This window comes from Adelges cooleyi, unplaced genomic scaffold (genome assembly GCF_023614345.1).
Source record: "Adelges cooleyi isolate 19-005CV unplaced genomic scaffold, UGA_ACOO_1.1 ACOO_flye_CR_arks_rails_tigmint_CR_PRNA_376, whole genome shotgun sequence".
Classification (NCBI taxonomy): Eukaryota; Metazoa; Arthropoda; class Insecta; order Hemiptera; family Adelgidae; genus Adelges; species Adelges cooleyi.
The window spans coordinates 12,746,853-12,799,938 of NW_026096053.1; the positions used below are offsets into that span (position 1 = coordinate 12,746,853).

The 53,086-nt window shown below is 33.1% G+C and overlaps 3 protein-coding genes across 4 annotated transcripts; 2 read left to right on the forward strand and 1 right to left on the reverse strand.

Moving 5' to 3' along the window:
* The first annotated feature begins 687 nt into the window (after positions 1-687).
* Positions 688-5,416, forward strand: LOC126840593 (TBC1 domain family member 15). 2 transcript variants are annotated; one of them, XM_050576445.1, is made up of 11 exons: positions 688-899; positions 1,716-1,816; positions 2,044-2,160; positions 2,300-2,408; positions 2,864-3,044; positions 3,104-3,309; positions 3,373-3,602; positions 3,690-3,888; positions 3,950-4,170; positions 4,251-4,565; positions 4,650-5,413. In XM_050576445.1, the coding sequence occupies exons 2-11, from the start codon at positions 1,760-1,762 to the stop codon at positions 4,848-4,850; spliced, it is 1,836 nt and encodes a 611-aa protein (XP_050432402.1). In that variant the 5' UTR covers positions 688-899; positions 1,716-1,759; the 3' UTR covers positions 4,851-5,413. The 2 variants fall into 2 exon arrangements, with proteins under 2 accessions (XP_050432402.1, XP_050432401.1); XM_050576444.1 differs by lacking the exon at positions 688-899 and adding an exon at positions 983-1,588 and having other exon boundaries at positions 4,650-5,416.
* A 36-nt stretch (positions 5,417-5,452) lies between these two features.
* Positions 5,453-8,109, reverse strand: LOC126840594 (GPN-loop GTPase 2). Its single transcript, XM_050576446.1, has 7 exons — positions 7,881-8,109; positions 7,665-7,766; positions 7,287-7,584; positions 7,008-7,213; positions 6,833-6,950; positions 5,866-6,061; positions 5,453-5,778 (listed from the first exon to the last, which is right to left on the reverse strand). The coding sequence occupies exons 3-7, from the start codon at positions 7,402-7,404 to the stop codon at positions 5,520-5,522; spliced, it is 897 nt and encodes a 298-aa protein (XP_050432403.1). The 5' UTR covers positions 7,405-7,584; positions 7,665-7,766; positions 7,881-8,109; the 3' UTR covers positions 5,453-5,519.
* A 19,966-nt stretch (positions 8,110-28,075) lies between these two features.
* On the forward strand, positions 28,076-47,322 carry LOC126840236 (mucin-2). Its single transcript, XM_050575856.1, has 2 exons — positions 28,076-28,298; positions 42,150-47,322. Exon 2 carries the CDS (start codon positions 42,163-42,165, stop codon positions 46,792-46,794), a length of 4,632 nt encoding a protein of 1,543 aa, XP_050431813.1. The 5' UTR covers positions 28,076-28,298; positions 42,150-42,162; the 3' UTR covers positions 46,795-47,322.
* Positions 47,323-53,086: the final 5,764 nt, after the last annotated feature.

Sequence of the window (53,086 nt, forward strand, 5' to 3'; positions counted from 1 at the left end):
ATTGAAGTGTTATTTTTCATAATATACTTGAACAGTTTTTTTCCACATTTTTGAGTACTTAAAATTTGAAAAACAAATTCAAAATTGTATGAATTTCATTCAATTTTTTTACCGACCTAAGGTCAAAATTTCAAAACTTTTTTTTTATTCTGATACATCATACTATACTTGTTTGATTCATAACTTTTTTTTACAATTTTTTTTTTATAATGTACAAGTAATTTCAAAGTTTGACATTTTATTAATTAAAAAGTGCTATACTCAAGAGCCTGTAACTTTTTATGACATGAACCAAAAATCCTGAAATTTTTACAGCACTTACTTATACTTATGTATTTAGAATATTTGGTAAAAGTTTTGTAATGGAGACTATTTTTATTAGGAACGGGCTGGACGACCCTTAAGGTAACGCATAGACCAACATTGCACCGTGTTGCAATGTATGCTGCTTTCCATTTGTTTCCATGTTTCGATAAAAAGCGAAACTAACGAACGTTTATTAATTATTGGGATTGGACTTTAGAGGACTATGACAAAATTTAAAGAAACGAACTACTTCAAGAGATGTCAACTATAATATTATTATTATTATTATATATCTGCTGCGCACTCTAGTCTCGGTCGTAATTGCGCGTTATCAATTTGGACTGGACGGTGCTTTGTTTTCATTTTGCTACCTTTTACAGCGTACGTTGTGGGATAATATTGAGATAAACCGTATCATATCAATTGAAGTGGCATTTTCTTAGCATTTCTATAGGTTTCCTTATACACCGTGGCCGTGTTGGGATCCTATGACGAATAATAATTGAGGTGTACCATGTCTCTCGTCCTTCACCGAATTACTGTTTCACGGCGGATTCGACAACTTGAAGCTTTTTAATACCTTCCGTATTCAGGTACACAACGTTAATGATAATACTATACATTAATTACCTATTATAATACAACAAAAGTACCAGGTTTGTGAAAATGGTAGGGGTTATGCGTAGTAGATGAATGTGTGTGTGTGATGACATCTGAAAAGTAGTCATAACAAAACTGGTTTTGTACGTCCAAGGCCATTGCGTTAATTTTTTTGAAAAAGTTTACTTCATTCGGTGATTGTTTTTTTATATTGAAAGTTTTAAAACGAATTAAAAAATGGACGTTAACAAGCTGGAGGAAGAGGAATTATTGTACGAGTTAAAGACCCGAGGAATAGCGGCAATGACCGACGTTTGTGAAATGAGAAATGTGCTGAGAGGATTGTTGAGAATCGAAATGGAAGGTAAAGCGATGTTGACTTCAAACGGCGGCACAACGGTCGATGTGAAGAACGAAATAAAAGTTTGCGTAAAGAAGTTACAACTTATCAATGCAATGATCGATAACATACAAGGAGATAGGTTTAGCGAGCAGTACAGAATGGTGGACGCAAAGCTGTGTCACTTGATGAATCGTGTCGATAACTTACAAGCTCACGAAGATCTAGATAAGAAAGAGAGATCGAATTTATTAAAAGGTATATTATTCTTAATGAAAAAAATGGAGGCAATGGCATCCAACAGTACTTCTATAGTAGAAACAAAACCAAATGACTTACCAGGTAAAATTATTAGGTATCTATTACGAGTGTTAAAAAAAATGTAATAACTTGTATACACTTTAAATTATACAAATACGCTTGTAATTTTCATGTATAAAAAATGTATTCAACCAATAAATGTTTAAAGGTACGTCCGGAGAAATAGTTTTGTACGAATCGACTACTACAAACATGAATTCAACGTACGAGGGATCTGTTTCTAGTGCTTCAGATGAAGAATTTGGCACAGTATGTACATTTACAAAATTGTTGTTTTATCGACACCCATTACGAAAGCTAATAAGTTTTCTCTGCCTTATAAAAAGTAGTACGTTTTGTTTTCATGAAAAATAGAACTTTTGCCCATTTTAAACCCACGTGGAACAAAACGTATTTCTTTTCCTGTCAAAGAAATAAACGTAACGAGTGTCAATATTAGCAATAACTAAATTCAATGAATTTTATTTTTTATACAGGAATATTTTGTGCAACAAGGCGTAGCAATAAAGAGTCTAAGTAAATTGCACAAAGGATCGAAAAGTCATAGAAATGCCGAAACGCATTATACTGGAATATTAAAAATCATGAAATATGCAAGTTCAACTATTACCTAGGTTTTATAAGAAATTGTTATCGTTAATGATAATATAAATTCTCCATAAACCGATTAAATAATTTCTACAATGAATAAATACAACTATAAGTAAATAATTGTTTTTAACTTTTATTTAGAGAACGGATAAGTTCATAGAGTGGAAACCGACAGAGATGTCTATAGTGCCTGATGCCGATGAGTGGAATATAGTAGATACAGGCTTCAAACAATCTGGAAAAAATTTAAGTATGTTGAAATAATTGTAATTGTGCTTTAAATTGTTTCATCTTAATTTAATCATAGTAATTAAATTTTTTATGCTTCAAGATTTTAGAAATGAGTAGTGTAATACACTTAGTCAAAATAAGACTGATAAGACTAATTTGTAGACATCAAAAATGACGTTCGTAGAGTAGATAATTCATATGACGTCTTGTTTTTATTTCTATGACCTGATTTTAATTTAAAAAACATAATTTATCTGATGTATAATGAGTAATGTTAAAAATATTGTTTAACAGTATAGGTTGTTAGGATACAATTTGTTTTAGGTATTTAAAATATGCCCAAATGATCTTTGGGTTATTTTTTAAAGACAAATGCACTAATTAACATGATCTAAAATATGTAAACACAATTGTCATACCATTTATACTTATTTCATTTTCTGTATTTACGAATGATGTTTTTTATTATTATAGATGATCGTAACATAGATATAAAGGTTAACTTGGCTACATTAAAGAGTTATAAACTAAAAAAACACAAGAGACATCAAATATCTATTCTGCAAACAAATGGATCTCTTGTAACATTTCTATTTGAAAGTTCTCCGATAAACGATTTTATCACTGCTCTGAAAACACTTTTGTATACCGAAAAGTAAATCAATTATGCTTTAAATCACAATTATATATTAAATATACATTTTTTTTTTTTAGAGAAATACGTCACCACAGACCGACGGGCGTTATATTGGTATTGGGAGAAAGGCAGGATTCAGATCCATTGTGCCAGTCGATTAAAGAGTTGAAAATTTTCCCTGATCAACCTCCGACAAGTACGGTTTGGAGTTTCATTAGTGGATTTCAGAATAATCCCGTTGAAAAAACATATGAAACATTTGCTAAAATCAGTGACGTCCTCTGTAAGTTTTCCTATTTGATAACACGCATGAAAACTGAATAAACCATCAAAAACAAATATTTAGTAACTCGTACACCGGACACTCGACCCGATCAAGAGGTAGCTGAGCTATTGAATCGAGCTGAAGAAGACGATGAATATACAATGTTGGAACATCCAACATCGGTGTTGCCACCCCGACCTACAATTAAACCACGGGGAACTCCTTTGGATTTAACAACATTTAAACAATCGATGGACGATGAGGGTCGCATTATTAATCCTGAAGAAATTAAAAACATTATTTTTCACGGTGTATGTTTTTATAAAAATCACTAAAACCTAGTCTTCTGTTGTTTATATTTTAATATTTACTGTTATTATTATTATTGCATTGCTTAGGGCATAGACAATTCGATCAGGCGAGAAGTATGGAAATTTTTACTTGCATATTATCCTTGGAATTCTACCTGGGAAGAACGTAAAGAAATTGACGTACTAAAGAAAAATGAATACGAGAGAATGAAAATTCAATGGACGAATATGTCTTCCGATCAAATGTCAAGGTTTAACATGTATAGAGATCGAAAAAGCCTCATCGGTGAGTTTGGTTTTATTACAACGTCAAATTAATGTTTTAATTTGTTAAATTTTTTCGATAGACAAAGACGTATACCGAACTGATCGTAACCTTGAATTCTATGCCGGTGACGGAAACAAAAATTTAGTTAGATTACACAACGTATTAATGACTTATGTAATGTACAACTTTGATCTTGGGTACGTCCAAGGCATGAGCGATCTTTTATCTCCAATTTTAGTTATAATGGACAGCGAAGAAGTTGAATCATTTTGGTGTTTTGTCGGTTTCATGAATAAAGTTGTAAGTTACGGGAAAATAAACTATTGTGTCGACGAAGGCTTTTGTTTCAGTTACATTTTACCTTTTTTTTTTTTTTTTAGAATACAAACTTTGAATTGAAACAAACCGGAATGAAAAAACAACTAAACGATCTGCACTATTTATTATCGACCGTGTCGCCCGACTTGGAAGTCCATTTGAAGAAAATGGATTCCAGCAATATGTATTTCTGTTTTAGATGGCTTTTAGTTTTGTTTAAAAGGGAATTTGTTTACTCGGACATTATGCGACTGTGGGAAGTACTATGGACCGATTTGCCGTGTTCCAATTTTCATTTGCTCATTTGTGTCGCTATTTTGGATAACGAGAAAGAAACGATCATCAATGAAAACTACGGGCTTACCGAAATTCTTAAGGTTTATAATACTTTTACTTGAATCGTTGTCGTCGACGCAACAAAATGTACAATAATTTGTGTTTTTTTTTTTAACACATTTCAGCATGTAAACAATCTGTCCGAAAGAATAGATTTGGAAAGAGCTTTGACTACAGCTTACTGCATCTACGAACAACTGAAAGAAGCCAATACATCGTTATCAGACTCTGTTACTGAATTACTAGGGTTTCGTATTAGCACGTCCGAGGAAGACGAATCCAGAGAGCGTGATTACGAACAGGCTATTACAATGAATTACGTTTAATTGGATAAGAGTTAATCTCGATAGTAAAATGCTGCTGTGATCAAAATATTTTACTTCTTTTTCATAGAATCGATGAAGAATATGTACTAAGTAAAACTGGTTATAAGTAAATCTGTTTAATATTAAAAATTAATGTAGTAACTTAAGCACTGTAAAATGTGATACACAAATATTAAATCACATCTCTTCAATACGTACTATCCGTCACAGACTGTGATTCGCAGTTACAATGATTAGGAGTGGTGTAACTAAGATATGTTAATAGGTTTTTTGTTGGAATGGATTTAAATTGCATAAAAAGTTTATTATTTTAAAACAAACTGTTTTCGTAATGCAATTATAAAAAAAAAATTTTAAATGTATACTTTTATTATTAAGCTGTTAAAATAAATGTAATTTGATATTATACTCTCAACAATCTGCTGTTGAAAATAATTTGTCTTATCTTCTGAGGTAGTCGTAGTATTGTTTTGTATTCCTATTATAATGTGTGTTTATTTGTATGTTTGTTTTGTATGGCATATTGATGTCCTTATGTTAATAACAACTTAGGGATTTTATTGCGAACAAAAAATAATATTTTATTATATTATTAAAAATATTTATTTTTCTTTTCTTTGCATTTTTTCTTTTTACCCTTATAAGTTAAATAAAAAAAAATATATATTTTCAAATCATTTCAGTAGAATCATCTTTTGGTATATGCTCCAAGACATCTAAAGTTAAATCATTGATGTCTAACTGCATTACTGAACTTAACATTTCTGCACTCTTATTCTCTTGTGCGCTGAACATGTATCCATTAGCTCTATCGATGTTTTTTCTGACCACTTCCATGGTACGTTTATCTTTCACGTTCAACGGAATAAATGAAACGATATTTTGTCCTTCTATCAGACTTACTATAGCTTTGTTTAAACGACGATATCTGTATTTAAACAAAAATATTGGATTAATATTAAGATTAATTAAGTAGGAAATAAAGTAAAATATAATTTTTAGTAATATTCTGTACCTGGCAGTAAACGGATCATTTTGTAATGCGTTCAACAGCTGATCGAGACTTAAAACGTCTGTATAATAATCCAAATTAAAGAGTAGTTTTGATTTGTGCTTAATAGCGATATCAATTTTCGATAATATATTAATATGAGGTAGTTCCATTTGATACATTGCGGATGTACACATTAAAAGTGCCGATATGTATTTACCTAAAAATAAATAAATACTATAAATATTTTGTCATTTATACATTTAAAAAAAATGTCATTTTATACAATAATATTAAAAAAAAAAAACAGTGCATCATTATAAATCTTATTCTAACATGGTACTGCATACCTGGCCCTCACATGGTTTTTAGGGACCTACAGACCAGCAGAAAATGTAAATTGCAACACAACGAGCCTATAAATTCCGAAAAGTATATATATTTGAATACAATTCTAATTTTAACTAAATATTTATTTATTTATATAGAAATGCAAATAAAAGATGTAATATAATGTAAAATATATTTTTGTTTAAAAAAATTAATAAAAATGTATTTAAAAAATAAAGAAGCGTCTAAAAAGTAAGTCTCCTAATTTTTTCATGGAGTGGCTCTTTGTGGTGAGAAAAGTTTGAGTGGATGTGTTGGTAACAATATAAAACATTTTCGTAATTATGAGCTTTAAAGAAGATTAACACATAGTAGATTAATTACAAAGCTTCTTTTTTAGTCTGTGTCCACTGCCAGAGGTACGTATGGTCAGTTAGTTTTTTTACTGCTTGGGATGATAACAGGGTAAATGACATAAGCAATTTATTAGGACATAGTGTTCAAGCTTTATGTTAGATCATACAATCTTCTACAAAGATCATAGTGGGAGCATATTGACTGCACCTTCTTCTGCTAGTCGCAGTTTATTCAAAGGAGTTTTAAAAAAAAACTTAAGAATTAGTAAGAGTAAGGCATTTAGGAATTATTATACTAAACATACCTGGATCACTACAATAATGTCCATCAATGAGTTGCACGCAACATAATCTCGTATCCAACTCATTCTTAATCGCAGCCATTATGTTCTTCATAGAGTTGTGATGAGTATATAATTCTATCTAAATATATACATTCCATTCAAATATTTGTAATACAAAAAAAACACAACTTTTTACCTGTCCAGGACAATCAAACAGAAAATAAAAATTGGTAAATTTCCTCAAATTTTCTAAAAGCCAGTCAAGACGTCTTTCCAAATATTCAATACAATAAATCAAAGAACCGTTTGGTCCCAAATTCTTATATTCCATGACATCTTCTACAGTAATGAGATCGGAAACGTCGACGGCTGCTTCATAACACAATGAATCGTTGGCGGGATCTGATGTAAAACAAAAACAAAGATTTTTAAAAACATAGTTTAAAAACCTCACAGAGCAGTATAACTTATTCACCTATATTTATTATGGCAACTTGACGACCCATTTCTGTCAAATATTTACTCATTTCATGGCAATAAGTAGTTTTACCACTTCCGGGTGGACCGATCACCACTTGACCGTATAGTGGCATACTTGTGTAATACGTTAACTTTAAACTAATTGAGATAAGACTTCTTGTATAGCTCTAATGGTTCGAAAGTTTGAGTTTTCTAACATGAGTGATACTATTACTCTACGATCAACGTTTAAGGCTCGCATCAAACTTGCTACGCCAGCAGTAAGAAATTCGTCTTCTCGACCAAACAGAGGTCTGTAATATAAAAATAACAACGTGGTTAATATAGTTAAAAAACGCATTTTGCGCTAATTCAAATAGAAAATAACATGTACTTTATGTCGAATCCTTGATCGTCGGTTGATAAACCGTGTGGATTGTATAGATACAGCGTTCCAAGTTTTGAATTTTGCGTGACCACAATGAAAAGTGTATTCCTGTAGAAATTATAAACACAAGGACGTTATGGAATTGAAAACATATCCACAATATATTATTGTGCACACAAAAGTTAAATTGGTTATAATAATATTAAATAATGTTTAAATTACTCGAAAACGGCGACTATGAAATCTGTATGAACGTCGTCTAACAAGGCTGCTTTGATTTTAAAATTCATTTTTAACACCTTTTGGACATTTCGATGTCGGAACAAGATGATATATATTTATACTTTATTCTATGATTATATTAAAATAATATTACAGTAACAGTGAAAATATAAGTTTATGTTCGAAATTTCGTAAATCACCACACACGGTTAGGTTTTTTTTCTTCAGATTAGATACGGTTTTTTTTTTATAAAATAATATTATGCAAATTGAAATGATAAAAAACGATTTTGGAAGAAATCCTTATCAGTTAAACGTTACACGGTTGTAGTTCATTATGCTAATAATAGATGGCGCCTTAAGAAATATTTTAACAATAAATGTATTTGTTATTATTAAACAAAAAGAAATTCGTTCCAAAAAGAAAAGACAACCGTCAAAAATGACAATAATATATTGGAAATTTAAAATAAACTCGAATAATTTAGTTATTTATAAAAACTAAAATTCTGCTATTGCATTTATTCATCAAATATATACGTAGCAATTAAGATATTAGACTGTAGTATATGTATATAAAAATATTTCTATAAGATTTAAAGAGTAAGTATGTGATGTGTGGCTTGTGGCTTGTATTTGATTATATTATGTTTAATGACTAGAAATTAGTAAAACGAAATTTTGATTTTTTCTAATTGAAATTGTAACTCTCCTGAAAGTGGATGTCAACAGCTATAATACAAGGTACCTAGTAAATAGTAATCACTAGTTATATTATTAAAAATGAGTTCTGTCGTTGTTCAAGAGTCAATAAAAGCTAATTAAACGAAATTTATATTCTTGTCGCATTACATGTTACACAAAGACAGTTTAATCAAGCTATCTAATTGGAAATACAGGTAAACTTACTAAAACTTGTTAGCGTACAAACAACGTGTGTCGTGCAATTTAACTTAATATAACTTTGGAATCGCAAATATTCAACTAATTCGAATTTGACGAAAAATTAGTTGTTTTCACAGTACTTCTTTGGGGCTACCTTCTTAGAGGTTCTATAAATATTTAACTAATAAGGTTAATAAAAAAAAGTTTGAAAATTACTTGTTATAAATATTATAATAACAACAAAATAAAACAATTCAATAAAAACAAAAAAAAAAGGTACATGACATATAAATTAACGACAGTCTCATTTTTTTCATAAAAACTTTGTGGGTGATCTTGCGTTTTAAAATCAATTATATTTTTTTATGTGATGGTTCCCAAAAATTATTGCTCACACTAGTAACTCAAACTATTAACTCGGCCAATTTGTACACTTTTCGTTAATTCTTTGTACAAGCTATTTTGTGCATTTAGAACAGTATGAAAGTATGGACTTAAGCTCAAGACAAAATCTATGATTTACTACTGAATTTTTTTCGTTTATGAGTAGGTACATTTCCTAAATGAGAAGGTTATCCTCATTTCAGGGGCCATTAATTAAAAAATCGACGGATCTACCTTAATAATATTATTATTTAAACACCGCCGTCGTCATTTACCTGTACTAAGCACGATCCATATTCGGTATTAAAGATTAGCGCCTAAAGAATACATACATTTATAATTATTATGCAACTCATGTCCAAATAATAATATCAGCTACCTATTGTAGGAAAGAAAATGGCGACGATTCAAAACAAGTTTTTTTTCATGTATTCCTAGGTACACAAGTAGGAGAAAATTCAGTTGTTTAAATAGATACGTAATGATAGATGGACGAATTCCATTAATAAATGTTATTTGTTGTTGATCAATGTGGTTAATGTATGACCGGTGGCATTATATTATGATCGAAAGCGAATCGAATTTTTGTGCTGGCCACCATGCAGCGTGTGCAAACGTGTCGTGCTGTTTCCATTTATGATTATAATAATAAAATATAACATATAATAATATTATTATTACACAAACCGGTGAGCTCTACATATTTTGTAAAAAAAAAAGATCTCAAAAGATTCACTTTTCAAAGATCTCAGCAACTTAGTTGCTAATACATTTCTTCAAAATTAGATATCGAGACTTTATCTAAATGTCGACATGGGCAGTTTTTAACAAAAGAACAATTTCACACCAATGTATGTATAAATTGGAAAATGTATAAAACAGATGTCTAAATCACCTATGCGAAAATCTTCTAATTTTGTCTAGCACATATAGATGTACTTTTACATATCAAGTTAGGAGTATCAAGTTTTATTAAAAATTACATATTATACTTTACTCCTTGTCCATTAAACTAGTCGCAGTTTTAAATTTAGGGAAGTAAATGGAAAACACTAAAACAGTGTTTAAATTAATATAAATAAAACAAAAAACAAATAAAAAACAATTCATTGGTTTTTAAACCAATATAATAGTCCACTATTTAGTTTTGAACATCATATTAAGAACTTTTCATTTGAATTTTATAAGCTTTGTTGCTTAATTTGAATATGGCCTCAGGTTTTCTCTAATACGCAAATTTGTTTTTCAAATGGCTTTCAAATTTATAAACAACATACAAAGTACAAAAGTCAGTTTTCTAATTTCTTTATGTGTTCTGTAAAAAAACAACTTAATGTTCTTCATTAATTTTACAGAACGTGCTGAGTAAAAAAGGGTTTTCTTTATATAATTTCGGAGGCCATTTGGAAGAGGTTACATTTTTGATATTGCAATAACGCTTTATAAAATAAAATTTGATTTCTGATCCGTGGACTGTATAATATTACATTATAATAGACATTTACTAATGTACAGAATACACATAAATGCCTTAAATTGATGTATTCAAGTTTCCTTTACCTTTTTTCTTACTATATGTTGAAGTTGATTGATTTTTTGTTTTCCGAAAATGTTGGTTTTTAAGTACTTCAAAACTTTATTAAAGTAATTCTTAATACTGACCACGTTACTGAGGAGCACGTGTTGTACCTATAGAAAATGTATAAAATACATAACGCTGTTCATACTCTAATTATATGAAGTTTGAATTATTTATAATGCAGTGCAGCTAGTAGACATGTACGTATAATTATAACTAATTAAAATTAAAAAGTACAAAATATCAAATGAATTAATTAACAGCTACTATCATATTATGTTTACATTTGTTAAAAAAAATAATACAAATATAAGCATCTACGGCCAATAACGTTGGTCCACGGTGTTATATTATATTGTATTGTCTTTATTGCAGATTATTATAGCTCGGACACGGATAATGTGTGTTACTACTCATTACTCAATGACGATCACATCAGTTATTGAACAAACAGTTTCAGGACCTGGTCGTGTCTGAAACTGCATATGCACTCGAAAATGCCGGGATGTGTGTGTGTGGCTTTGGCTGTAAATAATAACAGAAAATTACATAATCACACATTAGACGACGGAAGAAGAAGAATGGCATTACAAAGACTTGGTGTAGATAATAATATAATGGCCGAACCGATGACGAACGTGGACCAGACCGCGGTCTACTTTCACTGCAAAAGATGCCGGTACACATAGGTACTATTATTATTATACTTATACATACATTTCGGGCGCGAATACCATATGCGACGGGTTTTCACTGTACGTATGACTCAGGACGATAATAATTAGAATAATAATAATAATAATTTTTTTCATTTTTAACTTCTTCTTCTTCCTCTGTACCGTAATCGATTGTCGTACAACAACAATGGGGCCGTCCTAAACACAATGAAGTCTGCGTGGGAGGCGGCGGTTTAGCCGATTTGCGTTTGTATAAGACATATTATGTGTCTTGGCGAGGCTTAAAATCCCACCGCAGTATAATAATATATAAGAAACATCAAGAAATATTTTGTTTTTAAAACTATTTTTGCTCTTGTGGCCAAATCCGCCGACCCAACGTACCTGTAATCCATTGAAAACACCTCAAAAGCGAGTAACGGCCATTTGTAGTCGATATTTGCTAGATGCGCTAGATTTGACGAAGAGAATGATATAATAATAAGTTGATAACTGTATATATGATTATAAATTATAACACACATCAATGTCCATAACACAATAATCGTGTATAAGTTATCACACTATAATATAAACACTAATTAAGTCCTAAGAATTTAAGGCAAGGGTGGGGTCCCTCCTTAAACAAATGTGGACAGTTTATTTTTTTAAAACTAGATACAATGCACTAAATAGTAAACTGTGTCTAATTGGTATCTCACTCGATGAGCACAGAGCAGTCCACTTTTATATTATTTTAAAAAAGTTGTTTATACATTTTATTAAATTTATAAAAAAAGTAGTAAAGTTTTGTAAGTCACTATTTTAAAATCATAAAAAAAATAAACTATTTTAAGCAAAAGTTGTTTGAAAAAACGAACTTAATAATAAAAGTTTTTTCTCTCCAAAATTTATGTTATTAAAATATAACAATATTTATTTAAAAATATGTAATTTTTTTTTACGAAAAATAACATTATTTATTTACTTATTTATAAAAAACGGAACAAGCCTAATTAAATGATATTATTATTATTAATTGTATAAGAACAATGATATTACATACATTGTTGTGCGGATGGTTATTAAGGAAAAAAATGATATTTTCAAAGATTTAACATATAGTTATAATAGACAATAGTCACTCAACGATCATAGATCTATAATAATAATTCAAGTTTCAGTCTATCCATGTTATTTAGGAAAATAAGCCGCTTAGTCAATATAAGTAGTTATTTGGCAGTGAATATGTAATTAGAAATTTTTGAAATTTACATAATGAAGAAGGAGAACGGTTAGTGCACTAATATCCTTACTAAGTTTTGTAGTGTATTAAATGTATTATTACCAACAAGTCAATGGGTATTAAATGCAGAAATCGTATTATATGAACTCACCAGGAACGGACCGATGTGTGTTTAATTGCTACTGTTTTGTTCAAAAACGTTTTAATTATTTTTAATGGTCCAGTATATGGTTGCATGGTTGTGCAATCATTGTTGATTTTTATTTGTAAGTACACTGGCTAGGTATAGCAGTATACTGTTTTATCACAGATCTTAGCGAGTAACGGAACGACGCGTAACGATAGGTGCAGTGATTAAATTTAAATCATATCTAATAACATTGCATCTGTTTACAGAAATAACAATTAAAAAGTAAAAATAATAATTACCAGCTACCGGTTTCTAAGACGGCCACCGGATGGCTTGAAAATGGTCAAGTCTAAACACTTTTCAAAATCTGTTGGGAAGTTATCAACTGCAGTCATAGTATTATTATTGTCTGCGTGCATTACTCTACCGCACTCCATCTGTCCTGACTTGTATACGCATTAGAAACCTCCAAATGAATTATCCAAAACTGGTTATCGACCGGTCAACAATTTCGTTAAATTATTTTTAATCTGAAAAATTAATTGAAAACGTACGCATGAGATACAAATTTGTTGAATATTGTAAAACAACACAGTGTCTCCGAAAAGAAAATATAAAAAATTGTAATTATGTTATGAGAAAATGAATGGCTTACGGTTAAATTGATCACTTTGTATAACACAACAAATGATCATAATATACATATATATATATATATTAATAGTATATCTTCTACTTTCTGTAAAATTTAGTGATAGAATAAAACAGGCAAATAAAAATAAATAGCACATCTACATTATATTTCATTATTACATAAAACTGTTACTCTATAAAAGTATCGAGTCTTCCTGGTATAGTGCAAATAACTAAATTGAGTAATAAGCCAATATACTCGTTGCTTATAAAACTAATTAGCGAACAATACTATTTCCTAGATGGTACCATTGCCTGTTACAGAGCAGATGTCTAATTAGTAGTTACTAGTTGTTCTAGGATATTATTGAGGGATAATTGTAAACACCGTTATTTTAGACATATTGTAAACACAATCATTAAAATGCATTGATCCAATATTAAACTGTATTTAAAAACAAAATGATTTCAATATAGTTGATGACATTTTAAAAATATTAAATTTTTTTCCTGTTTGCAGTTTGGGATGAAGTAAAAATGTGTACTCATTTTTAGCAGTGGGTTTAGTAGATTTGTGTAAAATCAATTTTTATTCAACTAAAAGAAGCCGTTGGACCTTTATTTGGACTCTAAAAACCTGATTTTCGAGTAGGTTGTTTAAGAGAAAATAATTTTGAGATAACTATTTTCTTTGTAACTGTTATATTATTTTTACAATTTTGTAGGTAAGCATGAACTTAATACATACTAGTTTGTAGATTACAATATTTTATCAACTTAATTACAAATTTACCATTATACTTATCAGTTATCTAAAACCTTTTATTATCCTTTATGATATGATGATATTCCTATTAGATAGTGTATAAAACAAACGCGTTCAATACTCCTTTTTCCGAAGGTTGTGGTCCTTGAAACTGCTTCCATACCTACTTAAACCATTTCATACATAAGATACCATTTTCACCATTTTATTTATAATTATGCGTTGAATCGAAAACATGTAATACTATGAGTAACAAGAAAAAATTGAAAACTATAATATATATAAATAAGAAAATTATAAAAAATAAATAATTAATAAGATGAAACTGTACACATACAGTGTAGTAATTATAATAAATTATTTTTCTTTACATATGTCAATATCTCGAGAAATGTATGCATATAAAAAAAGTAATAAATTCCGAATAAAATGATTGTTTACTAACCGCGATATTATATTGTAAGTGTATTTAGCTAGCGACGACATTGAACGATTTAAAAAAATGTTCTCACGTTATTATAATATTATGTATTACGTGAGAATACTAATGATGGAATAATTATAATTCATCACTTAAGGACGAATCCAGTGGAGTGTGATCAATTTGCACAGGCAGGTCAAATTACAAATAAATTACTAGGTTTTATAGTTATTAAAAATATAATATTATATTTTAGGCACATAGCGCAGCTAAAATAGATTCTCATAATTCTAAAAATCCTATTGTTTGTGTAGAATCTTACATGTCAGATTATTATTTGAGCTTTAACTATAGTTTTGTATTAGATTAGGCCGAAAAAAATTGTTTCAAAAAAACAAGTTAAATACAACAAATTCCGACGATTATCACACTATTAAAGCGTTATAATTATGGATATACTCTGTCAAACATAAATTACCGATTAAATTTTCTAATATATAAAGTCACATTCCAATTTAAAATTGCTTCCGGCCATAGAACTGGGCTGAGCGACTTTGCCTTAAATTCTTACTCTCTACAATTTCTTATTACCTTTCTATAGCTATCAGAATTAGCCGTAGTCGTATAGATAATAATTTTTTTTTTATGAAGTTCAAAACTTGGTATTAATAATAATATATTCTGTTTTTTGTGTGCAATACAAATTGCAAATTTTCCGAATTCAGTTACTTATTTTAACTGTTAAAACTGTTTCACCGCAATTACCATAACTAGTTTTTCCGGCTGTACACCATAATTAATGAAAATCATTACGATTTAGAATAATATTAGAAAATGTATACGACGACGTATTATTACCTATTTCATAATCTTCTAAAAGTCAAAATTATGAATCTACCTGAGATAGTGTGAAAATATCTCAAAATGCATTTTACATTAAAATCCGTGCCCCGAGTACGCGTTTATGTCGCTATAGTTCCGTTATGATCGGATTAATAATTCCTACTGTGATTGCGTCCGGCATCGGTTGTTGTGTAACACAAGTAACAAGTCTATGCGGCCATCGACTAGGCAAATAGAGTACCTAACCGAATTCCACGTGCGATGGGTGTATATCCGGATCGAAACCGACCGCCGGACATAATATATATTTGCTAAACGCGCTCAGGAATTTCGGATTTCGGCGTTGGAGCAAGGATACCTACCAGCCAGCTATTGGATGCTGCCGGTGTCGCGGTGTGCCCTCTGCCAGAAGGAGTGAAAACGATAACAACTTCCAGAAACCACTTTCGTATTGCCGCCTTAGGGGATAAAGTCTACACGTACCTATCGCCGATGCTTAGCAGCATTCACCGACAGCACACACACACACACACACACATTTATAATATATGTATATACAAATACTACGGTCCGGCCGAACCACTTTCTCGATCCCGCCCTTCAAACGAAAACGAAAAAAAAAAAAAAACCCAACCAACACATTACACACCGTTCCGCCGTTGTATCGGTTTCACTTTTATCCATAACAGTTATCGCATACCGCCGCCGCCGCCGAACTTTGCATCTTAGAAGCATCCGTATCTATACACCCACCTAAGATAGGTGTACCGCCTACCTACTCCTATTATCATTATTTTTGTACAATCAATTAGCGAGCAAATCCGAAGAGACAGAAACGGCACAGCTAAAGGAGCGGTCGGTCCTATACGGAAATAAAAAAAGAAAATCGTTCACCCGACTATTGTACTAACAATATGCTATGATTATATCTGTGTTATCTATGAACGCTTAGAAGCAGCTGATCCGCAAAGGATACCGATCGGGATCAGATGTATTATATTATGTAATTATTTGGTTTACCGAGAAATATTGAAAACAAATTGATTCAATATATTATATTAATATTTAAAAACAAAATTATTTCAATATAGTCGATAACGTTTTAAAAAATATTACATTTTTTTCCTGTTTGCAGTTTGTGATGAAGATGAAAATGTGTACTCATTTTTAGCAGTGGGTTTAGTAGATTTGTTTGAAATCAATTTTTATTCAACTAAAAGAAGCCATTGGATCTCTATTTGGACTCTAACAACCTGGTTTTTGAGTAGGTTGTTTAAAAGAAAATAATTTTCAGATAGCTTGACTATGGTCTTTAATCCTGTATTTTTTTTAAACTTATCAAAAAATTAAGTGTTAATGGCTCTAATATATTATAATCCTTCCCCTCCTTTCGACGAGCGATAAAAAACCACCCTTACCTAGATCATACACGTGGCACACTATATCGGTTTCAAACAATTTCTGTATTATAATTTATAAGATATTATATTATCTATATATTTTATTTATCGCTAGGTTTTAGGAATATTACAGTTTAGGTAATACAATTTGATCTATCCATTTACAATGACCTCACTTTATGTAAAACAATTTTGTAATTTTTATTGTTTTTACAATTTTATAGGTACGCATGAACTTAATACATATAATAGTTTGTAGATTACAATATTTTATCAACTTAATTACAAATTTATCATTATACATATCAGTTATCTAAAACCTTTTATTATATGATGATATTCCTATTAGATAGTGTATGCTGTATACAAACAAATGCGGTCAATACTCCTTTTTCCGACCCGTAAAGGATACCGATCGGGTATTAGATGTATTATGATGTATTTGATATGAATAGTTTATAAAACATGGTTGTTTTAATCATGGCTTAAAATATACACTAGGTTATTGTTGCATATCATTTAATATGCTGATCCCATTTAATTTAATTTTCAATTCACAAAATGGCAGCATAAGGATAGGTACATCATTGTTTTTTTTTTTTATAAACACATCCATAATAACTTTACAAAAAAAATTAGTTTGATTGGATGACCCTTACGCTACCATATTATAGAGAAGCAACACCTAGTATATTTTTAAGCCACAGAATAGATTTAAAATTTAATAGATTTTAATCTGTTCTGCGCTTAAGCCACGGTTATAATAATAATTGAAAATAATAATAAGTTCAACGACCGTGTTAAAATATTTTGCTATCAATATTAATATATTATTATTATTATTATTACACGGTACATCTAATTCGGACAAGTCATCGCAAAGAGCATTGTGCGGGTCGGCGACCGACTTTATTGTTATAATATAAAAATTATCTAACGATCGGTATGTTCCGTTAATTAAAACCTGCTAATTTGTCAGTTATTGAATAACCGTCGAGAGTCGTTAAAACTGTATGTATACCTGTACACTTACTTCTGTTTTAGTATTATTTTTTATTTTTTGTACAATTCGGTCGGTACCTACCTATCTAATGACATATCGATTCGACACGATTCGTTTCGGTCGAGTTTTTCCTGTTTTATTTTACACTACCTACATCTTACGGATAACGTAATAATATTAAGCCTATAAAAAATATTTACCTACTTACGTTTAATGTTAATGCGGTTTGTTTTACTGAAATCGGTGAGCGTTTTTATATTTTGTTGTACTATATGATGTTGTCAGTTCTGTGGAAATTTGAATAGGAATCGTGTTGGACGATTCCTGCAAAGCTGTACTATAGTGTAGTGCAATAGTTCTTAAAGTTTAGTTAGTGATAAAAAAATAAGGTTATATGTCTTGGCTATGTCTTGTCTAGTAATGTTTATAAAAACTAACTCCTGAACCGTTGTGTGATAAGATAAGATGAAGTGTTTAAAAACCCTACTTTTTTTTAACTGAATAATTGTTAATATCGATGATGATGTACTTAAAAAAGGCAAGGCGGGGGGGGAGTAAAGACTTGGTACCCATAGATTCCCACTTGTATAGGAACATAGTATATACACCATACATTCTACTGAAATGAATATTTTACAAAATATGTTCAATACCTAATCGGCTGTTATTAGGTATTACGAAAGTGAATTAATAGGACAATTGTATGACGTACAGCTAGTGTATTTGTATAAAATGTTAATACTATACATAAATAATATTAACAAGATCAATATTAATGTTATTGTTCGTCGATATATTGTATGCGTGAAAGTTATGTATCTATATCGTGATTGAAGACTGTTGGTACTGACTACTATAAAGGGAAAAAGAGGTTGATACATAGAATGGCATTTAACGGTTATTTATATTTCTATATTGAATACATCTCCGTGTAAAACGCATGACATCGACGAATCATAGATGTCCTAACTTTGAGCAATTTTAAATTAAAAAAAAAAAAAAATTGATACGGCTAATAAAATTGTCACAAGTACTTACCTATAATAATAATAACAATAATTGATATTTAATATGAATGTGTACTTGCACAATATTAAATGTGCGAGCTGTTACTACAAATGGCCGTATTGCACTCATGGTAGAATAATTATTATATAATCGCATTGAGAATTACTCCCCTCAAATGACAAATGTGGCTGTAAGTTGTAACTCATTCGAAATTAAAACCCTAATTGTAGGACAATATGGCGATTAGTTAACATTATAAATATGTATTTGCATAACCGTCATAACTTGTGCGGTGTGCGTATCAACGGAATCCAAAAACGTAACAAAAGTGTTACTTAATTTCGATAAAAATCTTTAAAAAAAAAATGAGGAACGATACAATGAAGAATCGACGTCTGCGTATGCTACAAAGCATTATAATATTAATACAGAAAATATACCGTCATGAACATCTTCTATTGTGTGTAAAACAATGTGGGCAGAAGGACGCGTTATGGAAATCCAATAAAATATGTATGCAGTAGGTACACAACAATGAATTCAATCATCGGCTTTTAGATTTTGTTTTGTTTTGTTTGTTTCTACCTATATGACGGCACGCGTTTGTAATATTAACGACAATTAAATAATTACTGTGTAGGAATTGAAGACGGAGTAGACAATCATTGAACCGATTGGCATCGATTTTGCCTGTAAAATAAGTAACAATCAATCAACCGAACGGGGTCAGATGAGCGACCAAGTTCAAAAATATTTTCTCTCTGCAAACCATGTTAGATAACTCACATGACTGTCATGGCCGCGGTCGTTAAAAAAAAAAAACGGTAGCCGGTATGATTTGCGTCGGCCATAAACGCCGGCAAAATATATAGTCATTTTAGAACAATACACCTACTATTGCTGTGTATGTGTGTAAAGGTAAAATGTACCATAATATACACATTTCTACGGTAATATAGGGCTAGCCGATATATTGTTTTGTTTACAAAATAGCCGCGTTTGTGTTATGCGTTTCTATTGTCTTGGAAATACTGCGCAAACACTGGCCAGCGTGTGTCTTAATATTGAAAGACGTCGGCGAGAGAAAAACAATTTTAATAAGTCACGCTCCGAGGCATAACAGTAATAATAGTATAAGGTACCTACAAGTTATTCCAGTCGAATGTCGTCGTCGTCGGCATAACATTGCAGTTTAAAGAATGAAAGTGTCGACGATGGTCCAAGACGGCGACCATATGAGTTCGGACCACATTATTCAACTTTCATATCGAAATTCACTTCAGCCGCTTTAGTAAAGTTGCGAGTTATGATGTAATTTTATTATTCGAACAGAGTGTTCGTAAATAAAATCTACATGAATCATAAGCAAATGATTTTTGTGGAGTGATGCGTTTTCCAAAATCCTTTCGTGAAAAATAATTCAAGGTGCACTCTAATAGAGTGCAACGCGTGTAGACATTTTTTCGGGGTTAAACACGATAATAACTTTGATTTAAATAAACAAAACAATAGCGCAGTGACAATTAAACGTAAATAACATTAGGTACATTTTGACCGTATTACCGCCTGTTATCACCACCTCCACCGCCACCGCCCTTTATCACTGATAAGGGATTGTTATCAGTGATAATGGGGCTTATCAGTGATAACTTGCGGTAGTGGTGGTGGTGGTGGTGTTGTTGGTGATAACAGGTGGTAACACGGCCAAAACGCCCTACAAACATTTTTTTTTTTTTTAATCAACAAGATTTGACAACGAAACAATTTTAGCAATAAGCAATTTTCTATAATTCTGCGTTCTTCTTTGTATTGGTCTTGACACTCTTGAGTGACCTCGTCGATACGATATAGTAGACTAGGTCCGGTTGCGCGGTCTCGACCTTTGCTGTGGCTGGTGTATAGTAAATGCAAATGGCCTGTATTAAATACAATTCGACTGTTGCAGTTTACGTGCGCCGAATAAACAAAAAGCAAACCGTTGGCGACCCGCTTATCGATCGGCCCTCGATAATAATTATATCATATTATTATTGTCATTAACGGACGACCATTAACATTGACCACAAAAAAAAAACTAACAGTCACGTTTCCGTTGGCAAAAGACCGCGCGATTACGCCATTGCTTCTTAAGAATGTGCGAGGAGTTGCACGCACACAGTATAATGAACGGTATTATTTTATTGACAGACCACGTGTCCACCAATCTAGCGGTGGGTTAATCCTGGTTGCTCATATTAGTAATATTATAAATTATAATACACATCAGCGTGGTAGATCCGTTGATGTCCCCACACATGCATAACAATGACATCAGACATGATTTTTCGTTTACCCGTCATAAGTCCACGCCTAATATGTCGTCCGAAGGGCGTCGGTAGAAAGTGCGATATTAATATTGTTGGTTGTTATTTAATAACAGTCTCCTTTTGTTTTTTTGCCAGAATTTGATTAATAGCAACTTTTATCAATAATTATGGTCAAGTCCGGCGCCCAAAAATAAAACAACTCATCATAATTTTATACTACAACGACCTTGGTGTCCCACATGATGACTTCTGTGGCACGATTAGCCCTACAATCTCTTGTCGAGAAAACAATTTGATATAAATCCGTGGTAGCTACTTAAAAGTCTTTACTTATTAGTTACATCATGTTTGCAGTTGTATTTATTTTTTCATAACAGTCTCAAAACAGCATTTGTTTAATTTTGTCTAAGCTTTAAAAATTCACATATTTCGCTTCAAAGATCTCTTTCGAGAACTGAATCGAGATTTGGTTGCTGTTAAAAGTTACACATGCATGTACAACAATTATTATCAACGAAATGTCATCAAAACACACATACATGGACGAATGGAAAAGTTTTACACGAACAGAAGACACGTATGAGTGAACACAAGTTAGAAAATTCAACAGACAAGGAGACTATATAATAATAGTGAAAGTGGATGTTTAAAAGGGATATATACACAGCAAATGTGTGGCAGTCGTATTGTGTTATTATAAATGTTATACGAAGGCCACACTCGCGCAGGAAACCTGTACAGATAATGGATTTTCTGTAGTAATTGACGACACGACTAAGGATCGGTCCGAGGCGGTTCAATACAATAATTGTACTTGTACCCAGCACTCGTCGAGCCATTAAAAAACACTTTAATTTAAAAAAAAAAAAATCATGATCGGTATTAAAATAAATAAAAACCACATATTATTATTTTTAAGAAAATACCGAATAATAATAGTTAGTTTTAAATTTATACATATCATTCATAGGTCACAACAAGCTTATAGTCAAGTTTCTACTCTCCCATATTTATGTTGTATGTGTATGTGAACATGGAAAAACAAATTAAATCTAACCTATACACTTGTGTACATCATTGCACAACCTACATGTGTTAAACAATGATTTTTGTCGGATAAGAAGTACTCAAAAATCCAAGTAGCTAATAGCGTTTTAAAGATGTTTTAAATTAACAAAACGGTACAGTACATTTTTTTATAAACCTAAAGGACAAGTCGCTGTTGTTGCTCCTTATGTTTGTTCCTGAAAATATAATAATCTGTCAGCGGCCCCGGCATCGCTTTTTGTAAAAGTCAGTGGTGTTAAGATCCACGAGAGAACGTACCTACCATATTGTATTCGCAATAAAAATAACAATGTGTTAATGTCAAAGTCAAACGATAGTTTTTTTTTATCTAAGCAAGACGGTTGGAAAGTTTGTTCACACGTGACCAAACATGACTATCACCAATAAATTAGCAAATAGTCTTCTGTATAGTATTTTTTTTTTCTGACATTGCTTAATTGCCCGATTTTTTTTTTTTGTAAAAATATAGTGCACATAAAACTTGTATATAATTATTTTGAACCAAAAATGTATTTGTAAAATATATGATATAAATTATTTGTTAACAACAGAATATACCAAAAACATTTCTTAAAAGGTACATTTAATAGATGTTTTATTGATTTGAATAAAATACATTTTTCAACTAGTGAACAGCAAATAGGCTTTCAACATTTTCAACTGTGCATTTTTTTCCAGTGCACATAAACAGGCTTTAAAGTAACACTGTATAAAACTTAAGACAATAATGTATCATGTTATCGGTTTTTTCTTACATTTTTAATTCAAAAAAAAAAAAAGAAGAAATGCTTGACAGTTGGCCATAAAATTATGGTTAAACATAGTTGAACTGTGTTGATTTTTACTTAGTTTTCCTGGATTTTGACGGGAGTGACGTTAATGATTTTTTTTGGGAGCTTCGAGACTTTAAAATGGGATTGATATTTGTTTGACGAGTCAACGGTGTTGTTGTAATGAAATTGACCGTTAAAACAAAAGTTCCACAACTAGGTTTTGTAAATGTTTTTTTATTGTGAAACTCGACGGCCGGGTTGAGTCAGCGGGAAGTCGCAAGCGAAATCGACGCGTTTAAAAATACTGTACTTAAACAGTTGTTGTACGAATGGGGCTCATCAATCGCCGACAGTCATCATCGCTATGGCATTCCGGCACGCTTCGAAAAATCGTTATTATGAATGTTTAAACTTGCACAGTTGTCACACTAACAGGACCTCTGGTGTATATTTTTTGTACAAGATCGTAGTCGCCAAACTGACGTTTCGACCTATCCGTCTTGAATAAAAAAAAAAATAAAAGCGAATATTAATCACCGAGTTAATCTAGGACCGCTTTCTTGTGCTTTAAATAATTAACAATCCGTCCGTTTAGAAATTAGTAGTAAATATAACACACACACACACAGTACCTACCTATATCGGTCCTGGCACTTATGCCATAGTCTATAGCTCTGATTTCTCACTCAGACGTTCGTGTAATTCTATAACCGTTATAATGATATGCACCACGACCAATTTATTATCTTTCGTTTAGATATAATTATTTATTGATATGTGTACGCGCCGCTAAAGATGCAAATATTAGATAAATCTCATTCAATTCGCGTGAAAGTTTGGTCTTATGCAATCAAATATATATATATATATATATATATATATATATATGTATACTAAGCACATAGTAAAACTATAACATTTCTAAACGCGAAGTCACTTTGTGAAGTGTCTACCAAACCGATTTTAATACCTAATTCATTTTTGTTAAATAGTTTAACATATTTTCTACGAGGGCTAAAAGGCCGTTTTTTTTTTATTTTTGTTTTCATACAAATTTTATAAGCATTTATATTTTTTTTTCTAATAAATCTGTCTAATTTTCTAATTGCTAAATCATCAGTTTGCCTTTTAGCCACCATACGAAAATAGTAAGCTTCAAATAAAAATTGAAATCCGTCCAAATAGATGCGGCAGAAAATGACTTTCATTTTTGATCAAACTTTCTCCACAATTCGGAGACGAATAACTTAAAAAGAATTACGACTAGAAAAACTTAATGTTTTTCCACCTTAAAATTAATCGTATTGTTAACTAATGGCTACTAGATAAATTTTTTGTAAAATATTGCCTATCCTTTGCCCCTTAATAAATAGCGCTTTCCGTTTCTCTTGATAATAATCGTTTAGTAATTGTTTGTGCAGATAAAAATAATTGTGACTAATAATTACACAATTTAGATAACATTTTTAGAATACGATTTTAGAATATCTACCTCGTTTATATTATACCGTTGTTAATGTGCGTTAACAATATACCTAAATGACATTTGTAATTAAAACAGAGAAATCAATTTAAATTGCATTAAGATAATATGTATGAACAATTACATATTATAAAAATTATGGTTTTTAAATTTATAAATTAGTTTTTCAAATATACTTTGCATAAAATTATTAATAAATAATAAATATAATATAATAAATACAACTTAAAAAAATATATAAATATACATAGACTTATTAAAAGTATTGCAAATATATGGGCACAGTAAATGTATATAGTTGGAATAACTGAACAGTTGCTTTTAACAGTAAACATTTATGGTTTATCTAACTGAACTAGTTAATCCGAACTATTTACTTAGATGGTCCAATTAAATTTATTGTATTTTAACCATAACTTTAGTTGGTCAAACTATGTATTTTTATTATTTTACAAATTACCTATTATGTTTTTTTTTCCAACTAAAATCCGTATTTTATATATTATAAACTATTTCCATTTTCTTAATTTATATTAATGTTTATACATTCGATTTGCTAATTAACAATGCGTTTTATTAAAATCCATTCGATTTATTTTATTAAATTATTTTGGTTCAGAGTAGACTGTTGTTGCGTGTGTGTGACTATTGACTAACACCATAATATAATAGAATATCGAGTTATTCGGCTAATGTACACACATATTTTCTTGTATCAGGGTAAAACCTGTTATTCACCCCCAGACCTCATCTGGGCGCATTTTATAGGTAGCTACATACGAATTCTTTTCCTCTCATTCACTCTCTACTCGTTACGCAGGTGTTTTTAAGACTCCGGATTTAGGTGTAGGCAGCACTTGAATCTAATTATTGTTATTACTCATTTTTTTTTCTCCACGGATAACGCAAATATGTATAATATATAACATTGTGTTAGGTATCTGCACAACATAATATATATTATTTAACAAACACGTCTCAACATTTCCTCATAGATATTTTATAATATTTTACTTGTTCACAACAACACAAATTAGTATACAACGGCATTAGTCACTACTATTTATATTCGATTCCATAACTATGTTTAAAGGCACTATTGTAATAATAATAATAATAATAACAATATTATTATTAGAATATTTGGGACACCGATTAGACAGGACTAATTTGTCGTGACCAAACACAAGGTTGGGTATTAGTAACACTGAAAACGTCAAGTGCCCAAATATGTAGTAATTACATTATTGTTATTATTTTTATCTGTTGTAACGTAGATTATGTTATATTTATTATTATAATTGAATTTTTTTTAACACTATATATACTCGGTGTACCTAATACACACAGTATAACTAAACCACCGTTATACCCGTTGTACTACCCGTTATAGTTACAAGAAATAAACGAGTTAAAAAACAAAAAAAAAACAAAGTAGTAATAGTTCAATAAAATTTAGTAACCGCCACATAATCTAGCCTTCTTAATCGAGTTTAGTACACAAACGCTGTTTATGTAAATGTCGTAAACTGACATTGAGGAATAGAGGTAGCTATTGCTGTAGCTGCCAACTGATTACTGATTAGACTTTCACGGGAAATATTTTTTTAATATATATTTTAAACAGCGAATCAAAAGGGCACAGTTGGGTACGATAATTTATTAACCATTATTTATAGATAACTGAAAATATGGCAAATGCCACTTTTATAAGTGAAATCTTTTGAACGTGTGCAATACCCGATGACGATGCTTTAAACGTAGATTATGTTATGCCATTTATCACTTAAGTATATAATATCATAACAATTATAGTGGTTATGTCACAAATACAGAGTTACAGTGTTCGTAATTGATAAATGTTCAAAATTATTAATGGAACGTCTTAAAACAATTATCGATCAAGTTACAACGTTAAGTTCATTTTTCAGTTGACTCAGTCGAGTTCCATTAATTTACATTTGAAAGTTTTAAACTTTTAAATCAAATTTGAAATTAAAAATACGGTCGGTATCGAATTAACACAAGTCGGGTAAACAATAAAAAAATACTATTTTAGGTACACAAGTTTTACACCTAACTGTGTCGTATTGTTTAAAAAAAAATACCTAATAAATTGTGGTCAATCAAAAAGATAATTAGTCAAGTTATTGAGTTAATACAGAAATCAGAAAGTTGGCTTATGTAATTAAGTTAATTATTACTAAAAATAACTGTTTAATTTAAAAAGTTTAAATCGACTAATAATTTAATCATAATCTTATCGGTTAACGTGTCGGACTTGATATTTTGACATTTTGTAAAAAAATGCATTTTTATAGATTAGGTTTTTTTTTTTAAAAAAAAGTGCTCTAAGTAGTAAACTTTGCTCTTTGAAACCAATATGATTTTTAACAGAGTGGTTGGCGTTGTCGTCTGAATTTATTGAACTAGTAAGTATATATTATAGTAATTATCATCAGTGTTACTGTCTTAGAAAAATAACGTTGGTTATTGTGTTTTTACATTTCTCATTTGTCAAACCAGTTCGTCATCGAGTAAGAGTTGGAAAGTAAGAAAAATGGATAAAACGATTTAGTTATTAATGTTTTGCCACGACGAATATATTAAGTCGATTAATAATGATTTGTGTTTTACAATAACATATAGAAGTGTAGTGTTTTTTTTCTCCATTCTATTCCAGATTTCTAACATCTTTTATGAACCCACAAATCTTACTTGGTCAAAATACTAGTAACGTTAAGTCACTTAAAATTGTATCTAAGGTACCCTGTGTGCACTCAAAGGCCAAAGACGTCGCACTAAAACCCACAATGCATCTAAAACTGTTGTCGTTGCACGGTTTGAAATTGCTCATAGAAGAATTGATTAGGTTTTCGGGCTGGCTTGATTGTTGTTTGTTTTTTTTTTTTAGAATTTCTGGAATTTTGTTTAAACATTTTTTTTGTCAGATTAATACATCATGATCGAGCGTTGGTCTTTAAAATAATATGGACATTGACCCTACAAGTACATTGCCGCTAAGACTTCACGGCTAAGACATCACGTTCCGGTGGACACGTGCAAATCGTGGGTGTACCTTACCCGCATGGTGAAAAAAAAAAAAGAACAATAATTCGAGTGTACACATTATACATTATTACTATTATGAGTTACATAAACATGACCACAAAAATGGCCCGTAGCCGGTGATGCGTCATCTCGTGGAATGATTCGTGGCGTATTATTATTTATTACCTCTGCAGACGTGTTAAATCCCACAGATGTATAAATATAAACTCTTAACGTATGAACCCGACACGTTAACGTCTCGGGGTTGCGTTTCGTGAGAACAAACATCATAATATATTAATGCACTCTCGATCGTTTTGGTGTAAATAATAACATTACCTTACCTTACCTCTGGTGCACATGGTAGGTACCCAATACCCATACCCATAGGTCGACCTTGGGGCTACCAATGCCAACGACACCCGAAGTCGGGTCTCTCTTCACTTTTCCTTTCCACGAGCGGCGGCGGCGCCCACACGCGACCACCCCACTTTCTTTGTTGCCTCTACCGCTTGCTTGTTTGTCGCTCTTCACGGCGGCGGTGGTCTTCTCCGACAGGTCTGCGCCGCCGGTGCGTCCAAACCGCGTTCTCCAGTGCACCGCGAAGGGTATGCCGCGCTAACCCAACAACAGTGTTTTTTTTTTGCTCGTGTCGTTTTGGTTAATCGTGTTTTGCCTGGTGCAGTTTACACGAATTACACAGTTAAAACACACTTGTCGCCGCCACTCACTCTTTGACGGATTCAAAGGATTCGGCGGCAATTCGCAACCGCATCGACAACGGTGAGTAGCAAAAATTAATTAATAAAATTTCCTCGAGACAAATCCTCGTTTGGATTTTGGAATTTCAGTGTACACAAGATACACTGAGAATTCTAAAAATATATATAGTAATTTTGAGATCAGATAGGGCACACCACGTACGCTGGTTTACCGAAAATGGTTTAACCACATAAATTCATTTTTATATCCCGTTACAATAAAATATGCAGAAAGGACACGAGTCTATTTATGTACAGCGAAAACGACTAGAGAATCTAAAATACTGTGACTTAATTGCTTATTAAAAGGACTAAAAATTTAATAACTTTTTTTATTTTATTCAATTAACACCTGGAGGCTGGAAGGCTCAAGTACGGGTACATCACGTGCGTGAGATATAAAAATATAAGTAATGTACAATATAATAATAGTACAAATTGAAAATAAAATGTTTATTTACAAGAAAAAATCAAAGTTAGATAAGTTGCGTTCGGCACAGATCCGATTTAAAGGGATCTGCTTTAAAGGCTTACCTAATCGTGCTTCATAATACTACACAGGCCTATTTGGTATAATATTAAAAAAATAGCCGTAGGAAATCATTAGCGCTTTAAACGTTTAATGTCTTTTTCAAACTACAACTTGTGTGCTGTATAATAATATTATTATTATTAATCCTCAAAACAACTCTGTTCACAACAGTTGTCTAATCTCGATGTAGGTACGCTAAAAATCATAATAATTAAAAAATATAAATGCAAATTATCTTTTAAACAGGACTCGATGCTATTTACATAATTTATAACATTAATTGAAAAATCATCAACAATAATTTTAATAAACTGAATTTTACTACCTAATGTGTTTTCTTCAATATGAAGATTTGTCCTTCGAGATTCAAGTATATAGTTTTAAATTTTTAACACATTAACGGGCATATTATTAAGTAATTATGAAGTTATTTTTTTTTTTTTACAATATAAAACACGTTTGGATTATGTATCCAATTATTCCCACTCGATTTGTTTACTATGTATTTCTTATCTATGTGGCTACTAATACGGTTTACTCTGTGTTTGACATTGAATACAATATAAACTTCACCGTTCATCGTTAAAAACGTATCACGTATCACTATCAAACGTTTTGGCCGTTTAATTTCACATTTATTTAGCGCACACATGTACTTTTGTCGATTTGGCTAAGACCACATCGTACCAACACCTTGACCCGAAGTGCTTTTCCAATCCGAATAACGTGTGAAAGACCCGCGTCAATTGCAATGTCCTTAAGGCACTTAAAAATATATACCCAACAGGAATAATATATTATTATTATTATGAAATATCGGATGACCTCTTGGCGCGCGCGCACCGGTCAGGTCTCATTGTTTGCACGTTCTCATAGTATATGTGCCTACACAACATGCATTACATACACCCACCGTACATACAATCAAAATAAACATTACACTAAAGCAGGGCAAACGCACATTTACATTCCATTCCATATATAACAAACATTTTTAATCACAAGCAATCCAGACCAAAGACAGCGGCCTGAGGATCAATTGCAACCGACTGTCTCTCCTTCCAAACGCACATATTCCATAAAACATTAGGTATTGAGCATAACATTACATTAACACATAATATAACATTCATGTCGCCGGGCTATTTTTTATAGCTTTTATTTAAACAATACAATATATAGCTCTCCAGGCCATAATTTAGTAATTTTGTACTAGCCCTGGAAGGTACAAATCCCCAGTGGTCAGTCCACTATGTCTTACCTTCGAGACCTGTGGCGTAACGAAAGGAAATCAAGGGGTTTTAACCACTTGACGAAATTTTATTTTTTTTTTCTCTTAATGAATACGAAGTTTATATTGTGCATTACATAAATCCCGTGTACTAACTATAATTTGAAAGTCATAACGCCTCCCGGATACACGTCCTGGTCGCGCGCCTCTGGTCAAGTCTGGTAAAATCATGATTGACAATTATATACATATAGCCACCAGCACACTGAACCAAATCTCTCATTAAATGTCCTAAACACAAATCTTGGTCGATATAGCAAAATATTTACCAATTAAGCCTGTACACGTTCCTTAGTAGAAGGTGGTCGGACAAGGCGTGTTTTGGACATATAGGAACTGGCGTTGAAGTCACCCAGTCAAAACGAGTACATAATATTGCGTTATAATTTTGATGTTATAATAATTTTTATGGAAAAAATTAATTATGCGCGTTTACGCATAACGCTAAGACAATATATTACAATGCATGTTATGTATTTAGATATATTATATACAAATGGAAGCTACTACCACTGTCTATGTAGACTCGCACGTAGATGATCTAACAATCGGTGGACATAATATAATTAACGCAAATAACGCTATAGTGATTCCAACTCCGCCGTTGTGCTATATTAAATATTATTATGTATACACCACATCTATCTGACTGATCTTATTCCTTTTCCGTTTTGGTCACCCAGCGGGACAGGATTACATATTTTGCACACCGCACAAACACGTATAATATATTTTTACATAACCATTTATACAATTTATTATTATTTTTTTTTTCGTATTGTGTTTCATCTTCTTGTCATATCATACACACACACACACACACACACACACTCGACATAATGGTTTTTCTAAGCAAATTAAAAACCATACAAAGCGCAATTGTATATAATATATAATAATAATAAATAATAAACATCAAACGAGACCAAGACAAATGTGACGCCAATAAAAATCGCCTAGACCCGTCCGTCGTCGTCTTCTTCTTCTTCTCTTTTGCTCGATAATAATAATAATAATAATAATAATATAATATATAATTGCGTAAGTCGTGTACCACAACGATGATCTTTCGATTGCCGGCAGACGATTATGATGATTTCTTTATCTCGCAGTTTCCATCGACCGCCGCGCGACTGGACCGCTGACGGATATGAAATCATAATTCTTTTATTTTGTCGTTAACAACGTTTTTTTTTTTTTTTTTGACGTGGTCACATCGGTGTTTTTTTTTTTTTTTTTAATCGAAAACATTTGTCGTTTTGTACTGCATATCAAATATATGTATATATATATATATATATATATTTATCGATAGATGAAAAATATGTTATGTTAACAACAATAACGTCGCTTTCACAGTTTTTAAGTTCCGGCGCCGTCGCATCGTTTCCGATCGTTTATTATTATTATTATAATGATGAAGACGATATTACAGATGGATAGATGGGTACCTACCTATTGCTGTATATACGTATACATACAGTGGAGGAGCACAGGTTTCTTGCCAATTGATCGAATACCGCGAGACGAGCGCGCGCGCGCGCATATGACGGTGAAAATAACCATAAAAACGATTTCCATTCATGTGGCACGTCCACCTATTGCAGACGCGTTAAATCGGATTTTAATTTCTCTATATAATATTTTTGATTTTACACGCAAATCATATGAAAAGGTTTTTTCAAGTGTATAGTGCCGGACGCTCGCAGTTAGTGCGTCCAACGCACTTTGTTGTTAAATGCCCCGCCGCCATGATGTATATAAATCATCAAATAGTATAGTTATTATTATCAAAATGTGTTTATCAAATGATTATTGATCACAAGAATAAGATCCTCGAAAATATGTTTGACTAAGAACAGATCAAGTACATTAAAATAGATTATACTTAAACCAACTATACCGCCTTAGTTATAACTTCAATGCGAATCTGAGAAAATATACATATATTTTTTTCGTTTAATATTTTTACAACCAATAAATTGTTAATGGTACAATTTCACTTTACAAAATAGTTGTTTTTGGAAATTAATTAAAATTAAAACAATTTTAATACCTAATATTAAAGAAAAAATAACTGTTTTTTGTTAATATGGCGTTTATTTTTATGGACTTAAAAATGCATATTATGTAACATTTTATATCAGATCATTTTTCAAATGATTATTTTCTGGAAATCAAAATTCTGGGGATGCTTATACCTTATTACACCTTTTCTTATACCTTTTTTTTATACCCTTTTGTGCGTGTCCTCGGTTGTAAGACTATTATATTTTTGTAATGTTTGGTCGTTGTAGGAAGATTATCGACCGCCAGTCAACTTGACCCAACAAGTTAACAATGCTCATTAAGACGACAACTGGGATGTATAACAACCTGTAATTTTAAGTTTCGAGTAATTGCGGCAGACAACAATTGGCATGTCACTTGACGCGTCTTACAAAATTAAACAATAATTGCCCAACCAGAGTTTCCCTGACCTTGTTCTATACCTCCCTCTGGCGTGTCAAATTTATACAGTGAGTGAAGTGCAGACCTATAGGTGTACGGTAGGCGATGGGCATAAGCAGTGACGTATCTAGGGAAATTTTTCTAGACAAGATAAAAAGAACTTGGGAATTTTCAACTTCAGCCACTTCAACGTTATATTGGTTTAATGTGATCACAAAAAATTAATTGTGCATTTCTGGGCCAAATTACTCGTTCGTTGATTTCGTCGGACGTTTAAAAATACAATTTATTATATTATGTATTATTGTTGTCTACAAGACATCACGACTGTAATAGAACAGGTGATTACTTGTGATTAATCATAGTAGCGATACAATATAATAGAGATAATACATTAGTATGTTGCACCGGGCGATTTTATACTAATGACTATGTAGCTGCGGTCCGTTGTAAGAGTTTTGTCAATGTGCTTTTGATGTGTTATAAGTGATTATTTTCGGTGCGTTCAATGTTCAGTGTACAGTGTTTTATTTCACTCGGTACCTGAATAGGGCAGACCAAAATAGCATTGCTTGTATATGGTCCAAAATGGCTTGGTCTAGCGTTTCGGCTATTGTCGGATGATACAAGTTAGTGACCGTTGTCCAGTTATGACATTGTGAATTGTCAATTATTATTATAAAATTATATTACACACACTTACTGGTTGTTCTGTAGATGCTGTAATATTGCTTTTGATTCCTTGCATTTCATCGTTATTCAAACTTGCTGGTCACAACACTATATAATAATAATACTAAAATACAACTAATATTTTTAACTCTTGAAATTATTTGGTGCTGTTTTAAATATTTTTTTTACTATGTCTTTAATACGACACGTTCAAGAACGCTTACTTATCAGTGCATAACGCACGTTCTAAACCCATCACTGCATAGGATCTAGGCGGCCAGCTGATGGCAGTAGGTATAATAAAATCACTTTCATGAAAACCGATAAAAACATTTTACAGACACTTTATATCTCTTTCAAGTGAGATTGTCACCTTTAACCCAGTGACCTGACCTAACCTAACCGCCTATGTCTTAATGCTTTTTACTGCTTGCTAGTTTTATACTACTGCGGCAATTTTTAATTAAGTTTGTATTTTCAACTATACCGTTCTATGTTAAAACATATGTATGCACCTATTTTCATTAAAAAGTAGAAAGTTTTCAAAGCCTTATATTTTAATATAAATGCCTAATATTATCGCCGTCGCCATTGCTCATCTATTTTATAATTAATATAATTTTTATGTTAACTAAATTTTGCTATTCGGCATAATCTAACCTATGCATGGAAAATATACTACCGAGTGGAATAGGCCAGGTATTTTGTACTGTAATTAAATCTAATCCTTAGATTGTGATATTTCTTCTTGGATCAAGACTGAGGTTATACTTCTACTACTTTCTGTTTGTAAACATGTTGTATAGAGTGGGAAATTGGACCAGCCTTTGCTCATGATTGTACTTTTTTTTATATGTATAGATTTATACAGTACCAACGAGGAGACTGTTTGTAACACGACTTTCCCCTCATGACGATGCTTGCACTGAAGCTAAACCAAATCATTGTTGGTGTAGAATATATTTTTTGTGCTTTAGTAAATGTCAGCTTATCGTTGAAAAATCTATATAAATTCGTTAAATCTCGCAAATATTATATTATATTCGGTTCAATGTGAAAATCAATTCCCAAACGCGGTGACCGACGCAAGTATAAGCACAATATTATAATAATAATTATATTTTATTGTGAATTATGATTATCATCGTACTAGAAAAGAATAATTGTGTGCGGACCACCAATCGATTTGGTGCACACCTGTTGCTTGTTGCGGTTGACCGATCAAAAACGCGTCCCTGCTCTTTTTGTTCATTTAGACTTTTCTCATATCGTTTTATTTATTTATATCTTCTATAACCGAAGAAATCATTACTGTGTACAGCTGCGCTGTGCAACCATCATAAATAATATACTATTGTGTACTTACTATTTTTGTGTGTGAACCCAAACTGCGCGATTCATTTTCTTTGGACAATTCGTCGCGGCTCATTAATTTCATTCGATTTTCGCTGACACTAATCAACGGCGGCGACGGTTTAGATTTGCCCTCACTCTGTTGCATTCACAAATAATGTGTACACCGAGTGTGTGTGTATAATTTTTTTTACGAACTATATTAAAAAAAATATACACAAATACGTCATATAGAGTACACTTTACCTTCGAGTCCGTTGGAACGCCAGCCGGTATCTACATATATTATAACAATAAATGAAATATGTCAAATTGTGTCTGGCCAAACACCTAACAAGCATACACCGGTACTAATCAACATTGGATTTTGGACGCCGCCGCGACGGTCGGTGTCAAATCATAATAATAATAATGATCACACGTTAGTATAGCAATAACAACAATATAGACATATTTTATTATATTTCTACAGTTTTTTTTTTTTAGAATTTCTTTGAACGCGCATTCGTGTGTTTTACAAGTCACCATTACGGTTAAAAAAAATAAGTAATCAATTTTGCAATGTACATTGTGTGTATCGACTGGACGTCGGTGCATAGTATTTTCTCTTGATCGGCCCCCCCTTTTTTTTTTAAAATCTATTTTTACCAAAACAAAACGGTAATATTTTTTACCCCAAAAAAATGTAGTAATATGTATTATTATTATTACATTCACATAACTCTAATGGCGAACCTGTATTTTTTTTTTAAACGCGAGGTCGGACCGGATAATAATACTCGCATGTATGTAAATATTATAAATTCTTATTTTTTATTTCAGTATTAGGTCCTCTTCGTGACGTATATAATATGTATATTTCATTAAAAAAAAAAATATGTTTCTCACGTCCTCGCAGTGGAATATAATCGTCGGATCCGTGACCACACTTTCTGATGCGATCGGTTTAATAACAAACAAACGGACACACACTCAAGACACGCGTTCATGTAATGTTTTATTAGGTACAGACATAATAATATTAGTACGGATGGTATGTGTAAAATGTACCGCTCATTACAATAATTATTATTCCTATTATCGGTTGGCCGGTCAACGCACTTGAGTTTTAATAATTATATACCCATATATACATATTAAGATTATATTATTAAATATACAGCTTTCACTATAATATACTGCTCGTACCGGTTCGTGTCCAAAGCCCGGTGACATTCGATCTTCACCGCTAGTATACATAGATAGGATAAAAATATAGAAAAAAATATATACGCTTATATAGGCTTATCTTACTGATATTTTATAGAGGTTTTGTTGCCACACCCTTGACTGTTGTTCGGTATAATAATAATAATTACATTATATTACTATTGTCTTCGGTCGTGGGAAACAGTATTCGAGACGTATCGATTGCAAGTAGGAAGGAAGTAAACTTACCAACGATTTTATGTGGTGGTTACATATATAAAAAAAAAAACAGGATCATTTGTCATCGAGAAAATGGAAAACTTTCGCTTTGGTCCGGCGGTGAAGGTCGGCGAGATTTCTAGAGGACGGTCCAGTCATCGTGCCGGGATATATATATATATATATATATAAATAGATAGAGCTGCGATGAAAGCGGGTGCGCGCAGTCTATTCTTCAGCTGGAAATTATTATCATTATTATTGTGTATACGATGTACCCGTGCGGTATTTAGAAATATTTTGTACCGAGTAATAATGTCAAAAAAAAAAAAAAAAAAAATGATAAACGTGATCCGGCGGCCGCGATAGATTGGAAGACGACAGGGAAAAAAAATCTACTTGTATAGCTGCTAATACCATTCTCACATTGATCGTTTGGTAAAAATATGTCCCCAACGGTGACGAGAAACTAGAATCAATGAATGGAAATAACAAAAATCAAATGTTTCGACTCGGACAGCTCCGACGATTGTGTTGGCATTATTCAAAAGATCCAAAGATAGGAAATCTCTTTGGATGTAAGTATAAGAATATAATCGTCGCGGTGAAAAACGCGGACATCCGCCCAACGCGACGGTATCCGTTATCCATTTGTCCATTGATCATTTTCACACACAAGAGTCGCATGATTTTTTTTATTACTTCTGAAGGTGGTGCAGTTATGCTCATATATTATAATAACGCACAGCAAACCGAAACATTAACACACTTAACAGCAGCAATTAGCAATAGGTTAGCTAAAAGTTGCCATTTTATGTGATGACTTTAAACATGACGAGTTGTCTTCAAAATGTTAAGCATGATAATAATTCTGATAAAAAAAAAAGTCAATAATTTGTTTTAACATAAATAACCGGAGAAAATAACTTTTATTTTTGTTTTAACTTGTCGACTATAATAATATGTAAAATGATTTTATTATCGCCGAAAGAGATGCTGCTCTGTGTACAACATATACAATACAACTGTATTATGTTAGCAATAGTACTATTATTCTTTTAATAATTTCTATAAAAATAACTATACTTTTTTGGTTTTTTTATTAAATATATAATGTTCAAACAATTTTTTAAATAACATTAAAATGGATTAATATTATTCAAATAAACGGAGGAATATACAATGTAATGGTCAGATCTCTTTGAGATATTGTAATGCACATGGCACGTGGAATACAAATTATTGCTTACTGTTGTTCTGGGTAACTTTTAATTAATGTATAATACTTAGTTAGCATTTAAGCATTCTCAACTCTGTTTAAATGACGTTAATACTTGTTTTCTACAAGTATTAAGATATGCTTAGCTTGTATTCTTTGTACTATAAAACCCCAAAGGAACAGCTAGTATTCATTCAATTGTTTTGTCTTGTTTCGCCCGAGCAAGTTACAGTCTGTGTAAAAGTTATATATTAAATTACATTGAACCAAACCTATCTTGTCAGTTCTTATTGTTTTACTAAGTCTAAACTCTAAACCAGTTAATTACTACATTTCTAACACTGTACAAGATAGTACTTCTGTTTGACTCTACAGTTCATTACAACAAACGCTTATACTTATTTGGACATCAGTGTAGTGCAGTAATTCATTTACAGTATTTCTTATTAATACATGTTTTCGAAACACTAATGATTACCTGGCTAATAAAAACAAAGTAGGAAGGTCTATAAAAATTAATTAGTCTAAATTCAAACTAAACCTAACCTAACAAGTGCGTAACACAATTTTTTCAGCGTTATAAACTAAAAGATTAAACATGAGAAACTAGTGTTTTTTTTTTGCCATCGAAACGCGTTATATTATACCTACACACAATATCAGGTTCAATACGGTTATATAATTACTCTTTTTGGTTGAGGCTACTACCTACAACAAGTATGATGTCACCACGCAAGAAAATAAAAAATTGTAAGAAACAACGATTTCGTCATGGTTTATGTTTATTATGTGCCATATAATTGATGATGAAGTAAAACAAACTGTTTTAGGCTCGACGTTTAGATAGGTACCTACTTCTTGACAACTTCCAACCATAGGCTGATAGAAAAATAACGCAACACATTTTTGTTTGCGTTTTAAACAGTAGGACAGCATTATGTGGCGTACCTATCAAATACCGTTAGCTAGGCTAAACAAAAACCGGGAATCAAATACCAAACTAGTAATAAATAAAAACCTGCGACCTACCATAACATAAGTTCAAGCAATACAAAACACATGACAAAGGGGATTTTGTATAAAAGTTCTAGATGGGAACAATATTAGATTACAGGGCAATCCAGATGGTCAAAACCTTGTGACTAACCCAACAGCCCCGCACCTATCAGGATTTGAGCTACCGAAAAAAAAAACATGGGAAACACTCAATCGAACGCACTTGTCGAATATCATCGAGTCACGTCACACAGTTTGAGCGAAGACAGAGATTGGTTACCCAACGTGTATTGGTATAATAATTGTCACATTTTAACGTGACTATATCTTATTACGGTCGACAAACAAATACAATACAGTGTATAGTCAATTTTTTTTTATTCACGTTGGTACAGACTACAGTAGGTATATTCAATTGGGATTACTATACGGAAGGAGATAATCGTTTTGTATAGTTTTTTTAATCATTATTGTTTTTTGTAAAATTCCGGTGAAACCGAAACGACGAACTACCGGAAACCTTTATATTGAGAAATTATTTTATCGTTGAAATGCTGAGCACAACAGTCTTTGACAAAAACGCCGGACAACCCGTGTAGTTTTTGGTTAAGAATGATATTTTTTATTTCTATAATAAAGGTTTATAATTTTTTACATGGCTATCTTAGCAAACATTGAGCGTTAAACGTTTTCACAACGTTTTACAAAAAAACCGCTAATAACACAATAAATTGAGTAGCTGCGGTAAAACTGTTAAGTTTAAGTTTAAGGTATTATATTAAAAAAAAAATGAATGTCCTCTCCTCGTTTCCTCTAAGACGTTCTATAATTCAGTCCATCGAAAATAAGCGGTGCAAGTTATTTTCCAATGAAACAAAATAATGTAAACAAATAAGTCATAATATTATTATCTATAACTTGTAAGTAAACAAATTATTTCACTAACCAGCTACAAATCACGTTGTTGGCCAAATCATCTACCTTATTTTATTATTTCCTTAAAGTCATTTACTCGGTAGAGTGTAAAACTTACACAAGCTTATCTGTAAACTTGTACAGATATTATACAAATCTGTATTGTATTATATATATATGTTATATATATTCTATTCATATATGTCAACATTTAATCCCCCCTCCTCTCCCATCGAGATGAAACCCTAATTATGAGCCGCTGTGTGTGTGATTACTCAAAAAACTTGTTTCGAATAACACACGCGTGTACCTAAAAAACCGCCTTGTATAGCGGTAAAAGTTAACACAACGACAACGATATGTCTCCAAACGAGAAGTCAACACTTTTTCCGACTTATCCGCATAAGATTGCAACTGTTGCGCAACCAAGGCTTCGGCAGATTTGCAATTTTTTTTCCGGGACCGCTTTCGTTTCGGTCGTCCGACCGGTTGGATTGTATAATTATTATTGTCACCCAATAGTATATTATATTACCATATTATTATATTTTACATCCAAACACGAGTGCGAGCCGCGTCAACACAAAACACAGTTTGTTTTAATTGATCCGACCGTGCTTGTGTGCACGTCTCGTTACAATATGTATGTGTGTATAGGTATTACAGCAGTAAGTAGTAGCGCCTCTTTTTGAACGCTACAAGTTCGCTTTCTATACCTGAAAATGATTTCGCTCTAGCCTCGTTACAATAATGATACACGCCGTTTAAGATTGTTGTTGTTGTGTATACCTTTACACGCGCTACTTGGGACGAGAACGACTTTCTGGGTACGGTTTGTTGACTTTGAAAATAGCGCTACAGCACTGTTGTGTGTGTGTGTGTGTGTAAAATTTAGGGCGTTGGCGTGTGTTTCCGATAATAGTAAAGAGTTTATATATATTTTTTTTTTTTTTGTATTTAATAACAATAAACACCGCTCGTAATTGCAGTCTATAATCGAGTTGAGCGCACATGTAGAGCAAGTGCATCGTTTTCCGGTGTGGTTTCGGTTTTTTTTTTAATTTGTTTCCCTTTACCACCTTCTCAACACTTACTTACAACGCGGTACGTCCCACTCGATCGCGTTTCCAGAAGAAGATAAATTTATCGACATTGTGTTCTGCTGTAGGTCTGAAAACCGAACAACACGTTGGTAAAAATTTAACTTGTAAGGGGAACTGCACAGGATTTGTTTTGACAATGTGTTTCTAGGACACCGGAGCACCGTGTCTTTGAGGAAGCTAAAAAAAAAAAAAACAAAGTGGTGGTACATGTAGATTATATAACCGATTGAAAACTCAAAAGGAAACTAAAACAGTATTATTAAACAGTAGAGGACAAACGCTTTATGGGGGACTTCTGTTAAAACCTGTTGTTATATTAAAGTGGGCGTCGTCGAAGGCGTGTGGGTTAGTGCAACGTGTGCGTGCCTACCGGGTTTTTATTGTTGTGTATGCATTCGAGTATTCGACGAATATATAATATTCATCGAGTACATTCTGTAACTGGACAACATAAGTGTGTAAAGAGAAAAATAAAAGCACAACCGCAAATCTCAGGCACAAGTCAAACCGACCACGCGAACAATTGCGTCCAACGAGTTCCCAACGCGCGGTTCTGTAATTGTTAACGTGGCATACTTGCAGTGTATATGGTTTTTGGATTAGGTATGGAAACAATTAATATTAGTACACAATATTACACAATAGCATTTGTAAAATAAAATAATTTAGCTTTATTGACACGTATAAAAAGCACTGGGTGGCCGATGTCACGTTAATGAAATTTCACTTTCGATAGGTCAATAAAATTAAGTGCAGAAAATAAAAAATCTTTCGCTAGTGTGCTAAAAACCATAATTCACATAATATGATCACAGCTAAAAAATAATTTTATAATGCATAATTCATCATTTGTATGCACACAGGCAGGGTATGTACAAACACATAAAACCGAATATTTCATTAACTTTAAAATACACTTTCAAAATATATTAGTTGGTCAAAAAAGATATCCATTATAATTGTTTAAAAATAATTTTACCTATATTAGCTGTTTAACAAATTTGAGTTTTTTTTCCTAATGGATATAGCTAAATAATATCGTCTTGGATTCTTCCGCCTTACAATTTTTCTTTCTTTATATTATATTTCTTTCTTTACAATTAATTTCACTGTATACAATATAGTTCATTATACGCTTGATTGGACGATTGGGAAATGGTATTTTTTTTTTATAGTTTACTATTATTTATTATATTTTTTTTGTATAAATCAAGAACTAAAATGAAACGGATTGCATCATTGAAATATAATTGTTTGGAAAAAAAATACAGGGGTTTTCTTAATATCAGTCTAAACTACGGTTCGTTATCTGGATTTTTATGGATACACATACATTTTTAATGCGTTATTTTTGTTTCTATGAAATATTGTGCTTAAGTTGTAAACATGCGTCACACATTCACTGTCCTTAGAGACCACAATGGCTGTACCCCGTGTTTCCAAGTCTCGGATAATTTAATATTAGTTCAATTTAGATGTGACCTGATATACATATTATTATTTCACTCCAAAGAGTTCCGGTTTAAAAAAAAAAAATTATCTCGTTAAAATACCTTACCGGCATTAACGGTATAGGTTACCCAACAATATTGTCGTGTCGTAATAGATGTGGTTATTGATCAAAGATTATGAAAAATATCCACGTATATCTTTTTAAAATTATCACTAATCCTGCAATCATAAACATAATCTTATTCGGTTGATAAATTCGTTTTTAACATGCGATAACAATCGATATGAAACATTAAAGTAATTTGCGTTTGCTTTCTTGGTAAAAAAAAAAAAAACGTATATTGTATAATATAACAGCGACCAAATACATTATGCTAACACTATCGCGCAAAATACACAATCATTGCCAATAAATTTAAAACGTTTTGAAAAATATAATTGTTTCTACCTATAACTCATTATTCGTCTGTGTTTGTTTTCAGGTTTATTTGGAAAATGAAGGAGTGGAGGTTGGTCGTGCTCCTTTGCACGGCCTTACTTTGTGATGCGGTCCGATCTCAAGAAAAATGGAGTCGACCCGAAACGGCGGAAAAACGGATAGACGACTGGGTTCCGATCACGGCATCTTGTCCGTCATGTCGAAAAAATCTAGAGCCTATTGCTTCCGGTGGGGTCGATGAAATCGGAAGTTTATTAAATCCACCGGCTATTCCGGCATCTGGCGCCAGAAGTCTTTTCAACTTTAATACTCCTCAAAATCATTTTAAACGTGCGCCGGCCGGTGAACCATACGAAGTGACTCCACCTCCTATACCAACACAGCAACAGCAACAGCAACAGCAGCAGCAGCAGCAACAATTTTTTAACCCACAACAGTTGCAAAAAATACCGCAACCGGTGCACTTCCCGGTGCCATTTTTCGGTCAACAAAACCCGTTCCAAGGTAGATTCCAAAGTTTGCCAAATTTTCAGCCACAATTCACGTTCCTGCCACAGCAACAACAAGTTCAACCAATAGCGAAGGACAACAAAATTGCTTTCCCTGAACCGACGTTTAATCAGCAACCCAACAAAGGAATGGTGCAACTTGTTTACGTGCCCATCGAAGCGTTACAAAGACAAAAACCCAGATTTCAATCTGAAAGACCTGCTCCACAACAATCCTCGTTAGACGCAAAAGCACAATCTCCATTTGATAGCGATAAATTGCGATTCCAAAGACCACCACAACCAGCAGAACAGCCAAAACCTCGATTCCCTCCTCAATTTGGACAAGAGTCTGGACGTTTCCCACCTCCGCCACCAACATTTTTACAAGAATCTAACCGCTTCCCGCAACCTCCGCCGGCTTTCACGCAAGACACTGGACGTTTCCAATCACATCCATCATCTGCAGAACAAAATTCAGGCCGTTTCCCATTGTCTCTAAATTCCGCTGAACAAAATTCCGGGCGTTTTCCACCACCTCTTTCGTCAGTTGAACAAGACGCAAGTCGTTTTTCGCTACCCCCATCATCAGTAGAGCAAGATTCTAGCCGTTTCCCATCACCCCAAGCATCCACTGAACAAGACTCTGGTCGCTTCTCACCTCCTCCATCATCATTCGAACAGGATGCTACTCGTTTTACACCACCGCCGTCTTCATTTGAACAAAACGCTGGTCGTTTCCCCCCTCCATCGCAAGTATTTAACCAAGAAAAACCAACATTCTCTACTCAGTCAAAGGCACCACGACCTGATATTGTACCTCAAAATGAACAACCAGCGACACCTCAATCTTATCAATTTGTAGAAAATGTCAGAACCCCCCCGACAAACTTTTTCCAATTTCACGAAAACCGTTTCCCGAAGCCATCATCGCAAGAAGAAAGACCAAAGGAACTGAAACCGCAGGTACAACAAAACTTTGCATCAAACTTCGATGATTCTTCAAAGGAATCTACACAACATTTTGCACCAGCATTTGATGGAAACAGACCAAGACAAGAACTTCCGCCAAACTTTATTCCTAATTTCCTGGATAGCAAGCCCAGGCCAGAACAACAAACACAGTTCGTTCCAAATTTCGAACAACAATCGTCAGAGCAGCCTCAAAAATTGATTCCTAACTTCCAAGAAAGACCAAGTCAAGAGACAGCGCAACAAACACTTGTACCCAGTTTCGAGACATCAAGACCAAAACCGGAATCTCAACAAAATGCCATTCCAAATTTCCAAGAAACAATACCCAATCAACAGGTTTCCCAGCAAACTTTCTCGCCTAGTTTTGAAGACATTAGGCCAAGACCGAGACCAAAAGTGCAAAAACCACAATTTCCATTACCACCAACTCAACAAGTCTTTAGCTCGCCAAATTCTATAGAGCAAATAACACCGACAACTCCGTATCCTCCAGCGCATCAACCTCCTCTTTCTGTTTACATGGAAAAACGTCTAGATAATAGAGTAAACGAAGTGTTATCTATTTTAAAAGACGCTAAAACCATTCCAGTATTAGATACAATTGGTGACCGTTCGCCGAAAGTATTTGTGGGCCCGTCTGATTTAGATGCACCCAGAGGATATGCGAAATTTGAACTGCCTTATTTATCATCGCTAGACATTACTAAAATTGAATCTATGGCCGATCGTTTACCATTCTTCGTGGCGCCACTTAACTTTAAACCGCCAATTGGTTATGCTAAAATTCCATTCCCGCCGCCTCATATAGGATCAGTTGTCGTGTCTTCTAAATCTCCAGCTATAGCTTCTTCTACAGAATTTGTACCTTTTGCACTCACATCTCAGTTGCCGACGGAAGTGAACTCTTTAAAACCATCGTCTGTTTCTAGTAGTACACAGCGTGGATTTGCTTCTACAGAAAAAAGTCAATACAGTTCAAGCCCTTCATCAACTACTCCAAAACGTAACCGGCAAAGAAAGCCATTGCACAGAGGCTCATTGACCAGTTTTAGTACAACCACTCCTTTAAATGATGTTACAGAACGACAAAGAGATCAGTTCACAACGCCTGCGGGATTCCAACGTTTGCCAGAAGTTAGCTCTTCAACTGAGCCGCAGAAGTTTATTGAAAGTACTCCATCGCCTATTCAAGAGCAATTCTCCCAGCAATTTTCAAAGCAGCCGATTGAACAGCAACAACCTGTATTTGAATCTACTCAGTCTCCCATCCAACAACAGTCACAACAGCAGTTCGACACTAACCAGCCACAACAGCAGTTCGACACTAACCAGCCACAACAGCAATTCGATACTAACCAGCCACAACAGCAATTCGATACTAACCAGCCACAGCTCTTTGCAGATCAACAGATTCCTCAACAGTTCCAACAACAATTCCTAGACTCTTTTTCACAGTTGACTCAACAACAATTGTTCGACAGTCAGCAACAACAGTCAGCTCAATCACAACCAAACCAACAGGCGGCTTTTGATAATAATAATCAGCAACCACCTCAACAACAACTTGTCGATAATCCCTCACAGTTTGTTACAGAGCAAACCTTAAACTCTCAATCCCCGGTCGATATTAACACTCAAGAAGCAATTCAACAACAGTATTTCCCGAGCACAACCGAAAAACAGTTCCATCAAAACTTCCAGCACGTGCAACCGCTTTCGCAGTATAACTCAGGTAAAAATAACGTAGGTCAACAGCAACCTTCGGCTGAAAAAGTGCAAACTGAATCTGCTGTACCTCAGTTCGCATCGGATGAGCCACAGTCCGTAGTGCCAACGGAATTGCCAAAATTCAGACAGCGTTTGTCCTACTACGACAAAGTATTGTTGTCGTCGACAGAAACCCCTGTGGAAAGCACAAGTATTCAAAATGTTATTGAAACCAGTGAAAAACCCAGGGAACGTCCAAAGTTGCGGTCTAGACAAAGGTTGACCACGACAAGACGACCAACGACCGAATCGAAATCATCGGATGAAATTTCTGAACACGCCACTGAAACGTCTACGCAAAGGTACAATCCTCTGAAGAGACGTCGTCCGGTTTCCACTACCACTACGGAAACATCTGAGCCAACGACTAGACATCCTTTGAGGTCTAGGACCACTCAAGCGGGACGATCAGAATTTGTGCGATCCAGGACGAGACGGCCGCTGACTACGACCACCACCACGACCACTACGGAGCTACCTCGCACAGAGCAGATAGATAACTTCAACGATGTTCAGATTGCTGGTCAGGACGAGCAAAAGAAAATCGAGGAAGCCGCTTCGTTCTGGAACGAACCGGTGACCGTCCAACAGAGCCAAGGATACGAGCTGAGTTCGCACAACCCGGAGGGCACCAGATACAGCAGCGGTGAACCGCCAGTCGACGAATCATCGGTGTCCAAAGAAAAATACGGCAACGATAAGAAAGCCCACGACCCGAACAGCGAGAAGAAAGCGCCGGGCAGACGAGGTCACTGGGTCAGAGTCAGAGTTAAGAAGCCACAAGACGGTCTGGACACGGCCGAATCGCAGAACTCACTTGGCCCCCTGTCGGCGAACGCAATTCGTGAACTAGCCACCAAACCCACGACGCCCACTGAGTACAGCTCCCCGTCGTCGTCATCTTCTACAACCGAAACGACGGCTGCGACCACCGACATCCCTTCTCCTGTCATTTCTTCGTCTTCCACCACCACCACCACCACCACCACCACCACGGTCAGCCCGCCCGTGACCACGACCACGGTAGCCGATGAGTTCACCGCAGACGGCGTCACCGAAGAAGAAGAGCGTCCGGCCGAAACCACGCTGACCGTCGTCACCACCACCACGTCGACCACAGGCGCCGCTTCGGTTAACGACGAACAGGACGAGGCGTTCCAACGCAATCTGGCCGACATGTTAGCCAAGTTTATCGGAGGCCCGCAAGAACAAGCAGCAGCACAGGAGACGACTGTGGCGCCGGCGCCTGTGGAAGACGCCACCAACTCGGAAATGATGTTGGACGCGGTCGAAATGGACACGACCGTGCCGCCTACCGTGGTGACGGAAACGCCGAGCAGCGCACCGGTCACTTCCACCACAACCAAAGTATCCATGGAGACTGAGATATGTTATAAGGGCAGGTGCGTGAAGAGCAAAAAAAACAAACCGATCACCGACCTGTTGCCCGAGCCATGATAACGATAGTATAAAGTATTTTATAATATATTGTAATAGTAAGAATAATAATAATAATATAATTATAATAATGCGACAATGTTGTACACACGTGATGATGTCATGTCAATGCGTGGTAAGCCGTATACAAGGTACGTTCAAGGTTACATGTTAAGCTTTATATTGTATAAATTACACCCGCGTTTTCAAGTATATAATAATTTCTGAATTTATAAACACGACAAACCAAAGATCAAATATATACATATGATTGGGAATCTGTGCCAACATCTTGGACAACATTTTTTTTTTTTAAATTATAATTTGTTAGTTTTTTGTAAATACTATAAATCTATATATTATTATTATTATTATATTATATATTAGTCAAATTCAAATAATTTATTAGATACGTGTATACGCATGTTTTATTTATATATCATTATTTTTATAATACGCTGTATACCTTTAAAAAAAATCTATCGTTCTATGTTTTTATCCTGTGAACTCGTTTTTTTATGTTTTTGACAAATCACTTATTAAGTATATAAACTGTACATATCCGGCACTTCTTTTATAAATAAAGTGCGCTTATATTTGTATTGAAACGTTCACCTTTTTCTTTGCTAGTCCACACAACACTATCTCCTTCAACCGCTGTAATTTCAAAGGCGGTCCTTGAGTTTTTCTTTATTATATTCAAACATATCTTTTGGATTTTCCACATTTGCTTTTTTTAAATGCTGCCTTCTTTGTGGGCGACAGTAGTTATAAGACAGGTAAAAACGATAAGCGATATTTGAAGTTGTTTTCAGGATAAATAATTTTTCTGTATTTAAAACAACACTATATCAAACGTTGCTTATCCCTGGTGGTTTTGTTCATTAAAACTGGTTTTATAGACTTTAATTGGACGTTATTCCCCGATGAGTAAATTTTCCAGTACAATAATAATTATTGTACATACCTACTCGTTAACCACAATCGACCATTAATGTAAAAGGTACGAGACTCGATTGCCGGCACATGTTTGTGATCATGAAGTGTCAAGTTCAATGCGTTCGATTTCGTTCGGCACGACCGAAACAGCCTTGAATAATAAAACAAAATAAATGTAAGTAGCGAAAGTACGACGGCGTTTGTTTGTATCGTTTTACAAAACACAAAACGACTTAGTGTAGCTGTTTTGACATTCACCACACTGTAATCTCAAACATGTTTTCATCTTGGCTTTCACGGTGAACATATTTTATGTATACCTATATGTACTATTCAGCTGTCAGTTAATTTAAATCAATTAAAAAAAAGAAAAGAAATTTATCCGTTATTCGTTTGATACGTTTATTATACGACCAAACCCTAAATGACAGTAGCTGTTGTTATGTTGTTTTACATTATAAATGTAAAACATATTATTATGCATTTTTATTTGTTGTGTTGTTTTTGTAACCGAAGAGAATCTGTCCACACGAGTAAAACGCAGTTGTAGCTTACAAACAGGTTAACAATACACATTCGTTAGAATATGATATATAATTAATATATATATATATATTAATAATTTCAGAAACTTGTTTATTTTACGAAATGCAACAAACATATTGTGTCGAACAGAATAAAAATTTACAAAATCGTTTCGTACAACGGCAAAAGAGTTAAATATTTTAAAACAGCTGGTGTGCATAATTAAACGTGTAGAAATTTACTTAAAGATTATAAGCTCTTAATTGTTGCTCGTCGAACCCTAGCGGTGTCAATACCGTTGCCTCGCATTGCTCTATAAGTGGAATATAAATTCGAAACATTTCCTCGACAACCTTCTCGTATGCCACCATATACGGTGTTAAACTGTCTTTGAATTCCTTGATGTCCGTTGATGTCGTGTTCGGGTCCATCGAATTCGACCAACAACGAGCCTGGAGAAAGTCCCGCAATTCGTTGTTTGCCGACGTTATCTGTCGCAGGAATTCTCTGGAGTCTCTATTAAAATCGGCCTCCTTGATCGCGTCTCTGTCGCCTATGTAATTTGATTTGCTCAACGTCCCACGGTCGCAGTGCGGCAACAAGGTCGATAAGGCGTCGATGACCTGGCTGGTGCCCGTGGAAGCCGCGGGGGGGTCTTGTGCTCCGGAAGCTTTGCGGTAAAAATTCAGAATTAATAGTATTTTTTCGATCAGCGACTTTTTCGCGTCCAATATCGCCCAAAACCGTTCCATACAATCCAACCGTTCCGCGGCCGTGTCCGCCTCCGTGCACCACACCGCGATTATTTCAACGAATATGTCGTTGAAGTATTTTAGAACATCAACGTAAAAGCAGCTCACCACCGTCGAAGATTTTGCCAATTTGTCCGTGTAGTTTGCCGGGGTAACAACATTGCCGCCCGCGTCCTTGTCAAACAGACGCGACACGTTGATTTTTTGGCCGTCGATCGATTTCAATTCTCGACCCGTGTCCTCGACTATTGCTACCACATTCGTCCAGTGTTCCGCCTTCAAGATATCGTTTAACATTGCCACGGGATTTCCTTGGGCCGAGCACGTCGGAAAAGTGCCAACGGAAAACAACCAATACACAAAGAACAAAAGTCCAATCATATTTGTAATAGTTTATAGCTGTTATATTTCGAGTAGCTAGACTTTACTGAAAGGCCGACGAAACAGGACTGTTAGATGGGTATAATTTGGTTTTCAGCAGGCGAATTCGTCAGGTTAGGTTTGGTGAATGTTTGTTTAGCTTTATTCAGCTCCACGTTCACCGTGTGAAGCCACGTAAGAAAATTGTAATATTTGTTCTAACTTCTACCAGGTAGGTCGATGGAACCCTGTAAACAAGTTCATTTTTGAAGGTCTTTGGTTTTCGTTTTATGGATGTCTTCTCTCTTCCGCCATTTCCGTCATGTATATGGATTGTAAATAAAATCAATAAAAAGAAAAGTTCATTTTTTTTTAGCAACTATTTTTTTCATTTCTATAACGAATAGTAATAATAATATAATAAATAACATGAAATAAAATATGTTTTGCAAAACCAACTGTCGCGTAGTAGTATTTTTCCTATCCGTTTCGATTTTGTAATATTTATATTGCAAAATTGTATAAGCCTCTCCCGTACACGAAATGATCGATTTGTCGATCTGTTGACGTTCAAATTGATCAACAAATTAAATTCAAATTTTTAAAACAACTCCATACAGTGATAAATTATCAATACACGCCCATCGACCGATAACTACGGTTTTATCATTGTTTTACTTTTCTGGACAATATTTGTTATTACACGTATAATAATAATAATAATTTTCTTTATTACGGAAATAAATTCCAGTTACAAAATAACTTTTTTTTTCATACATATAAAGATTCATTATGAGTAATTTAAATGTAATAAAATAATAATAATAATAAAACAAATACGTATCAATATCATACAACAAATCTAAATGTATAAAGGGAAAAACAAGATAAAATAAATAATAAAACAAATTCTAGTTATTCGTTATGTATTTCTTAGGACATTTGTCATAAAAACATCAAGAGATTTACTAAAAAAATCAATATTATTTACAGAGTTACCAGCAGACATTAAGATATTGGTTGGAGAATTTTGCTTTATAATTTGTAGTTGACAATTTTATGTAAAATAAATGAAGAGATCGGTAGTTTGTTAGATTTATTTTAAAATTTATATTTTGCAGTAGCAAAATTTCAATTTAATTATTGTGAATCGCTGTTTTAACGATTGTATATTAAAAAAGTTGATTGTAACATTATAATCAGAATGAGGGGCTGTATAAGCAAAACGCTGGTAGCATAAAAATCTGATAAAATTATTTTGAACGTTGTTTAACTCTTGGATTTGTTTTATTGAATATGGATGCCAGATTAGGAGGGCATAATCAAAGTGTGAACGGACTAATGAGTAATGTAATATTTTTAAAGCAGATTCATCTCTAAAGTTTCGACAGGTACGTTTTAAAAAACCTAGCTTTGCAGACGCTTTATTCCTAATAAAAAGTATACGATCATTAAAAGATAGTTTGCAGTCAAATTTTACCCCAAGATCGTGTACTGTGTACACTCTTTGGAGATTTATATTACCCAAAAAATAGTATATGTGTGAAAACACATTTTAAGTCGTGTTTTTTTTTTGAAACAAGCAGAAAACATATTTCCATTTGCCGTTTTGTATGCTTGTTTCAACAGTTACCTGTTAGTCATAGATCAATGCGATAAATACAAAATATAACCATCACAACGAAAACAACACCTTTAACATCGACCTATATGTATTATATTAAGTGTCTAAAATGTACAATTGTCAGTATTCCTAATTCAGTTGTATACTTGTATAAAAGAAAAAATTATATTTGAAAACTTATAGAAAACGTTTAAACAGTTTAAATAAAAAATCCCAATTGGACTCGTCTTATCTTTGAAACTATGTCGAAAACAAATTTAGTTTTAACTGTCCAATTCTATATAAATAAAAAAAGTAGGTGTTATCAATTTGATAAATGGCCATTTCTTCGCGTTCTACTCAATTTCAAAATATTAAAAGTAGCGGTGACAATGAAAGTTGGTGGACAATTTTCAACAATTTAGGGATTTTATTTTAGCCATTACCAACCAACAATAAGTCTACTAGTCATCAGAGTCCTACTGGTTGTATTAATTATACATGTATACATATAAAGGGTGAATCATTAATGATAAGACCTCGTATGGATATAAAAATTATTTTAAATTTTAGAATGTTTTTCGCATATCGGCGCATGTGTTTCATTTTGGAACAACATATTTTTGTGACCCTGTTTTTCAAAAGTAAACAAAAATTTAAAAATATAATTTTTAACTTAAGTATTGTTTTTATCGAATTCTTGCCGAGGCGTTAACTCGAATACACAATTCTTTTACTTAGGAAAAATACTTTGATGCGCGTTTCGATTTCCACTTTTCATGTAAATGCAAATATTGTTGCAAATAGTTTTTACAGAATTTTTTACACGTTCAAAAGACTGTAAATATTATTTAGAAACTCACATTAAAAGACCAATGTGAATAATTTTTTTTTTATCATACAATGTCATTTTAAGGTCATTGTAATTTTTCCCCTCTTCGGTAAGAGGATTTAGGGAGGGGCGATTTTGGAATCTCTTATAGCAACCTGTATAATAATCAAGATATATAAGGGTATTTTTTTTTTTAGTAAAATATAATTTTATTGAACTTTTAATATTGTAACATCAATCCAAAGAGCTGTAACCTTTAGAAATTTCTTTTTAACACTTTGTATACTTATATAAATTATTTTAATTTTTAGAAAGTGCAATTTTTGTAAAATGTTGTATATGTTATAGTTCCATTTTAGATCTACCTTCGGTCTAATTTTTAGATCTAAATCTCTAAAACTTTGCCTGGAAAAGTGAAATAAAAAAAATAGGGGGAAGGGTTTATACAATTTGTTTGGTTTGTTAATGTTTATCGATAGTAGTACTATGTTTGAAGAACAATCATTGTAAAAACAACACCGAAGCTAAAACATATTATATAATTATCAATATTCGATAAATGCGAGTGGAACCACACTATTTTCACGATTGTACAATATATATATATATTTTTTTACATACAATAATAATATTATACACCCCGCTGGGTATGATAAATACTTCAACAACGTACTTGGATTTACACAATTTAATATCACACTCGAGGCGGTGTATCGTCGTTAAGGCATTAAATATTGTACATAGTAATGATAGTTCATAGTAGGATTACGGTTTTCATTTTTTTTTTGTAGACAAGTAGTTAATATATTTAAGAATAGTGAACTATAAAAAGCCTTAATGCCCCCACAAGACAGAGGAAATTTCTCAATAATGGAAACGTTTAACACATTCTCTTGACTTAATAATAGATGTATGAATTAATATTATTAACAACGTTAATAGTTTAAAAAGCATCGCCTATTGGTAAAAAAAAAAAACGTCCGCTGTTGAAGTGTATAATATATCGTGACGACTTCTCTTTAAAAAATACCGTATTAATAATTAAGTGTCCACGACTTTCGCCGTCTGAATTTATTAGACACATAATTACTATGGCTTTCTGTATCCTCGGTTGAACTTCCTTCACTTTTATTCGCAATGCAAGTTTTTGGTTTTATTTTAAGCAGTGAAAAGTGGCAACCGGGAAAATATGCGATGGAAACATGCCACATTTGGCAGTGTACTGTACGGAGGTGACTGCTCGAAGCATTGAATGAAAAAGGAATGAAAGGAAAATGGAAGTAGTTGAAATGTGAATGTAGA

Excerpts from the sequence above, each read along its gene's own strand:
- LOC126840593 (XM_050576444.1), top strand. The coding sequence starts at position 1,144 with ATGGACGTTAACAAGCTGGAGGAAGAGGAATTATTGTACGAGTTAAAG. Across the intron at positions 3,603-3,689 it reads AAAACATTATTTTTCACGGT|GGCATAGACAATTCGATCAG; the intron begins GTATGTTTTTAT and ends TGCATTGCTTAG. Across the intron at positions 4,566-4,649 it reads GGCTTACCGAAATTCTTAAG|CATGTAAACAATCTGTCCGA; the intron begins GTTTATAATACT and ends AACACATTTCAG.
- LOC126840594 (XM_050576446.1), bottom strand. The coding sequence starts at position 7,404 with ATGCCACTATACGGTCAAGTGGTGATCGGTCCACCCGGAAGTGGTAAA. Across the intron at positions 6,951-7,007 it reads TGTTTGATTGTCCTGGACAG|ATAGAATTATATACTCATCA; the intron begins GTAAAAAGTTGT and ends GTATATATTTAG. Across the intron at positions 5,779-5,865 it reads AATGATCCGTTTACTGCCAG|ATATCGTCGTTTAAACAAAG; the intron begins GTACAGAATATT and ends GTTTAAATACAG.
- LOC126840236 (XM_050575856.1), top strand. The coding sequence starts at position 42,163 with ATGAAGGAGTGGAGGTTGGTCGTGCTCCTTTGCACGGCCTTACTTTGT.